Below are 70,410 nucleotides of genomic sequence, written 5' to 3' on the forward strand. Positions count from 1 at the left end.
TTCTCATTTGCTTATTATTATTACTATTTTTTTAAAAAAAACAACTATTATTAGTTTTCTTACTATTTATTTACTTATCTTATATATATGTGTGTTCTTCTAAATTATGCACCATTACTATTATTATTTTTTTATTATTACTATCATTATTTTTTATTATTTTTTGTTTATTTTGATTTTCTAACATTAAAATAAGCATTCATAATATATATATATATATATATATTTCTTTCTTAAGAAAATAAATACATTTTTATTTAAGGAAGATGGGCTAGACTCCATATCAATTAGAACAAATCCAACAAAGAGAAAAGTTATACTTTATTGAGCTGAGATTGGCCCCACCTCGAGCTCACAGGAAGCCCAAGATCGCAACATCAAATCTGCTCAGTAGGCCCGCAATACAGCCCTTCGAAATGCACCGTTTGGTGCCTGTGCACTGCTTTATATAGCGTCGTTAGGCCTTGAACCTTTCAGTTCCCCGCTCCCCTAAAACGGTGTCGTTTGGTTCTCTTACACCTGGGTATAAAAACCCATTTTTTGGCTTTTTCTATTATTTTCACCTTCCCCTTTCTCTCTCTAGCCCAAATGCTCTCCCTTCTCTCTAGCTTCAAACCACAACCCCCCTTTCGCCGTCGACCTTTACTCTCCCTTCTTTTACCACTAATCGAACCTCTCCCTGTCGCCGGTGCCGCTCGGATCTGCTTCTTGACCTCTTTCCTTTCATCGACGACAAGCCCAAGCCCCTTTTTCTTAGTCGACGACGAAACCAGCTCCCCTCCTCTTAACCGGCGGTAGCCCCAAACTTAAACACCCCACCGGCGGCACAAAACCCCCTCCAATAACCAGCAACAACCACCCAAACTCCTCGTCCTAAAATACCAAAAAAATACACTAAAATCACCCTCCAGCCCTTTTTTTTATATATATTTTATATATTTTTTGTATTTATATTTTTTGTTGTTAATTGTGGTTAGGGTAGTTGGCTGCTAGATCTTAGGATTTTTTTTTATTTTTGGTTGTTGAATTTGTGTTTTTTTGTGGCTTTTCTAAAACTTTTGAAATGTTTTCTCTCTGGTTTTTTCTCCCTGATTTTTGGCTACGTTTTCTGGCTTTCCAAAAAATTTCCCCCGTAATTTGAAGCCCCCCCCTTTTTAAGAACTGGATTATCCAAAAATTTGGACAATCTAGAGGTGAAATCATGCTATTCTGAGCATGATTTCACATGTCTCTGGCAATCAGGAAGGGTTGGTAGCCGGAGGTGACCAGTCCTCCCCAAATCCGGCTACCTTTCAGGGGCATTAATGTCTTATAATGATGGACTGAAGAAAGGGCTGAGCACACGCTCAGACCCTTCCTGTTCATTCATCATTTTTTTATTTTTTATTTTTTTTATATTTTTTTAATTTTTTTGACTTTTTTTTAATTATATTTTATTATTATTTATTTATTTTATTTTTTGAAATAAGTGTCTACAGAACCACGATCTTGTTATCCACTTGCAGCCATGACCTATATAAAAGCTATGCAAAACTCCCCATAATTCAACCTTGTAGGACGAACATCTCCCCAGCTTATACAAACATTATAAATATGTGCATATCTTGCTCACTTGTTGTTCAACACTAACTAAATACCGAACATCCCATGTTTATCATTTTTTGTCACCAAAATTTAACTTTATTTTTTATTGAATTTTACTTATGTAATTATTCCATGCCACATGTCATACTAACCAAAAAGCACAAAAGAAGAGGCATATTGTAAGGTATGAGTTTAGTTAATGTGTAACAGTAACAGCAGGTGATGAAGAGATGTAAAATGAGGATCATATTGAGTCATATTAATAGAATGAGAGATGATGTTTGTAAATCCAAGGTCAGGAAGTTTCATTGGAGGTATTAGATTGTGTATATTGTTAAAGCAGCTTGATATATATGGTGGAAGGAAGCAACACCTTTTGGGCGTCAGTCAAGTATCAGCAAATTCAAGTATCATATTTGTTCAAACTTGAAAGACAAACAAACACATAAAACACGTGCACCATTGTCTCTAACTTGGCCTTCCTCTTTACTCAAACCACCTGGAAGATGCTAACCCCCAGCGCCAGCAGCCAGGGGTACAGTAAATATATGAAAAGCAAAAAACACACGAGAAAAAGAATATGGGTTGTAGTATCCGTGTGAACGAACTAACCAGATAGTGTTGTGTTGTACTTGTAAAATTGGAGGATTGTAAACGTGTAGTCTGCCAGACAAAAAGCGTAACATGAAAATCTGTAAAACGGAAAAGGTAGGAATGGAGGCTGCTGAGTGCTGGGGGGCAAACAACAACTATTGTATGTCGGTTTGCTTTTGCTACCCATTCGTCTGCCAACTGGCCCTATCTTTCAATGGATAATCCTTTGGGCTGGCACATATGGAAGGCCACGGTCGATTCAGGGCCCCTGGATTAATCTTCAGTGTCGAATGGATCCAACATGTCCATATAACCTTCTCGTACATGCTCATCACAGCCATATCAGTTTGTATTCATATGGACACGAATTATGCTCATCACAACTATCTCTCATAGTTCTTTTTCCTTTTTGGCTTACTTTTTACCCAAGGGTGTCTTTTGTTCCAATTAGTGAGATTTAGCTCGTCATTAAATAAGTTGCAAGATTTAACTAATTTTAAAATAAATTTACCTTAACCCCTTTTTTTTAATGAAAAAGGGGTTGCATGATGAAGCCCAAAATTTGGAATTTAAAAGAAGGGAAAACAATAACATATTCCCAAGAAATACATTCTCACGGTCCCCGAGGAGTTGTTTGTCATCCTGATTTTTACTTGAGCAAGTTATCTCAAGAATGATTTAAACAGCAACAGCAATATATCATATTCTGATTCTGAAAACTATGCTTTCCACATTTCTGGTTTGAACAACTTCAATAAGCAATCGAATTTAAATAAAACATATACTTATTATACATGCACACCAGGGAATAAAGTTCTTATACTACATTTTACAACAGATCCTCGTGGTTTAATAAGTAATTGAGGCAACCATTATGAGTCTGCCACTGATGCTTGCTTAGCACCATTACAGGCATGGAGTATGGTGCACACATCAGTTGTTTCCAGAAACTGCTCCGCATTTGTAAGGATCAGAGGCCCATACTCGAAAACTATCCTCTTACACTATCAAGAGAAACACATGATGACAGATAAGAGTTAAAAGACAACCATGCCATGGGAAAAAAAAAAAAAAAAAAACCAATAAACAGGCAAGAGAGCAATAAGACAAATTCCAAACATGGAGATTTCTTTTTCACATATGCTAATCTGACCCTTAAACAAAATGACTTGTATAAAAACCACAGTTATCGTCAACATGCATATCCATAGAGATTCCATTTTATTTGTTGGTCTGACCCTTGAACACAACAAATTTTGTTTTATTTTAAACTCTCTAACATGACTATTCATTTCTCAAACATGTATTAAAGAAAAAAAATGGCAAATGACACATCCATGATCCAACTACTAAAAACCTTACAGCTTACTAATAATGTAAATAGATCTACAATCCAATGAAGTGTTTCCTTCAATTAATAAACTCATTTCATGGATGCATAACAAAAATTAAGGTTAAAAGTACAAGTAAGTTCTTTAATTACACTCACCTTTTTAACATAGTTCTGCATTGAATCACATCCCTTCAAAAGGAGCTCAATTATATCCAGCTGGAAACAAGGCAGAAAAAGAATATCAAATAAGCAATATATCTTTTATATATCCAGAAGGCGTATGCTTTTCACATTCCACATGATCCTTCTTTACCAAGAGGCATATTATATCATATTACTGGAAATACCACAGTATGCTTAAATACATCATCATCTTAACTCCCCAATTACAAACCAATACTTCCAACCCTCATGTTGTTGGCACATACAATACATCATATATGTCAATGACACTGGCTAAATTTTAGAAAAGCAACTTAAAAGTACATGGATGTTAACCCAATATAACATCTACATCCTAGGAACATTTCAGTAACTTAAAGCACAGCTAAAATGAAAGAAAGCAACATCAACAATGCCACCCTGGTGCCCTCCAACCCTCCCCCTCCATCAATTCCAACAAAAGAAGCAAAGAAAAGGTTATGTGTGTGTGGCACAAATTATGTTCAGGTATGAGGATATCCAATTAATCATAAGATCAATCCTTGTAGACACATATTGAGTTTTAAAAAAAGATGGAGGAGTGCAAACCTGTGTATCAGGATCCTTCAACTTAATTAGTACTTCTGCAATGGCACGGTGGCACATGCCACAGCTATCTTCACGGATTTGTGAAGAAATAAGTGCAACTTTCTGACATAGATTGACCTTCTGACAGAAATCTTCAGGCCTTATTGAAGAGACTTCCATGAAGAAGAGTGGAACATAATAGTCCACAAGTGTAATGCACTGTGCAGAACAAGATCAGATAGTCATTTAGAGTTTTTGGACTTAGGAAGGGGGCAAAAGGAAGAACACAAATTTAAAAATATCCATGAACATCAAGTGGATAAAATAATTTTCAATATTTCAAGGTTTTAGGTTTCTGTGATGAGTTGGAATTTTACCATCCCCTTCTGCCCCATAAGGTATAATTTAGAAATACCCATCTAAAATATGTTTGATATTATTGCATGAGACTTGATGCTTATCATGCCTGAAACCTATTAATTGATAAAGATGGAGGCAGCTTTATCATTTAAACTGATATACCATGCTTCTGTAGTCAATGAATTAAACATCATGATGAAGCAATTGATATATACAGGAATTTATCCTATTGGACACTTAATGCATGAGAAAAAGATATATAGATATCAGTCTGATCATCTAAACAGGGCCTGCTTTTGGCTAGGCAACCTCAAAAGTGGACTATCTAGCAGGTTCTGATGAATGGAACTCTACCAACACCACTTCATAACTACCAAAATTGCAAGACTTTTTTCACTTACATAAAAAACAATAGATGAAAAACAAGAAATGCCAATACTCAAAGAAAACGGTAAACAAAGGACAGGGGAGAAGTTTTGCTTTTCTGTTTTTACTTTCTAACTTACAATTGGGGTTTGAGGGATGTAGCAAGGACAGAAATGATCTATTTCTAACTTATGCTAAAAAAATTTCATAAGCCACCTCCATGCAATTAAGCTAGATGACTACCTGCTGCTTAAAAGATGGTACACGTGAGCAGCTCTTGTGAAGCATCTCAACTATCTCAGTCTGGGTCTTATTTTGTGAAAGGTAATCAATTGCCTCATTAGCAAATTCCTCACACAAGGTGCACACATTGTCATTCCGAGCAACCTTCTTTACTACTTCCTCATCTTGCCCCTGGTTTATCTGCACAACTGAACCAGGAATTACAATGTCATTATACTCTATTATTTTCTCTGTATCAGGCAATTTCATTGGAAAATCTTAAATTTAAAAAGTTAAACAAATGCAAATCAATTTGCTCAATTGAAAAAGGAATGTCTATCGGCATCTTAATCTCAGCACAATCTTCAAGGAGCAATCATATAAGAAGCTCACTTATAAATGAACACTTTTTGCCAAATGTGCCAAGGTTTCCAACATCTGCCAAATATGGAAATTAATTCATGCTGCGATATGCATGAAACATATTAACAGTCAAAGCTAACAGCCTAGATAATTGAAATTGATGAAGTAGCCTACATATATTTTGAGGTAACAATCAGATATCACCCTTGAGGATACATATTTTTCATACAGTTGATGTTGTTATGTTAAGATTCTCTTATTCTAACTGCCGAAAATGTAACAAGAGAGGATATTGGAGATAGTTGTTCGTCGCTATACTTGAATGTTAACCAGAAGATAGCAGTGATGTAGGGTGGCAAAATACCACATCGGGCACCTCATACAACTTATCGTTATTTTGAGGTGAAAACCAGACCAACCCTGTTGACCTGCACAACCAGCCTGAACACAAGTCTTCTTGACCCAACTCAAAACAACCTAAACCCCAAAAGGCCCACAAAACCCTCCCGAAACCCAACCCAAATAAATTCTGAAAGTGACCTAAAGCTAAATCCAAAATTATCTTACATGGCCAAAAACAAAAAATGTTCAGAACCTAGAAAATCAAAACCAAACTTGTCCCAAGCAGTCCAATTGCAAGCTCTATTTCAAATCCCCAACCAAGTTCCGTATTCAGATGCAAATTATTAATCAATAATTTAATTCAAACATTTTCAAAAGCAAGTAATTTAAGAGACCTTAGAAAATATTCAGCAAGGGATTCAGCTCAACCATTAATAGGCAGCAACTTCATCTGAATATGGATGTTTCATCACTAACAGAAAACTTTTGTGCATCATCTTTCTTGTCTTACCGATAAACATAAAAATCCCACAGCACAAAAACCTAAACACGCTCGCCCACTTCCAGGAAAAGAAAATGAGAATTTTTTTAAAAAACAGAATAGAGAAGATAACATCACAAATTTTACTAAAACTGTGGCAGAATTACCTGATGCATCAGAGATTACCACCTCAACGGCTTCTAGTTGTCTAGCAACAGAAGCCCGGCTAGCACCCAACACAAAGAGGAACAAGAGCCCAACTCTCGCATCCATAATGCCTGCAGTTATTCCTTAAATAGCATGAAATTCCCATAATGCAAATTTAAAACAACACTAAAAGGAAAAAATCAATGACTTTTAGTTGAACATAACCATAGGGAAACGATTCTATAATAACAACAGATAAAAAATTTAAACCATGCTGAGTCATTTTTAAATGGTACATACATGAATTTAAGATGTGTGGCCATAGTCGAAAAGAGATGAATGCCAATACACAACACAAACCAATGATCGTTATGCAGTTCTATTAATTTGTTATCCTAAAAACTGATGTAGGCTGTGAGCCAGATACTATCTACATCTACTTTTCACCATCTTTTTCGAACCAGCAGTGAGTCCATCAATGCATGCCTCATATATCAGTCATCTTAGAGTAGAATATGCTTGCAAAATTCCTATAATTAGGTGCTACTTACATGATAAGACTTCCAATCCTATCCTCAATTACTAGTTCTATTCTATTTGTCAGTTAACTGTTTGATAGGGCTTCAAACAACTGAGATAGCAAGAGACCGGTAGTAACTCCAGAAAAAGCTAAGTATACTCGAGACAGCAGCCTCAATTAATCTTACCTTAATGGAGAACGGAAAAAAAAAAAAGCTGAAACTATTTGAAAGCAGATTATTCCAACACCAACACTTGAACTTACGGAATACTTATTTCATATTCTTAAATCAATCAATGATTAAATAAAACCATAACATGGTGAAAAAAAAAACCCCAAAGTATTGAACAAAGAAATAGAAAAAAAACCCATCAAAAATTTTGCATAAAACTAACAACCGTAAGAAATTAATTGTAAAACCCATCAAAGATAACATGCAAATAACATAGTAAAGTTGGAAAACGGGATCGGGGGTTCAGATAAGATCTATGAAAATTGAAACAAAAGGAATTTGAATGGAAGAGAAGGGTTATTAGAGTTACCTTTGAAAGGAATAGTCAGCGCAGAGAGAGAATTGTATGGAAGGGAAACTTATTCCCTTTGAGTGTCGGGTTGGGCAAGGTGTGGAATTGTCGTTGGCTCTACCCTTTTTAAACTAATCCATTCGGGAGGTTTTGCAACGCTGCGGTCAGTAACAATCTTTCGTAGTTACTCCCCCTGTTACATTTTATCTTATCTTTTTACGGAACTCTTTTTATCCTTTAAATATTTCAATTAATTAAATTTTGTAAAATATATATAAATATAAATAGTTACTTCATTTTTTTATAAAATATTTTATTCATATTTTAAGTGATAATAAATATAAAATAAAAGAAGTCAAGGAAAATTTTTTACCAAAAAAATTCAAATTGTGACAATTTGAGTGGATGGAAAAAATAATAGTATTTATCTTTTACAAGCCATGTTTTATGATAAAAAAAATGTGAGGTATCAACTTGATTTTTTTAAATCTTTGACTTAAAATAAATTCTGTTACATAAATTAGAATTTACATATGTAATATTATTTTATACCAAATTGTTATATCTCGTGTTGTATTTATTTATTTTTTGTTGCATTTAATTTATGCAAATAAAATTTTAATTTTGTAGATAAATATGAACACCTTTTCTGTCTAATTAGCAATGGGAAAAAGACTGGTAACAAGTGTGACTGGTTTGAAGTTTAGGCTAAACCTACTATACCATGAATGATGAAATTCAGCTAAAAATCTTTATTCTTTAATCTTGATAAACTCAAGTGAAGTACAGCCATAAGCAACTAGGGTTACAGGTGAACGGACTATAAAAATTATTGAACACCAAAAAGATGTTCTTATTAGGAATAATATAGTAGAACGACTTCAAAGGCATTGGTGGGATTAACACCTTGGTTTAGTTTACAGGCAAAGGATGATAAGGAATGGGAATTGCAAACAACTCATGTCTTCTTCTAATTGACAGGCCAAGCGCCTCAGTCATGTCCAACTCTTCAGGCTTCATTCCGTGGGGAAGTTTCCAATCGAAGTGGTACAGCAATTGTGCAATTGGCAACTCAATGTTACTGAGAGCAAATGATATACCGGGACATATCCTCCTTCCTGCACCGAATGGGATGTACTTGAAATCTGTTCCCTTGAGATCAATTGAACTTTCAAGGAACCTCTCAGGATAGAATGTCTCAGCATCGTTCCAATAATTGGGATCCCTGCCAATTGCCCCTGCATTCACCAGGACTTTAGACTTGATGGGTATATCATAACCATTAAGCTTACAGTTATTGCGGCATTCTCTTAGTATTAGGGGCACGGCAGGGTGCAGCCTTAGTGTTTCTTTGATAACTGCTTTTAGGAACTTTGGTTCATGAATGCCAGCTTCGTCCACGTTTCCTCTGCCATCAAAGACCTGCCTTACCTCATTTGTTGCCTTTTCCATAATTCTGGTGTTCTTCAGCATTTCTGCTAGCGTCCATTCAACAGTTATCAACGATGTTTCACTTCCAGCACTGAACATGTCCTGGAAGTGGATACTGGGCTCTTAGTAAGGTTGCTCGGTCATAGATGTTACCAATCGTTAGCTATATATGCATCAAACCTAAATGAAAGTACAAAAAGTGACAAGCAAATATTGCCTCTGCATCCTCCGATCCTATTTCAATATTCGTCCTTTATGGTATATATTGGCACTATTAGATTGGAAATGGAAACAGTGATTCTTACAAGAAGTTGTGTAATGAGCATGTATTTTTCATTTTAACTGTCAGTTACGCAATAGGCAGCAAATTAAAAGTTAGAAAACTGACCAAGATGATTGCTTTAATGTTGTCAACAGATAAAGGAAAGTCCAGCTCGCCATTCTCTTGAAGATCTAAAAGTATATCAACCAGATCTTTTACTTCGTCGGAGCCATTGCCACCCTCCGATATTTTCCTCCTCTACTTGTGCTCGGCAATGATGCCCTCAAGTATCCTATCAGTTTCTTTATGTAGCTTCTCAAATTTGGGCCTTCCACTAATTAATTCAAGCAGTCTAAAAGAAGGGTACATATCTGCAACGGTAAAGCTTCCTGACAACTTACTAGCTTCAGTGATGATGGATATGAATGCTTCTTGCTCTCGGCATTTTTCACTGAAGGCTGCTCTTGATATTATGCCATAAGTCAATGAGAAAATCTTTTTGCTAAGATTGATTGGTAAACCTTCAGATAAAAAAATTGTCTTGACGAGATTTGACACCTCCTCTTCTCTAACTTTTCTGAAAGATTCGACGCGCTTTGAACTTAAAAGTTCTGTTACACAAATTTTGCGTACCTGTCTCCAGTAATTACCGTAAGGGGAAAAAACAATATTTGTAGAATCATACGACATGATCTTGGAAACAAGTAGACAGGACCTAGAAGCAAAAATGATATCATTGGTTTTCAAAGCTTCTTTGGCCAGTTCGGGTGAAGATATTACAATATTGGAAACTGCTCCAGTCTTCAGATGGATCAGGGAGCCATGCTTCTTTGCCAAGTTTGTCAACGAGTGATGGGGTAGTGAACCGACAAGTTGGTGCATGTTTCCTATGAGAGGTAGTTTCCGCGGCCCTGGAGGCAGCCTTAAGGCAGGATTCTCAGATTTCAATCTCTGAACTATTCTCACAAAGATGAACAAGATTATGAGGATGTTGAGCAGGATGGACAAAGGAGAAAATTCAAGGTCCATATGGATGAAGCAATGAAGGCCAAAAATTCCAATATGTAAGAAGGATTACGTTCGATTGAATTTGTGTTCCACTAGATGGGTGATTATTAGTATTACTTATAATTTTGAGAGGCTACACAAAGTCTTAACATGACGTCAAAAAGGTAAATAGGTCGAAACAGATGGGAATAGCCAAAGAGAACATTGACGACAACCACCAAACAAACCCCACCATACATATGAAAGAAGTTCATCGCATCCACGTCATGAAAGCTGCCATACGCTTAAAACCACAGCACAACATTACAGAAGGAGAGACCCACCCTCAGCACCGGCAGCAGGACAGACAAAATTCTTTTCAAAGGGTTGGAAGAATGAACCCTCTAGCCTCATCTCTCTTGGCAATTGTGAGTTCCACCTGCCTTGCCTCATCTCTCGTTTATACTGGTACTATTTTATATGTATAGATCTTTAGTATATATTAGACTAGATAAAGCCATCATCAGCATGCCAGGCATCCACAGGAAACTGACTGCAGCAATAGCGAGCCCATGGGAGGGAGTGCAGGAAAAATATACAAAAATTGAAAAAAAAAAACTACAAAAATGCATCCCAACAGCACTAGTTAGCCACAATAGTCGCACCTATTATTTAGAAAGCAGACGAAAAACCTGCCCACTATTATCAAACCATAGACAAAAGAAAAGCAAACCCCAACCAGTCACATCCAAGCATTCTACAAGAAAGCTTTGCAAACAGCGTAACGTTGGCACAACCAGGGGCGGAGCCTCCTTATGCGATGGGAGGCCATGACCTTCTAAAATTTTTAAAATTTTTTTTCATAATATATAAAATTCTTAAAATTTTTATATATTTTATTAATATCCTTTTTAAAATAATTTTATTTAGTAATTAATATAAATTAAAACTAATAAAATAATTTCATATATCTCGCTTAATTTTAATTTTTTTTAATTTATATTATTATTTTTAAGTATATTAATTTTTTATTTTTATTTTATTTGTTCGTATATTCTAAATTTTTATAATTTTTTTCTCAAATTTTTACAAATTATTAACTATATTTTTTTTTGTTATGTTGTATGTGATATCTACCTTCTACTTGTTATGTTTTTTTTTTTTTATATTATGTAGATTTTACTTTCTACGATTTTAATTTTTAAAAATTAATAAATTATTATGTAGTTCTCAAATATAAATTGGAGTGTTATATTGTTACTTAAAATTTCATCAATGTATTATTTTTTTTATTAAAACATATTATATTAGAGAAAATTAACTTGAGTATATTTTTTTTATATGCTTTACCTTTTGTATTTAGTTGAAATGAAATAATCTTAAATATATAGTTTTTCAATAATTCTGATTATAAAAGAAGAAATTATTAATCTTGTATTTTTTTAATTATTTATATTTTACACATTATAATTTTATAATTAGTTTCATATTTCTATTATCAATATTTTTATTATAAATTAAATTTAACATATTGGTTTTTTAAAATTTAACATATTTTTAAAATTATATTGCTTTACCTTTTTTGTGTCTTGAGTCCTGAATAAAATTTGGTTAGTTTCCGCCCTTGGGCACAACCATGTTACCATTACATATTTTCAAATGCAAACAAAGTTCAGAGGTGAAATGTATGCTTTTGGACTGCTGGGTTTTGTTCATGCCTCTGCTTTCATGCTTATAAAGTAATCTTGTTTTACGAAAGGTACTGGTTCCTTAGGTTACATCAGAATGGAACGACGATTCCAACGGCCCTCAATGGAATGATCTATGGAAGGACTTGCAAGTTGCTTTTGCCCCTCTAATAGTTTGGTATAAAAACATATTCTTGCTTCAATCGTTGTGTTAGTTGTAACAGCGTTGGGATATTTCTAAATGCAGGCTGAGTTATAAGTAAAGGGATGGGGAAAGATTACATCTTACTTTGCAAGAATACCCAACTAACACATGATATAATGGCACAACATCTAGTCAAATTTCATGCAAGTTAAAAATAACAGGATTTTTTAACATGTTCTTACACAACATCAGATATAGGCATCTTTACAAGTACCATAGGGATAAACAGCTCGGACAAAGGATGAATGGAATCTAGCGAACACAATATAAAACAGGGAACGTGAAGGGAAATGAGGTCAACAATAGAAATTAAGAGTTAGTGCTCCACTTAGAACAAAGGAACCCCATCACAGCACTACCTTAAGTTAAGAGTGGGCTTCTTCTTTTTCTTACTCTGTTTGGCTAAAAGCAGTGAAAACCGAGCAAATCCGAACTTCTTCCTCTTTCCAGAGAACTGCTTGTGACCACTTTCTCTCTCTGTCTTCTGAAAGGAGGGGCAATCGCCATTTTGTTTACTGAGCATTTGACCTAATGACACCTTTCTCTTCACAGTGCCTTTCTCTGCCAGCATCTCAGTCTCAAAGTCTTCAGGCAGAAGCAACTTCCGACTTAGGATTTGCCCTATTGATAAGGTTGGCTTCAAAACAGGAGTTGGACCATCACTAACCAGATTGAGTCCATTCACATCTAATAGACGAGAATCCTTCCGATTGTGAGATGGGTAAGAATTCTTGAACTTGGTAGAGTTGTGTACAGAACGTCTTTTCTGACCATGCTCAGATCTCCACTTGCGAAGGGCTTCCTCAACTGCCAGCTTGCCCTTATTTGCAGCTTGTACTCTGCTCAATGCTTCTTCCAAGGCCTTCTTACTAGTTTTGACTTCTTCCGTGGCTTCCTCTACCCTCTTCAAGATTTCCATCTTTGAACTATTTGCTTCATCAACTTGGAGCATAGCATCTACCACTCTCCCGTTAGAAAGTTCCTCAGCTTTTTGAGCCTTGCTCTTTAAGGAAGAGTACTCTTCAAATGAAATAGTCACCCCTTCAGCCTTTTGAACAGGAATGCCAGACGAGCTCTCCCTGCTTGAAAGAGTCTTGATCTCTGCAAGAGCCACAGCTTCTGCAGCTCTAGCTGCTTCCTTCATTTTTTTAGCTGCAAGTAGCCTCATCTCAGCTGTTTTTATTCTTGTTCTAGTCTGTTCAATCTCAGATATTGCTCTTGAAACCTCTGATCTTGCGGCTTCTCCAACTTTCTTGAATTGCTCAGCCTCAGAACTCAAACGTTGGAGCTCCCTTGATATATCCAAATGATTATCAGCACTGCTTTTGGTTTCAGCCTCTTTTGCTACTTGCAGTTTAAGTCTTGTTTGATTTAACTCTTCTTCAAGGGATGATATCTTTGAGGAATTCTGAGTTAGCCTCTCTCGAGTCTTCTCAAGAGAAATTCTTTCCTTCTCTAATTTCTTGTTTAGTGATTCCACAGAACCTCGAATGTCAGCAAGATCATTAGTTGTCCTGGAAAGGTTCAGTTTGGCCTGCTTCAACTCCATCAAGATTAAACCTGGAGATGATGATGGGTGGGGGCTCAAACTTCCTGCCAAGTTTGGATGGCCACCTTGATGATTTTCTTTCTCTGCTTCTTTCACTTCAGAGGTCACAGTCTTGACATCTGTGTTCATATTTAGGGTCCCATTTACTTCCGATGCTTCTTTCTGCAGCTTTAATTTTAGTTCTTCAACAGTTGTTTTGGTTGTTTCAAGCTCTTTCAACACATCCAATGTTTCTCTTTCCTTAACAATGAGATCTTTCTCCAATTCAGCTGCTTGCTCCTCCAATTTTGCAATGTCAACTTCTTCCATGTCATGCTGCAAATATTAAGAACTTGTCAGAAGACAACCAAATCTCAAAAAATTCATAGGCAGACAAACAAAAACTGAGGTAGTACATGAGCTATTCATTTTAGTAATATCAATTAGCAGTGTCAAAGACAAACAAAACGCTCTATCTCCTTCCTACAAGCAGAAGCAACTAAATTTTCTAAAGCATTCATGGAACATGAAGGAAACTAAAACCCAAACCACACAAAAAGGCCCAAAGAGTACAACCAATTGATTGACATGATAGACCTCCAAAATAATTCATAATAAAGCTGATTGTACAGAGAGCAGAATAATAGAAGAAGCTTCAGAGTTAAAATAAAGCTGTGAAACTTCTGAATACATTAAATGCTTCAAATTCATTTTCATGAGTGCATGGAATGTGATAAATGATACATGAAGCCTTGTAAACAATTTTCATCCCTTGTTCCCAACTAAGCTATAGAAAGCACATTTATTATCAATACATATAAGCATTTCAGTTTGAATGTCTCAGCTATAACTCGCACCACTTTCTCTTGCAACAAATATAAAAGTTATCTCAAGGTACCATGCAGTAAAATCTATGCATAATCAACTTTGAAACCATCCTAGTGAGCATCCTACTTTAGATTTGCCAGGCTTTCTCTATTCTCTCACACTTACTCTCTTCAATACACATTCTTTCCTTCTACCAGCTATAGCAACCTTGAGGAGAAGGTTCAACTACAATTTACTTGTTACTTTTGCTACTTGTTTTGTGCTTCTGGAATCAAAAGCAAAAAATGTTCATGCATAGAAAAGCAAACAATATTTTTGAAAAAAGAAATTTAATATTGAAAAGTTTAAATTCTTGCTGAATTAACGAAAAATGCATGATTTTACAGTCCTATAGAAGAATCATGTTAAAATTGATACTACATTTTACTGATTTATTCATCTTTAAACCCTTATAATTTTGGTTTCTACCATTTCTTTTACATCATAGGAAGACTTAAAGCAGCCAAATAGAAATAGGAAAAAACAACTGGCAAAAGTGACAACCAAACAGAGCCTTAAAATTTTCGATGTAAATCCTGAGCTAAAAACATCTAAAACTTTGTGAACCCACATTGATTCCTTTGTGATTCCATAAAGCAGTCCACAGCCAATCTCAAACAAAATAGACCAAAACATCAACAAGCAAAATAAAAAAGCAAGCCAAACCCATGAATGAAATCCAGCAACATTTCTTAGAAAGACCTAGAAATAGAAACCAAGATTTTCCATTTTTGTAGAAATTAAACCTCAGTTTCAGAGATGAGCTTATTTTGAGAGGGTTTCCAGTAACCGATTCCACCGAATCGAGAAACGGCTTCCTTCACTGACTCGAACGGGGCCGAAGTATCGATCTCAGCTCTGACCCCACCCTTCAGAGCACCCATTTTGGTGCCCGAATCACCAAGCTCACTGCTGTCCACCTCCATTCAAAAAAATCAAACAAAACCCAGAAACTTACTCAAACAAAAACAACTGCAAAAGAGAAAAACCTTAAAAAGTTGCTAAGAAGATAATGATTTTGGTTTGGAGTTTTTGCAGTTGGTGCGAGTGAGCGAGTGAGAGACAATCAAAGCGACAGTACTATAAAGGAGGAACGGCTCTCAACTACGGAACAGAAGAAAGAGAAAGAGGGAAAACAAAAAAAAAAGGAAAATTTGAGTTTTTACTTCTTTTTGTTTGAATTTCCAAAAATGTCCTGGATGTTTGATAAATTTTCCGGGGGTTAAATGGAATTGTGATGGAAAAAAGCGGGGTTTACGTTTTAGGTGGTTACCCTTGGGGTGGATGGAAATATTGGGTAGTTTGAGAAGTGATTAAAGCGCGTGGGGCAATGGGGGGACACACAATTTTAACGGCAATAAATTCCAACGGACTTTAAAGTTTAAAGGACAAAAGCCTCAACTTAAGTGCTGGCCTGTTTTAGATTTCTTTGTCTTTTTTTTAAAAAAAAAAAAAATTCATCAAAATTGATGTTATAGTTTTTTTTAAGGTGTTTTTGTGTTTTTTTCATTAATTGTAAGTATTTTAAGTAAGATGTCTATAAATATTGATTAAGGATAATTAAAATATTATTTAGAAAAATAATTTTCGGTTACCAAATTTAAAAGAGGATAATGTATTATTAGAGACAAATTTTTTTCACTTACATATAACCTAACCAATGTCATTAAGCAATGGTTAACATTTCTCTTTTAAAGGAAAGATAATACTAGTTTGCTATACTTAATCCGAAATAGTTTTTGCCAGAAATAATATGAAGGCCGTGAATCCTATATAATTACTTAATTCAATTACAATTATGCTAATCACTGAAGATGAGAAGGATTTCACATGGATCCTATTCCTTCCATTCATAATTAATGATATATATATTATATATGTGTTAATCATTGCATCACCTTTTAGCTATAAAATGGAGGATTTGATTACTGTTTTGCATCAAATTTAAAAGCAGAGAGCTCTGCATGATAGCATTGCTTTAGCAAACAGTCATGGAACAATGGGTTGTTCAAAGAGGACAAAGTACGCTCCTTAAGATCAATGTGTAATTAAAGAAAGGAATTATGGTTGGTAGCTCACTTGAAAGTTGCGACAGTCAAATACATATTATATGTATATATATATATATATGTTAATGTTCCCTTCTGAAAGGAAATATGAAATAAAGGGTACTGAAGAGTGAAAGAGGGAGAGAGACCTTGGGTCGGAAAGAAGCTTACTTTACTATTGCATTCCCCTTTTACTAGCAGAAAATCATTACCCGACCGTTGTATAAAGTGCTAGTATAAGGTAAAAAGACAGTACAAAAGAATGATCCAATGATCCAAATGTTCATGATTCCATTGGAGGCTTCCTGCTTAAAACCATTTGAATTTGATTCTTGGGTTTTTTTTTTTTTTTGGGGGGCGGTGGGGGGGTGTGTTAAAGTAGAGGGCCAATTTCCTAAGAAGAGCTAAGAGTGATTGGAGAGAAAAAAGGGTCCTTCTAGTGTTTTTTTTTTCTTTTAAATAAATTGCTTTTTTATTACTTCAAATTTTTGAGATTTTTTGTTTTAATTACAAAATAACGACGTGGTCACCAAAATTTAATAATGTTATTATTTTGGTTATTTTACCGTTAAAAAAAATGAATCTCTCATTTAATATTTCATATCATATTCATACCTGCTACTCTGTCACATAACAAAAATTTAAAAAAATATATTTTTAAATTTTTTATTATCATTTAGGCATAATTATATGACAAAGAAATTTACCTTTTATAAATGATAATGACCAAAATGTTATATTTCAAAATTATATAATCAAAACATAAAATCTTAAAAAGTTAAGTGATTAAAAAAGTAATTTTCTCCTTTTATTAAACAAATAATTCAAGATAGATAGACTGTTTCACTACTTATCTACTAGTTTACAAAGAGCATTCAATAAGTATTGAATAATTATTTACAAAGAGCATAAAAATAATAATACGAGTAAATTTATGAAAAAATATTATTTTATAAGTATTGAATAATTGAACCATACCTTTTTATTTTTTATTTTTTGGGTACAACACCGAATTGACAACTGTGATACTTAACATTTTTCATTACAATCATACACTGTTCAAAAGGTGTCTTAAAAATTAATTCCATGTTCTCTGAATATTAGAAAGACTAGAAAAATAATTAGCTTGTTATGCTGGTGGGCTTGGATTGCCGACTTGTTCATGACCATGCAAATGGTCGTCGCCATGGAAATCATTTTGAATAGCTCAGCTTTCACTGCCAACTTGCTACCCCAGCATGTATAGATGCATGCCTATATGTCTGCTAGCCATTATCATCATGCTTCAAAATGGGCTCTTCAGCATGGGCTATACTATCATCATCTTTTGGATCCACTTATATTTTTCCTTTTTCACCTAAAAAGGGTGTGAGAGAACATTCCTTTTTTTTAATTATCATAAGAGAAGATAGTATTTCCATTTTCATCAAATAAAAAAAAACTTTACACTCGAATATTTGACATATTGATTGGTGCGTAATCTTATTGCCTAAAGAATAGGATTCATATTCTCCTTCTCTCAAGTAAAAAAAAAAAACTTTATTTATTTATTGTAACTAGTTTTTTGACCCATGTCAAGCATGACCCTTGATTTTATAAGAATACTTATATAATTAATTCAATCTTTTGTGATAATTTTATTTTGATCAAATTATGTATTCAATCTCTATACTCTATCAAAATGGTAGATTAAGTCTCTATATAATAATTTGTAAACATTAAATCCATGTATTTTCTGAAATTAACAATGTCAATTCAATGTGTTAAAATTTTTTTGTTATTTATGTTGATATAGCGTTTGATTGTGTTGATGTGATTTTTTTTGTTAATGTGGTATTGAATCTAATGACATGATAATGATGATATGACATTTTATGAATGATGTAATATCAATGCCGACATGATGTGATCAAACATTGACATATATTTTGTAAGTGTGAGCATAAAATTGTCCAATATGTGGTCAAAGTTTTAAAGAGGATTGGAAAATAAACAAATCAAAAATATGGATAAGATTTTAGGATTTAGATAAAGAGTGTTGTGAGATAAAGAAGAATTGAATTTGTGTGTTTCATAATTTAAAGTAGTGAAAAAAGTATTGTGAAATAAATAAAAAAAAGTCACATTATCATTAATATCACATTCAATGCCACATTAGCAAGAAAATATCATGCTAGTATAAATAATAGAAAATTTAAATACTATTAGTAATTGGACTGATATTGTTAATTTTAAAAAGTATAAAGATTTAATTTTTACAAATTATTGTGTAAGGATTAAATCTACCACTCTATTAGAATACAGAGACTAATTACATAATTTAACCTTTCATTATCATTTAAATTGAATTCATAATTTAATAATTGCCACATCGAAAGGTAAAGTTCATCTCACGCATTAATGTAAAAAATATATAGTTCAAATTTGCTTTCAATTTAAAATATATATTGTTAACCACTATCCTCTATATTACTTCTATATTAATTGACCAAATATTGCTAAATTATAAACAAATATAGACCAATTTTTTCTTTTACACTATTGTTACTAAGAGACTTTTTTTTTTATTTTAATTTTAAATGATAGAAAGTGTATCGAATAGTTATTAAATTAAATAACTTTTGTGAAATTTAAAATTTATACATCTAATTCTCTCTCTCTCTCTCTCTCTCTCTCTTCTTCAATTTATTATAATTCATGTGTGTTTAGCTTAAGAATATCAATATTCACTCATATTTACATAGTTTTTTTATTTGATTTCTTTCTCGCTAAATTACTTCCCCCCCGCCCCCCCACCCAATTTTTTTTTATTCTTTTCTTCCATCCTTAGTTAATTTGCTAATGGGTGCTAGCTAAGCCAATCTTTGGGTATTTAGTCAAGGCAAAAAGAATTTACATAATTTCGAAAATGCATGGAAACAAAAGACTGTTTTCGTAATGTTTAAGTGTTTATTTAACAAGGTCAAATTTGGAGAGCACTGGCGTTCAATACATATATTAACAAGGCATATCTTTTCTTTTACTACGAGAATTTGATATTTTAATATAGAATATCTCATAATTAGTTTACAAACATCCTATAGCATATCTTTCAAAAAAAAAAAACATCCTATAGCAAAGACTTTTGATATGTTTTTCTAGAGAAAATATCAATATGTAATTGTGAAAGTTGTACACAATCTTTGTACTAAGTTAGCAGATAAAATATCAATATATAATTATTTCATGACCTAGTTAATTAACACTTTACTTTCAATTAAACTAGTTATTGACCCGCGTTATATCGCGGGTGTTATTAATTGATAATAAATGAATCTATGCTAAGTTATGTATTGCTTGAATTTGCTAAGAAATACGATTGATTTTGCTTCAATTTACTAAGAAATGATTCTCTGGTATTCTCTGGGTTCGTGCCTATGTCAACAGCTAATGTTACTTAGAGCTTCTTATTTAATTGGTTGGCAAGGTAGCAGTCATATTTTATTGACAGCTTGTTCTGTGCAACATGATCTACATGCTGTTCAATGTTCTTGTAATCGCAAACCAGGTAGTTTTTGTTTATGTGAGCAATCCTTTCATGAAGAATCATTTTGCAGTTGCTAGTCTAAATTTGCCTGTTACTTCGATGAAGCCATAATCACTTGGAAGAATTCTAGTGACAATTCCACATTCAATTTTTCGCATTCTTGGTACTGTACTTGGAAGTATTAGATGAGCAACATATATCATTGTTATTATATGATAAAAGAGTTGTTCAAGAGCAGCTTTTGCTGTTTCTAATGCATTCGTGGTAACATTGGGTATTACACATATGATTATGAAGTTTACTATAATAATATCATACATTACAAAATATATAAAAGTTGTTTTATGTTCAGTGATGAACAACTGAACATTTTGTTGTCCAAAAAAAGGACAAAGTTTGATCAGTACAAATTCTTTCAAAATATGCAGCGTCAATTTTTGGACAACATCAGAGAAGTAAGATGGTGTTTATAAAGCAACAAAAACTTATGTTACAGCAGTGATTATAGATTTTCAGCCATGTTTATCTTGTTTCTGTTCAGCACTGTAACAAATATTAAATAAGAGATGGTTAGTTTAAGATAATATTTAATATGAAGGAAAATATAATCATAACAGCAATATTGTCACTGAGAAGACATGTTAGATGTATATTATTAAATACAGAAATCTAAAATAATATATGAAAATGTAAAGTAGTTGTTTATTACCTCAATTTGACTTTTTTGATTGGAGATTCTTCAGGAAAAAGGTCTTGCTGTATTTGGTTTTTTGGTGAGGAAGGAGGGCATTCTTGGACTTCGAGGTTGCTCTTTTTTTTATTCAAATGTAAAGTAGATTCACAGGTAGATGATTGTCCAAGCATCATTGTTGGTTTATGGGCTTCATTAACAGCTTTGCAACTATTGATTCTGAAGGTAAGATTTCCAGTGTCCAATGATTTTGTGACCAAGCTTATGCTAAATAGCTTTTCTTGATCAATGAGTTTGGTGATTGGTTCAGGAAGGATATATTTGTCTAAGTGGTTTAGCAATGCAAGTTTAGGAATTGATGCACCAACGACTTTTTCACCATCATCACCAAATACCACAAATGTTGCATTTCCAGTATTGTCTTCAACAGTGATGATTAATTTGTAGCTAATTTGGAAGAAAGAAAAGATGATTTTGTTAAAGAATGATAGGAGTGATGAAAAATCAAGTTCTGTGAATGACTATTATGATTTATGATGATAAATGTACCATAAATGAGGCAGTTGTTCTCCATGTTTTGCATCTGGACACCAAAAAGTATCACTTATTTGTTGCAATGTTTTCATGCATATTTTGCAACCGATGTAATACCATCTTTCTGTGCAATCAAATTCTTTGATTTTTGCAATGCAAGTGTATGTCTCTATCTGTAATGAGATGTTCAAAAAAAAAAAAGTGATGATGACAAATAGAATGAATATGATTTTTGTTTTCATAATTAATTATTGGAAGATATTCTTACTTGTGTTTTGGAGTGATCAATTTGCAGCAATTGCTTAATCGTCACACGATTATGATTTTCTTGTTGATCAGGTGGTATTTGTGGTCGTTGGCGGACATCAAGCAGTAATACTGGTGCATTTTTTTCATCGAATCTGAGTGTGAATTGAACATGAAAGCAAGAAATAATAAATTCAATACTAATGCATGGTGGTTAAAGAAACAATAACAAAATGAAAAAAAAAAGTATGATAGATCATAATTTTTATTCAATGTTTACCTAGCTTTCATGTCTGCCACAATTGGAATATTTAAGTCAACATAAATTTTGGATGCAGAGCATGAAGCAACAGATGGTTGTCCTAAAAATTTATGTATAGAATGGATTAAATTATGAGTATGTTCATGTCAAACATTATAATGATTGAAGATAGCATAATGGTTGAAGATTTAATTCATTTACCTTGGTATTCTCCAACTGTCATAGCAGCCAAAATAATGATTGGTTTGCTTTTTAGTCCTATAATATCATCATCAACACAATATGCAAGATCTCCCCAGAGGGTTGCGTTAATTATTGTGCCTCTAGATAGAAACAAAAGGAATATAATAGTCAACTTATATTAATCATTTATAGAAACGTAATATTTGTTAAGAAAGTATAGTTCGATGTAGCAAACTTGATGTTCTGCAATTGCAAGTTCCGTTTAGGAACTTTAGTTGATTTGTTGCTGACATATATGGCAGTAACTTTGCTCATTGAAATGATCAGACCGATGATATCTACATTTAACAATAAATGAATTATTGACATTATATATAGAATTACTAAGAGGAAAATGTGATAATGAACTAATTAAAACAAACAGTTATACAGTATGCTTATATTTACAAGGTATGGTGCAATAAAAAAAATGTTGCATTCTGAAGAATAATGATTTAAACATACCGGTGAGAGTTTCGTTGATCTTATATCTATGTGGCAGATGTTCAAATTCCAAAAACTGAAAGTAGTGGCGTTGAAATGATAAAGCAGATGATGATGCCTTGACAATCTTCGTTTTTGAAGTGATTGTGATCGCAGAAGGAGCTGAAATTACATTGTAGCTTTTTTTTGGTTTAGACACCTTGAAATCAGAAATGCAGTAAACATGTCCTTCTTTTAGGATGGATTCAAATTCTTTCATATGTATTTTATGGATGATAGCTTGAATTGCATTGCCCTGGATGCAAAGAAGATTATTAATTGTTTGATAAGATTTGGAGCATTACTATTTTAAGATCACAACCTTATCAAAAGTTAACGAACCTTATCATCGGTGGCAAGGAAATCAAGGCTGATAATGTCATTTGCCTGTTTGTAGTTGATGCTGTGCCAAATGCGTGCAACACAAATTTGAATTGTACCTCCTTCTTTTCCAATTTGTAATTCAGACAGAGGTTGATATGACATGATTTCCTGTGAAAGCATGGAATAATAAGTTTAGATAATTTTGGCAGTAAAAAAATTATCATGATTTTAGATATATTGATGGAAAATAAATATAAACAAAAGTATTACCATATAATAGCAAAAATTTTGTAAAATGAAGAAAAACATCTAGTGTTAGATGTTGGGAATAGTAATGGAAGAAGATTCAATTAATATCTACTATAATTCACAAAAATCTTGTATGATACAATAATTCATAATATGCATCAAGTTAATCAATAGAAACATTTATATTATAAATAGGATAGAATAGGATACCGCAAAATATAATAATATCAAGAAAGAATGGAATATGTCTAATGTAAAGCATGTAGAATTTCTTTATAAACAATATTTTTAGTAGTTCCTATATTAGAATCATTTTCAGATTGGATTAATATTTTTAATCCTTCTCTACTTGTTGCTCTTGAAAGAGCAACATATAACTGGCCATGAGTGAAAACTGGCTTAGGCAAAAATAGGCCAACTATGTCAAGTGTTTGTCCTTGACTCTTATTTATTGTCATCCCATAACACAATCTGATCGGAAATTGTTTTCTGGTCAAAACAAATGGCCACTTTGAATTTTTTACTGTCATGTTTATTCTAGGAACAAATACTTTTTCACCTATATGGTTTCCAGAGATGATTTCAGCTTGGATCACACGGGATGCTAAATGAGTCACCATCAATCTAGTGCCATTGCATAATCCTAAGCTTTGGTTTATGTTCCTCAATAACATGATTGTAGCACCAACTTTTAGTTGAAGTTTATGGTTCGGAATCCCATTAAAAGATAGAGAATTGAGAAACTCAGTAGGATACAAAAAATCTTCATCTCTGGTGCTCGACGAACTCTTTGAAATTGTGTCACAGCTCAAGTAAGTTTTGATATCACCAGGCAGTTCGGAAAGCATGAACTCATTGATGAGGGTGACTGTATCATTGTACGGAGTTACTATCGCTCTATGTTGCAAATATGATATATCTGCAAAATTTTGAGCAAAGTCAGGATAGATAGTAGAACATATTGTTTGAATTGGATTATTTCCTGGACTAACCAACAAATCATTTGGAATTTTGATGATTGTTGTATCGTCATCAACATTAGGACCAATTCCTTGTGCACAACCATCACCAACATTCAGAATCCATGTAGCAAAGTCTTTGATTTCACCAGTTGCAGTTTGATCAAGCGATCGACTCAATAATCTCATGTTTGTTTGTAGAGTAAAGATTTTGCAATGTTCCCATAGAGGAGATTTACATATCGAAGCATTGATCACATCATGCTTAGATCCAGATGGAATGACAGGCAAAATTTGTCTGAAATCACCTCCGAGGAGGACTGTTTTTCCGCCAAAGGTTTTATTGTTTTCATGTCGGGTATCATCAAGCATAATATCTTGGAGACTTCTATGCAATGCTTCCAGACAATTCCTATGTATCATTGGTGCTTCATCCCAAAGAATAAGAGCAGTTTTTTGAAGCAATCTTGCTAATTGTGTTCCTTTTTTTATTTCACAAGTAGACAGATCATCAACATCAATAGGTATCTTGAATCTTGAATGAGCAGTTCTACCTCGAGGAAGTAATAAAGAAGCTATGCCAGATGAAGCAACAGCTAAAACAACTTGACCAATTCCTCTGAGGGCACATATGATGGTTTTCCAAAGAAAAGTTTTTCCTGTACCACCATGACCATACACGAAAAAAAAAGTTCCTTCATCATGAGCAACAGATTGCAAAACAGCATGGTATATCTCTTTTTGCTCATTGTTTAATTTAGCAAATAATGTCGCATGTTCAACACGAAGTTCTTCAGTGTTGTAATCTAATTCCTCCATCAACAACTTGTCAATCGACTGGCTGTTCATGTTAACCATCGGAGTTGGAAGACCGTACTCTGCTAATGAGGTGGAGTTGTTGCTAAATAGTAATTCCAAAGCAGTCAATGTATAATCTTTGATATGTTCATCTGGTATTACATAATTTTGTAATTGATATAAACTTTGGAATCGGTGTCGAATATCTTCTGACATTGCTTCCCAATGTTTTTCCCAAAGCTGTCTTGCATTTGTGACTTGGCAAAAGAGCACTATTGTTGTGAAAAGTTGCCTCAATTGATAAGGCATAGACCACCCAGATGCTTGTGCCAAAGCATCATCCCATTCTTTATCATCACCCAACAAACCCAATCCATTACAGGCAGCTTGAAATGATTCATATAAGATTCCATCAACTGTACGTAAATCTTTGAAACCAGATGGTCCCTTAACAACATTAATTAACATCCTTAAATAGAATAGTTCTCCTGCTGCTGGATGAATGTAGCTAATTCTACCAATAGATCTGCCTCCTTCTCTTCTTTTCCATTATTTTAAGTTGTCTTTCCAAACCCATTTTGTAGGAAACTCTACGTAAGTTAAACATCGTGCATCTTCATGTAGTGCATTAGCTTCCATCCATTTTGTGAATTTTGTATCACGAATTCCAGGTCTAGAAAGAACACGTAATAAGCAGTCATTATCACAGAAAGATACCCTCTGTTGATTAGGAAGATGAATGGGCAAACGTTCCACTGATGGATCTCTATAATGCAATTCAAAACTAAACAACCTCCAGCATGCTTCATGTGCCGAAACATATCTACAATCTAAGTAGTTTTTTATTTCATCAACTGCTGTAGAAGTCATGTGAATATTGGATGCATTTGCTGTAGCACTCTGTTCGATAGCAACTCTAATTTTGTCAGGACCTTTGCTTAGATATTTGAAAAGGTATTTGATGGATCTTGCTTTATTACAGATTTCAACATTGATGTGGGATTGGTATTTGACCAACAAATTCCGATTGTGAGGAACAATGTACCGATTATCAATTTCGAATCCAGATTTGACATCCAACAGAATAGCTTTTGATTGATTTCTTCTTCTATAAAGTGGAACTCCATCTTCTGGTAAAAGTGTTCGAGGTTGGAACTTTTTCGGATAATGTTTGCTGCACTGGTTTTTGATCATGCATATAGCATTTGGCTTCATTGTTCCACATGGTCCGTGCACCATAAAGTCTATGACAGCCTTATAGCCCAAAGGATCAATGTTCGGATCAGGTATTTCAACAGAAATAATGCAATCAATATCTTCCGGACTGAGACACCTATTATCAGGATGTAACCACAGTAATATATGTGCATGAGGAAGCCCTCTCTTCTGAAATTCTATCGTGTAGATTACTGATGAAACAGGAGAGTAAAAACATCATGATTATTTTATTTTATGATGATGGGAATACAAACACTAAGCAAGTTTGTTGAAAAGAACAATCTCTGGGAACTAACATCAACAACAATAGATTATACCCATTATTTTGAGATTAGTAGGTTCAAAACAGAAGATTGTTCCAAGGTGCTTGACTATCCAAATACAAAACACAATTAACTATGAAAACCATTGTCTAAACAGATAATGATACAAAAAAAATCAAAAATAAAATCATACTATTTTTCTGTACTACTCTTCTACTAACGATTGTTTCTAAGGAACTTGATGAAATTCAAAGCTATAAGCTTATAGCTTAAGCTGTTCTGTCTAGATTTTACTTTTGTCCTACAAAACACAGAACCATCATTCCAAACTGTCCTCAGAGGAGAATATTTAGGCTGTGAAAGAAGTGCTAACGATTGTTTCTAAGGAAGTTGATGAAATTGAAAGCTATAAGCTTATAGCTTAAGCTGTTCTGTTTAGATTTTACTTTTGTCCTACAAAACACAGAACCATCATTCCAAACTGTCCTAAGATCCCAACACTTCCAAAGATTGGTTGAAATTCTATCATGTAGATAACTAATGAAACAGAAGAATGAAAAGATGCTGATAATTTTTTTTTATGATGATGAGAATACAAGCGCTAAGCAACTATGCTGCAGAAGTTACTGTTTGATATGTATAGTTTAAAAATTAGTTTAAATAGTTAAATAATTTGATAATATATTTTATCTTTGAATTGAGTAATAAAATAATAGTTAGCAACAATGCATAAATAAATGTTGTTAGTGATATTAACAATATTTTATGGGAAAAAACAGTAAATATACAATATTATGTTAAAACATATAATGAACTTGTCAACAAATCATTTAAAAATTGAAATAGAAATATATATGCCAATATCAACCTTAATAGTTTACAATTTAGTAACATAAATAAATATAAAAAGTTGTATCCAGTAAAGAAAAGAAGAAATTATAGCAAAAAATGAGTAGAAAAAATAACCAACAAATTATGAACAAAATACCTATCCTTAAGAAAAAAATGTATAACCAACAAAACACACATGCAATCTCACACTTTAATTCTTGATAAAAAAAAATAAAGGGCTATGAGAACAAATTGAGAATTTAAAAAAATAAGCAAATACTAATAGTATTAATGCTTTGTTTGTTTATTGAAAAATTGCAGCAACATGATAAATACTAATAAATTAATTTTGAAGACTAACCTGCTCGGACTTTTCCAAAATGTTGATCATCTACCAACTCTTTGATGAAACATCGAAGTCTAATCTTGAAAACCCGACAAACAATATCTGGTCTATCTTCCACTCGTTGTCCATCAATGAACTTCAATGCTGCAATTATTTCTGGCCATCTACTATTACATGTAAAGGTGATAAAGAGATCCGGGTATCCATAATATGTACATATTGCCATGGCATCCTGATAATTTTGCATGTAATAACGTGGCCCTCCAGTAAAGCTTGCTGGCAAAATTATTCGTTTCCCAATCATGTTTCCATCTGTATCACCTCTTGTGAAAGCATCGACTACTCCCTGAAAAATTTCAGTTCTGAACTTCTTTTGATTCCTCAAATTATAATCCAATCTCATTCCTTCAACGCTTGTAAATGCATCAGTTATATATTGGTGAAAAAGTTTTCCACCCAAGAACAATGTGAAACCTTGATTCAAGCGAAATTGAAGCATGTAAACATAAAACTCTCTTGCAGTCACAGTCCCTCGCTTCGTTTTGGTTGTGTGATTCCACTTTTGGTATGGAATATTAAGATGAAAGCCATCTTCTCCGTAAGGAAATAACAGTGGATACTGCATAGGCATAAATGCTGGATGCAAATCACTTATCCTTCGCAAACCATTAGATCTATGTTCAATGATTATGTCACGCTTGTCAATCAATTGATCTACATCTCCCACAATAAGTGCAGCAACTTCTGAAGAGATAAGATTTGTATATTGCTGACCATCATTCATTCGTGCACCAATCAATCTCAATTTAACTGGTATGTAATCAGGTTCTTTAAACCGTTCCTTGGCCATTCGAAAAGCTTTGACAATTTGATTAGTTTGGTCAAGCATTTCCATTAATTCCTTCACAATATTCTCTTCGACACCAGATTGTTGAACATCATATCCCAATGCATTAATTCTGTTAGACACTTCATTCTCAGTATCATAAATGTATAATTGCGCAAATTTCGGTCTTTCACCATCAACAGGTAGCAAAGAACCTATCTTGTGATGATTTTGCCCATTGATCTTAAAGACATATGGGCCTGGCCTTCTATTAATTTCACTGTCTATTTTACCACCTATAGATGTGAACTGAAACATCGAATTGTAAACCCGTATGTTGTGTCTAAATTTATAAGCAGTTCGACCACCTTTGTAATTGAGCAATGTAGCCAATAATGAAGGTGTTTGCTTGAAAGGTGGCAGAGACACTTTGCCCTCCATACAACACATGGTAAATCTCGGATTCCGCTCATTCCTTGACTTATTTTTTCTTTCTTCATACCACATCTGTGCACCGTAAAAACAACACACATATCTTGGCCCACCTAGATTTAGAGGAATATTATATTGATCTGCATATAATGAACATAAAATCGTTAGGAAAACGAAGAATAAATAATCATGAAAATAAGAAATATTACATATAAAATGGGAATTCATAAAAATACTCACTTGAATCAAAATGCGTAGAAGTTGAATTATCTCCAACAAAACTGGTCCCAATGTGAGCAGTTTGCTGATTAAATGTTGAGATATTATCTTCATCATTCAGAATAGGAAGCATTTGAGAAGCATCAGAAGCAAGAGATAGCTCTTGTTCGAAAAAGTTGTCATCATCTCTATGATCAATCTCAAAACTCACAATATTTCTCCTTTGAGAATTTCGACAATCTTGTTCAACATTTTGAATATAGGATGACGATTCAACAGTGTTATAACCAAGCTTTCGTTTGGAGTTTCTAAATGCAACAGAATTTTGTATTTGACTGGTGCTTGCCAACGATGTGTAATATCCGTTTGTGTTTGGATTCAAGAAGCGTAAATTATAAAAATCAGAAGGAATGAAAACATCAACAGATTTTTGAGACACAGTCTTTAGTTCACCATCAAACCCAACAACTGAATACAGGAAAACATCTCGATGACAGACAAAAGCAGGACAATTAGAATAAAATTTGGCACATTCCATAGTCTAACCGTAGCTTTGTCTCTGTTTATCAACATGTGAATAAAGGAAAACTTACTTAAGAGAATACTCTAGCTTTGATGGTGATATAGTCTGGAAAAAAAAAGAATGGTTTCAAGATTAGATATTTGACAATTTAAAATACTATAAAATAGCTTTACATTAGGAAAAACATGGCAATTTATTTATATCGATACATAAAAAGAAACAAAGAATGAGTAAACATAAATTTAACACTACCTAAATAACAACAGTAAGTAACATAAGTAATTTCATCATATGATCATGAGGAATTAAATATTCACAGGAAAAAATTATAAAGGTTTGAACAATATGTTAAATATTCAAAGGAATTTTTATAATCATGATTATTTAATTATAAAAACATAAAGATGGAGATATTTTAATTAAGATACTTTAAACTTACCCAAGAGAATATCCTAGCTTTGATGGTGATATAGCCTGGAAAAAAAGTATGGTTTCAAGATTAGATATTTGACAATTTAAAATACTATAAAAGATGCTTACATTAGCAAAAACATGGTAATTTATTTATATCGATACATACAAAGAAACAAAGAATAAGTAATCTAATGAAATAAAAATCAAAACACGTAAGAAACATAAATTTAACACTACCTAAATAAAAATAGTAAGTAACAACAACATGCTGCCAAAATGAGTAAAAGAAAAAAAGAATCGAAAAATAAGAAGCTTAAACCTCTTCTACAAAGTTTTCAAATATTTTCTTGAAGAAGAGATTAAGCCCTCCCGCCTACTCTGCTTATGAAAACAACCCTTGTTTTATGATTTAGTTTTCTTTTCTACATTCTCTACTTCCTCTTCCCTCATTCTTAGGCCTTGGAAAGGCAATTAAAAAACATCAAGATAAATGGCTTTTAAACTTTTAATTACACCTTGTACCACACACATATATATATATATATATATATATATATATATAAATTTGCTCACAGTACTCGAAGCTGTTGCAGCAGAAAGAAGCACCTATTTAAGACCATTTAATATTGTTAATACTCTTATAAAACTATGGCTTCACACATAAGAAACCAAATATACTATCCAACGATCAATACAATAGTGAAAAATGCTGAATACTGCTCAATGTTTATTCATAAAAAATAAGGTTAGAAATACTGCAGGGGCACGGGCAAGAACTACCTATATATACTGATATAGATTTCAGTCATTTTCAGGACCAAACAAACACGCTTGCAATTCTTGGTTCGGGTTTTATTACATAATCAGCTATTATACCAAAAGAACCGCTCTTTTGAGCTGCTTAACTTTGCTGTGACTACTCACTAAATAGCCCACGATTTTTTTAATCTTCCATAAATCGTGGATTAACAAATACTACCGGGCCTCAAACAGAAAACAGCCTCCACCCATGTTAAAGGAATAACAAACAGTAACTACACTTTAAAGAGTTAAAGAAGATACAAGGTAAACAGCAAAGAACACAATTTAACTTAGGATATCAGTCATTATATATAAAGACAAACCAAAAGTTCATGCTGAAAATAATTGATACAACTGCAGTCAACAACATGTAATATTTACACAATTAAAAGCACAATAATGTTCCAAATTCAAGCACAATAATATATAATTCAACTACATTACCTTCGAAAGCTATAATTATACACCTTTCTGAACAGCTACCCTTCCAAATGTGAAAGCTTAAAAAATAAGACCACAAGCAAGATAGTGTAAGTTACTTTTCACATGTTGCGGAAAAACCGAAGTAAACAAAGAGAAGAAAAAGTAAAGAACAAAAACAAAAAAATAAAGCAAATAAAGTAAGAAATAAAAATAAGAGACAAACACTGCACTGAAAAAAAAGACAAAAAGGTAAAAAAAATTACCTAATATTCGACATCCTCATCTCAATTTGAATTCCACATCAACAATTATCCTTGCATGTCACCCACGTGTACAAAGCACTGGCATAGTAAACCATATTCACACGGCTAATAGCACCGGAATGAAGTGGCAAATGATGAGAGTGAAAACTCAACAATGTTCCTCAGAATTAAAAAATGATAAACCCAGGTGTGGCTTAATAAGAGGCGAATGGGTGAAAAGAGAAGGAGAGAAAGAGAAAAAGTTCAAAATACCCTTTAAATATCATGAAATTCCAAATACAGGTGTTGAGGGTAAAGAGCTTATGTAGCTTAGAATCATGAAGTGGGAAAGAGAACAAAAATGCCATAAGCGACAGTTGTGGAAGGCAAAAGAACAAAAAAAGAAAAAGAAAAAAAAACGAAATGGGAGTGAAAACTCAACAATGTTCCTTAGAATTAAAAAATGACAAATCCAAGTGTGACAAATAAATACCAAGAAAAAAATTCTGGTTGATCCAAGCTCTCCTCCTCTCCCGTTTCAACTCTTTTTTAACAACATGGACGGAAGAAGCTAGGTGAGGAAGTCAAAAACGCCCTCCAAATATGTTGAAATACCAAGGACAGATGTCAAGTATAGGGAAGATATGTAGGTAGGATTCATTATACTTTAGATTAGATTAGATTATATATACTTTTATGTAGTCACCGTTTATCATATGAATTTTGAGATAGTCACCCATACCAAATGCCATCATATAGAAGCATGTGTGTGTGTGTGTATTATAATATTTTGAGACTTTGAGAGAGATCATAGTTAAATGTTTAGACTTTGGAATTTTTAAATAAAAAACTTACTCTATTGTTTAAGATATACAAAGTGTTTTAAATATAATAAAAATTAAATTTCGTTTGGAAATTGAAAATAAGGTCTTTGTCAGACCTGACCATAATGTATTAAATTAATTAATCACATGAATTGACATGGGCGGTGGTGAAATGAGCATGCATCATGTACGACTTTGTCTAAATAGCATGTATTCCTTACAAAAGTCAAACACGATAGCAACTTTTATTTCACAAAAAAAAAAAAAAAGGAAAAGCATTTTTTTAATGATGTTTGAATAAGCACCGAGGGGTGATGAGCGTGCAAACGGCTATATAGTCTTGAACTCCAGTCCTTAAAATATTGTCATTTTACAAATATTTGAAGAGCCAATTTATTGACAACAAAAATGTTTTTTATTTTCTTGTGGCAATTATTTTAGTCTTTTTTAAGAGTCGAACTAATGTTGACTACCAGCATCTAATTAATGCTCAAAGGGAGAAATGGCTGTTTTGAAACGACATGGGGTTTGTGGATTTCTGAGGTTACTTGGCGATTTGCACCATCCTTCAAAGAGGTTATACCATGGAAAAAATCATATAAATGGAAAAATGAAAATAAAAAATAAAAAATAATTTAAATCAAGCTATACATACATAATTGTCATATCTTCTTCTTTTATTTTTATTTTTTTATATATTACAATTACGTTATATTACGATGATTTTTTCTTTTAAATTCATGTCATTTTCAAATAAAAAAAAATCAAAACGACTCGTTGATCAATTTTAAATTTTTTCATATACTATTTAATTTTTTACACTGCATCATCATCGATTCATCATTATGTCATGAAAACGGCCATATAAGTATTATTTTAATACTACCTTAAGATATTATTAACGACTAAGGTTGTGGTGTCATATATTTTGATTCTTTAACCACACCAAAGATGAAAATATAAAGAATTATCACTTCTTAAAAAAATCAAGGTTAAGGACACAAATGAATCAAGTCACTCATGAGTAATTTTATTGAAGAAATCGAGCATGATGTTTTAATAGTAACAAATTTAATTTTAATGGATTGGCTTGAGTGAGCTGTGTTTGGCTTTTAGAAATGTCAATTGGATCTGGCTCAATCTATTGACACTTCCTACGATATTCGTCTTTTCCACGATTAATAATCGATCGAGCTTGACTTGTTGGCTGTTAAGTCGAGCTTGAGTTCAAGTGGTTCACCCCTGAGCCATGCAAGTTGTCTTCATGATGAATACTCGAGTTTGACTCGTACACTATTGAGTCAAGCTTGAGCCGATCGAGTTAACAAGTTAAATCGAATTTCATCTTTGTAATACTTGACTTGAGTAATTTGCGAGTTTTATCGTATTATTAAATTTTGTAAAATTTTAATATTTTATACAGATATAAAATATAATATTTATTTATATATTTTAAATTTGAACTTGTTGAGTTTTGAACTCCTCACATAAATAAATCAATGAGAATTGAACTGAGTCAGTGTCACAGTGGATTTTTTTTCAAGCCGAGCTGTAGCTCGATTCTTTTCCTAACTAAATTGAGCTCGAGCCTGACGTTGAATTGGTTCAGCTCAGCTTATTTGCATCCGTACATACAATTAGAAAGCCTCTTATCCAGTTCTACCCAGTCCCGGAAAGCAGAACTTATATCCAGAAAAAGAAAAACAAAAAAAATTTACTTATATAGAGCGGCATCCTCATCTCAACAACACTTGACTGACTGTGGAAGGCAAACGAGAGCGAGGTGCAGCAAGATATAGCTGCGAACGGCTGCAGCATTGCCACATGGTTATTGGGCATTCATGTGGACGGCGTGATTGAAGGGACATTTTAATTAGCCAAGGCCCGCGACGACAGTCATTGGACCACATGCCTATCCTTAATCCTAGTAAGGTAATCGAATGCGGATCAGAGCTGTTAGTAAGGGACGATGACCTCACAGTCACAGGATCCATTGCCTCTCTACCAATGGTAGCTTCTCATGTCAGCGTTGCTTGGTCCTACTCAATGCCTGAAGGTGGACGACGGTCCACGGTCACCGCTTCACCTGAACTATAATATGTGTGTCATATCATCTCATTTTCTCATCTTATAATAATATTCCCTCACCTAAATAAATTATGTTGTGAAGGAATTAGGTATATATGAAAATTTTGAATAATTTCATTTGATAATTAATACTTCATTTATTTCATATTAAATGTTTATTTTTCATTTTGAAATATTTCAGACAAAAACATTCTTCTTTTCCATCTATTTTAACAGATCTCAAACTCTTTTTTTAATATGTTATATTTTATATATATGAATTTAATTTTATGATTTTTGAAACCATTTTGTTTTTTATAAAAATGGTAAAACCCCATTTCTATGATAAAGTTTTAACATTTTAATACAATAAGTCTTAATATTAAAGGGCCGCTTCTTCGTTAAAAGAAAATCAACATTATTCTCAATTAAGTGTTGTTTGATATTTAATTGACTTTTTCTTAACGTTTTCAATTTATTTTAGACAAAATACCTCATCATAAGAGTTCACGGTTTTTTCGATTTTTGGTATAAAATTACATGTGCATACGATACTTATTTCATACTTTAAAACCCAAAAATTTGCGTTAGACTACTATCTCCAATTCTGAGATTCTACAGGTTTACACAAGTTATTTAATATTGTGCAGTCACATTTAAACCATTATTAAAAGCCTGGGTGATAAAACATTCTGGATTATGCCCGGCCAAGTAGAGTTAAAAGATAGGCCTAGGCAGGTGAAGTAGTAAAAGATGGTGACATCAAAATGGAGAAAGTATATTAAGTCATTAAAAGCTTTGGTAAGGGAGGGATGCCACTTTTGACACAAATCTTTAAATAAAAAATCAATGGCATTGCATGTGTAGCAGTAAATATAATAATATGACTTTGATCAGTACTGCTGGTCCTGCTCTTATAATATAAACCTCAAAAGTATACAGAGCTAGCATAAAGCCTAAAGCTTATAATTTCCTCTGGGATTCTCTCTCTCCATCTCCTCACTCACTGAAACCCAAAACACCATAAACACTCATCCAAAGATGTTTAGCACAAGCCCTGATCATCCCCAGAAGAGTACTCTCCAAATTAAGCGGGATGACAAGTTCTTTTCCAGGCTTTTATCCAAGGAAAACTCCGTGGCCAATCCTTCTTTCAGGGTCTACTATGGTGGAGTCTCTGGTGCTGTCCCCTTCATGTGGGAATCTCAGCCTGGTACCCCAAAATATACATTCTCCGATGCATCTCTTCCTCCTCTCACTCCTCCTCCGTCTTATTACTCCAAGTCCTGCTCTAAACCCATCAAGAAGCACTCAAGATCTAGTCTCATGCACGCATTGTTTCTGAAGATGATCAGTTTGAAGAAAATCGCTGTCACTTCATCACCTTCTTCATCATCTTTATCATCTTCGTGGTTCTCGTTGTCGTCTTCGTCTATGTCTTATCAGAGTAGGAATCGATTTTCAACCCCGGATTCATCGTTTGACTCGAGAGGAGATGGTGAAGAAGCAGCAGCCATTGGATCACCAACTTCAACTCTGTGTTTTGCCATTGGAAGGGGGAGTATTGATAAGCTTCGTGGATGCTACGGCTGGAGAACGTAAAGCCTTGTTATCAGCTTTTGGCCACGGATCTAGCCAAGATATAGATTTTCTGAATGAGAATCTCTCTCACGTTCGTGTTGATTTACTTTGTAATCATATCTAGGTATCTTAGTTCTTCTACAGTGCTTAAGCTGCCAAAACGCCCAAAACTGTTGAATGCTATGGTAGCAAATCATGTAGTTTTCCAGGAAAAAAAAAAAAGACAGTTGGGTTTTTCTCAGATGTATCTTTCTGTAATCACCACCTAGCTTCTTCACCAGTTAATTCTTTTTTTTCCTCTCTCTCTCTTCTCCTGTTAAATACTTCTTTTCCCTCTTTTGTTAATAATACTACTACAATTACTATCTGCATGTAAAGAGTAATCAGCCCAAAGATGTACCTGTGGCTAAATTTGGCAAAAATAGAAACTTATGAAATCTAATTTAGTAAGTCCCGTTTCAAGGAAAACACTCCCACTAAACTCCTTTCATGATCATAAGTAGCCTCATTATGTTTATGGAGCAGAGAGAGAGCTCCAGTTACCCTCATAATCATCATTACCCTCGTTACATAATTATGTTGGTCAACAACTGCATTTTCCGATAGCTAGGTTGTCTCTCTAGCTTTCTTCCCCGATCAGTCAGAATCACTTTGTGAGTAAGCATGGATTGAATTCATGATTGTGAAGGAGAGAGAATTTTACTTGCAGGAGTAAAACTTGCTTGGCTGAGCTGCTTGAAGTTTCAACGAAAGAATCATTAATTGGTAAATATGAAGATAAACAGTCTTTGTTTAAAGCATAGGGTTTGGCTGTATTAATTGATCCATGCATATATGCTTAAGGGCAGCTTACTACTAGACAAAGGAATATTGGAGCCTTAGCTCTTACTTTCTATTCAACAATGGGTTTTGACAGTTTTTATCTCACTTTTCTTTGGATGTATTAGTGCCGTACCCTACATTTACCTACACCCCCAAGCATTATCAATGAGAAATAGCACTCCTTGAAAGGATACTAAAGATTTTGTTACAGAGTTTACTTGCGTTTGAAAAGAACATAATCTTGGTGATGCAATGGGTGGTTGATTGCGCAGATCTCTCCTCCTCTCTCTCTCTCTCCTTGTATGACTATTTATTACATAGAGGAAAGATGGATACAGGTTCCTATCTTGATATTTAATTTGGGTTTCTGCTCTTTTTGGAATCTTTCGGCACTGCCTTCTACTAGAGTGTAGAAATTTTGTCGCATTTGGAAAGGAGGAATCCTCATGTTCGTTTCTACTTAGTCTGTAGGCACATAAATTTTTCCACCAACTTCAACCTTTTCATCCATATATGCACATTTCTTATGTGTATAAACAGTCAATCACCATCCGTTGCATTCCCTTCTTTCATTTCACACTTGCCTAAAACAATATTAGGTCCAAAATAGATTGGGGAAACCTAGCTTTTACGTCCACTAGAAAACAACCGTAACCTGCCAAGCTAAGGAAAGAGCCACAATGAACTTAAGCAAAGAATGTTTTAAGGATAAGGATGGTTTGCCTATATATATATATATATTATCAACTCTTTATAGACTAAAAGCTCATATATTGAAGTCGATAGAGAGAGCCTCTTTTCATTGTAAGACAATTAGACTTGAATAAGATGTAAGACAATATGGTATGGCAAATTAAAGTGTGTCCATTACATTGATAATCTTTGTGGAAAGAGTAGGGGCTTCCTTTTGTGACTGTATCTAAAGAAGTCAGCAAACACAAAAGACTATCCAAAGAAGATGAGAACAAAGAAAAATGTACTTAAAGATATCTCATTCCTAGGCCTTTCATTCAAAGCTAACAAAAGACAAAGTAAATAAACGGAGCCCAGAACAACCAACACTTATTCTTTACGCCAAGTTGTCGGCAGTTTAGCAGCTAGTGACCCGGGCTTGTCCACGGCTGATGTTTCCATCTGAGGGTGGGCCATTATCTGTGTCGGATATTTTACACAGAAATTTCTGCTTGTTCGGCTGCTATACCTAGAATCCATTTTTGTACTGGCTATATGGCCTTTTCTAATCAAGTTCAACAGTGTACCTAGCTATCTTCAGAAGCAGCTAATATCATCAATATTGGAACTTTCATCGATTCAAGGCTGCTACAAAGCTCGCAGAGCTAGCGTGGCGTAGTACAAACAGCAACCTCTGATCATTTTTTCTATTTTGTTTTTCTTGAGAAGGCTAAAAGGGAATTTGGTATTCAAGGTGGAGGATTAAAACTTATTCTCAAACTAAAACCTCTCTTATGTTCAAGACTGATAGTTCGAAACTTTAGGTGAAAGCATTTTTAGTATCGTGATTATATTGTTTTGAATCATGAATGCCTCATGCTTTCAAAGCAAACAATAGTATTTAGAGTACATAGATAAGGCAAAGGAGAAGAAACAAGTTCGACAAATTCGTTACTAAATTGTTTCTCAATCTTTTGATTAACAACTTAAGTATGACGATTTAATTCCTTGGTGTTTCACTACCAATGGCTCCAATTTTAGCAATGTGCATATTTTAGGAGTTTATTGCATTTCCTTTAGGGTAAATAGCATTTCCTTTAGGGTAAATAGCATCTCCTCTTATAATTAAATAAGATGTAATAAAACTTTCAACATATACTAGAGCGTAAACCGTGCGTTGCACTTGGAAAAAGTTTATATTTATATGAAAAATAATGAAAATAACATTCATATTACTGGTATTCATATGCTATAAAGTTCCAATTTCCCACATCATATGCTATAAATTCGTTTCCCTAACACTTCTGGAGATTATTTAATGCAAGGAAATTAGTTTTATTATCAAGGGAAGTTAAGCAGCTGTCAGTATTTTTTGTTTGAAAGGCAGTTTTAGCATCAGCGCTAGTATGCCATCCATAGTCTCAAATCTTTTTGTTTAAGACTTTTGTTGGCATCAACCTTCAGACGAAAGTGTAAATTTACACATCAATCTGCTCAAATAGACTTCGACAGAGACTTATCCTATCCTGGTTTGTCCAAGAGAAACTTCAAAGTATAAGAAACTAACCTAAACTCTTGGAGACAACCATGATGCGATAAAAAATATACACAAAAATAGCAGGATTCAGATTCTGCTAACCATATATCTTGTCAGTATTAACCTTCTATGCGCAGACTGTATGTAATATCTTGCCATCCTGATCAAATGCAGTGACTTCATGAATAGCACTTGCTAAATAATCAACATTCTTTGTAGTCACTCCGGCCATGCTGCCATTTGCCATATGAATAAAGTTTGGATCAGGTCGTATTACTACCATATCTGGCTACTGTTACATGCTCTAAATCTTCAAGAATTAAACCAATGATGACATGATAACTATACCTTATGCGCCCATCATATGTCATGTATACATGAAATTCCTTCGCAAGCCGATCCACCTCATCAGGAGTTAAGCCCGAAAAACAAAACATTCCAACCTGCAATTTTGAATATTTGATGACTTCAAATGCAAAATACATGTGACTAACTGTTGAAATACATTTTTGTCTACACTTGAAACAGCACCAAGGAAACATCTAATTCCATTACTGACCTGGTTAGTTATGGGTTGCCAATTGAGGGGAGAACCTAATTTCTCAAGAGCTTCCTTTAGAGTAGCTCTCATTCTTTGAACACGAGTTGCCATGTCCTTATAACATGTAGATATGATTAAAAGGTGCATCAGACCAATTGTCCTAATACATGTAATAATGAAAATTGAAGTAAAGAGAGAGTGGAACAGGAAAGAGAAACTTGAAAAATATACCTTCACCTCTTTGAGCCAAATGGCTTTAATGTCTGGATCACTCAAGATTTTGGAGACTGCTAGCATTCCATGAATAGGTGGACTGCCATATATTGTGCTAGCAATCTGCTGAAGCTGGCTCTTGATCGCAACTGCTTGGATTTTGTCATCACAGAGAAGACTGAAACAATCAATAATTGCAGGTAAGATCACTGAAGAACAAAAAGGACACAAGAGAATACAAAATCATTGTTGAAAACTTAAGCCCTTGTAATGTACAATTCATTACCATTGATATATTTGGTTAGAATAAGCATCAACTGCCTTCTTTATTTATTAATTAGCAGACATGTTACAGCTTCTCTTGATTAATAGTAGTATACTCATACATGCTTATAAGCACCAGCAAATCAGAATCTACAGTCTCAAGATTGACTAGGATGAATACATATCAGTAGTGAGCCCTAATTTCTAATCAATTGAATCTCAGCATGATGATCTTTGGACTGTAATGAGTGGTCTCTATATGGAAACAAAGCACATTTGAAGCCAATGGTACTCAGAGTATTAAAACACAGATAGAGAAAGACAAGCACATGCTGTGTATGAAGTTTAAGAAGTAAAATTATATACATCCAACTATAAACAAAAATGAAGAACATTTGTTGACCTGAGACAACCCACTCGGTGCCCATACAATGCCATGTTCTTTGCAAAAGATTGGGCACAACCTATTAGATGGCCATCGTCAAGGAAAATTCTAATTGCTCTGGCATCCCTCTCTAGATCTCCACTTGCAAAACCTTGATAAGCCATGTCAAAGAAGGGAAAATGGTTCTTTACCTAAAAATGAGTCAAGGAAAAATTATAAAAGCAGTAATGATATAAGAGAAAAATATTTCAAAGTAATATAACTGTCGCCATTACCTTGAACAGAGATGAGATTTCTTGCCACTGCTCATCACTAGGGTCAACCCCGGTAGGGTTATGGGCACAAGGATGAAGTAAGAAGAAAGAACCATTGGGTGCATTCTACAAGAACCATCAAATAAAGTAAAATAAAAGCAGTCAATAATTGATTTCAGGTCATGGTTGAGACATTTAACAGTATTTCACAGATCTAGCATCCAAGTATGCAATATTGTAGTGTTGCATAGAATCCAAGCTTGTGGCAGCAAAAATGAAAACGTGTATGCACATCTAGTAACTTTGTTCCAGGTCTGGTGAAACTAAAATATTTAACTTCATGTCCATTTAGACATGCATTAAGCATTTAACATAGTCTTAACTTCTTCATTGCATGTGAATATGTTTTGAATATGTATATATGTAGGTCAGCAAGTCACTTGCAATGCTCTGGAGAAATTCATAGGAAAAGAAAAAAATTTCTCAGGGTAGCCCTTTTATACTTGACTGGAAAAGGTTCGTCTCTGAGTTTGCTGGAATCATACATAGGTGAGAAACATGCCAATGTGTGACTGATTGATGGTTTTATCAATGTATTTGGCATATTTTTGCGGAAAATATATTATAATTGCCCTGGAGTCCATTTGGGGATGGGGAAGGAGGTGGATCATTATACCTTAACATCATCCATGAGTGCCACAAAGTTTAAACCCTTGGAATCAGGATGGTAGTAGTGAAAGGTTCTTATTGGAACTTGAGCATCTCTCCAAATGTTGTGGTGACTGCAGAATGGGAGTAAAGTATGGTTTAACCACAGGTACAGGGGGAGAACCATGGGAAGCAAAGGGACTTAAACCACAAATAACTTTTGCATAATTCTGTTTGTAATAAACCATGAGAAATGAGAAATAATAAGATAACTTACTTGGACCAAGTGGGATCAGGCATATATATCCTTGAATCAGGGTAGAATCGTCTTTGGAACTCAGCAAATAAACGACATGCACCAGTTCCAGAGAGAGCCTGAACTCCGGCAAACCTCCCTTCTTTTATAACATCCGAATCCTCTCCATAAACCAATTTTGCACTCTCCTCAACCAATTTTGAGCTAATTGCAGCACATGTTGACTCCCTGCAAATACATCTCAGAAGATTAGAAGACGTATAAAGACAATGAACTCATACTTTTCTGCCAAATGGTAAGAAAAGAATTTAAACAAATTTAGGATGAAGAGCAAGTTTACCAACAATAAATTAGCAAGAACAGTTCAAGAAAGGGTAGGAAGCCTTTTACTGTCAATATAGGCTTTGAAACCGAAGGTCAAGAAATTCAGGATATTTTCTAACAAAAGAACTGGAATTTTCAAACACTTAATGAGCTCAATCCGAAATGTACAAAAGGAAAAAAAGTTACTATATCAAAATCTCATTGCTAATGCAGCTTCGAACAGATGCATCAGATACTGAAGTCAAGGGCATTCAGCAAAATTTGGCACCATTTCAATTTATTATAGAGATACCAATAAAAAATGAGCACCTACATGACTATATCTGATAGGAAAGAACTAAAATTTTATTTAAGTCTCTAACATATGCGAATTAAATGAATGAGTAAAAAGAATTAATTATTTTATTTCAAGATTTAAGATGATAAGGCAGAGTAACCTTTTACATTTAAGTTCTAATGGAATTAAATCAAATATTGGGAAAAGAAAAAAAAAAAAGAAAACAAACTAAGAAACATGATGAAAATGAAACTCACAAGAAATTGGTAGCCGCAATCTTGCCTTCCGCTTCTCTAACGCATTGAAGCACTACGGGTTTCCCATCATCATCCCTGTATGCTCCCTGAAAACTCCCAGAGTTTTTCTTATTACTCCTACTAAATCTTTCTATAATGTCAAAAGGAGGACAAGAACAAGAATTACCACTCCAAGATTAATCTTGTAAGGACAAGGGTCAGCAAGAAAAGCCTCGGTGACAGCATTGATGGGGTCCTTAGGAGCTGGAGTGACATGGTCCCACCATGACCGCCGAAGGGCCCTGACCCTGGTGGAAGTTGACATTCCTCTTCTCAGATATCTCCACATAATCATCATCAAGAATTGCGAAAAGCTGCCGCTGCTTTGGTTTTGTTGTGTTCAGGTAACTCCGAGTTGGCTTTAAATATACGAAGATGATGGACTTTTTGAAAGAAAGAAAAACAACGGTGTTCTTCCTCTTCCATGGTTTTATGTTTTGTTAAAAAAGAGGGGAGCATTTGTCTCTGTTTTTTCAGTGGGCTTTCTGTTTTGTTCGTTGGTTTTCTCTTTTAGTGTTTCCTTTCTCCCGCTGTGGCCAACAGAATTGCTTAAACAGGTGCGAGTCTGACTCTTCCTTTTGACCGCCACTAAGACTTCTTTGTTTTCCTAATTTCTCGAGGAAAAAGAGTCAAAAGAAAAATAACATATTTTAATTGTGCTGTTGATACCCTAGGAGCCCACTTGAAATTTGAGATCACAGCCTCCAAATGGGCTGTCGGCTGCTGTGAAATGTCCTGTGAGGCTGATGGACTCTTCATCAATTACTTACAAGTACTTTGATTAATTAACTTGGTTCGAAGATCACAATTTTATATTCTGTAATTTAAATTTTATTAAATTACAATTTAAATTACAATTTTATATATTGTCTTGTCTTAAGTACTGATTTCTTCTTCTGCCATAGCTCATGTATTTATCATAGTAATGTAAACAGGGCTGAACATGAACATGCACATAAAACTAATGCATACCGTATACTAAGTAGGCCTCACGATGACGCCATTGATGCAGGACTTTGGCATTCTCTAACTCTGGAAATCATGCTTTAATTGTATCTAATGTCCAGGGAAAAAGAATTGTGGATAAGAGAGAGCAAAAAGCAGAAACTCATCTACACTCTTTAGCTTTTCTTTTTTGGGGAAATATAAACATGATCAGCCACGATCGAAATAATTTGAATTAAACTAATTTCGGCAAATAAAACTATAATATTATTTAGTTATGCCGAACCAACTAATCATCTTCAGCTTACCTCTAATATTAATAATAGCGAGATTATATAAGGAGACACAATAAATAAAATCAAGAGTTTTTTCTACACTTGAACTGAACAATTGTGAACTGGATACAACGAATCAAACAATTCTTTTAAGGTCCATACAAGAGTTAAGACCTCTTATTCAACAACAAATACAATGATTACCAATGCTTAATTTAAGAAAAAAATATTGATGAGAAATTGGAGTTGGAGAGCAACAGAGCACAGCAGCTTCATCAGTTTACCTTCCTGCAGTTGACACGAATTTGTCCTTGCTTTCCGGTTAAGGGCTTAATGTTCCCCGTCTTAATCATAGACTTAGCAAAATCATCCCAGAAAGCATCGGGGTTCAAGCTGTAAAACTTTACAAGTTTATCAGTTGAGCCACCGTTGAAAACTGCCTAATCTGAGGTGAGCAGTCCCCTCTTCTTCACCAAGTTTTTGAAGTGTGCAGGCGTTGGGTCAAAGGGAGCGAGGTTAGTGTTGCCTCCGACACGTGGCAAGTTGCTCTACGCTCTTTAGCAAAGGTAGGGTCAATATTTGTGGCATTGTAAATTCTGTTCCTAAAGATAGAACATCGTAACAGCCCAATGGTGTGGCCACCAGAGAGAGCTACAAGATCTCTGTGGTTCAAGCCCTGATTCTTGAAGTTGTTGATCAATGCAGGGAGGCCCATGGATGCAGATGGAAGTACACTGTCTGCTAAGGCCCTGCTAGCTGTGGTCGAATCTCTCCTACCCAAACGAACCTTCCATGACGGGCCTCCTAGCTGCAACCGTGGCAAGTTTTATTAGAAATGCATGCAACGAGGAACATTCACCTCTTTTTGCAGTTTGAGAGACACTGGGATGCTAAAATTATAAATGACGTTAAACTCTGTAAACTTTTTTCAAAAACATACGAAACGAGTATAATGGCAGGCAGCAAAAGGTTGAAATTTGTATTTCAATCCTCACATAAAAATGTTAAGAATGAGCTCTCAAAGTTAACGGTACACATCAGAAGAAAAATTAAATATGGGCTTACTCGCTTTTCATGAATTATAAATTTTTTTAAAAATTTCCTTTTGTTTTTATTTTTAATTTTTGATTATTTGTTTTTATTTTGAATTCATTTTTTTATTTTTATTTACTTTTTTATTTTAAATTTACCAAACAAATAAAAATAAAAACATTAATAAAATGAAATCAAAGAAAATTATTTAATTTAAATTAGAAATTAAAATTGAATTACATATGAACACTATCACAAAAAAAAGAAAAAAACCCTATTCACGGTGATTTTACGCTTATCAACAAAATATATGAACAAATTAATTCGTGAATTTTTCTCGGTTTTATATTAACCCGATATTGACCTAGACGTTTGAACCGGTTTTGTCCAATGGTTAAAAAATTATATTAAATCAGAGTCGTCCATATGATGATAGCTGTGTTTGAGCCTTGGCCTCAAAGAAGAAATGAGAGTTCATAACATACGTCAAGCGTAAGAAAAATTAATTATATAACTACATATTATATTTTATTTAAAAATTAAATATATATGTGATTCAACTATTAATTCAATAGTTGAACCATTGATCCAATGACTCGATACCTTCTTCGAGTTACTTTTTAAGTCACTTTTGATTATTATGTTTTCTTATTCATTTCTCTTATGAGTTTCAATACATTGACATAGTATTGATTTTACACATTTTAAGTTAATTATATATGAATTTCATAAATACATAAATTTAAAATTTTATAAATGATTGAAAAATAAATATACATAAATTTTAATATTTTTTGAGAGATAAACCAAACTTTGAACTCATGAAAGGCATAGCAAAGGGCTTAAAGACTAGTTGAACTTAAATGCCTAAGCTGATGAGTTATTTGGATTGTCCACACATATATATCACGTTGATTCCATTTTCAATTTACGGTTGATATCACATATATATTTGAACTTAAACAAATCTCTTCTTTTATTTATGAGATGTGATTAGCTATTCCTTAACAAGCAACCTGTTCTATTTTTTCAGCTACTTATGGACACCCATAGGTTATTGAGAATTTAGGTAAAGAATCAAATCATAAAAAATAAAAAAAAAATGGGCTAATAAGAATATATTATTAATTTTTGAAAATTTTTTTGCAAGCAGAGCTTTTGGTCCCGCATCATTTTAAACTCTATTTTATGCCTATTTTTTCTTTCTTCTAAAAAAGGAGTATATAAGGTAGGAACATAGTAATAAGAATCTCATACAACCAATCATTTTCATTTGCTTTGTTTCTAGAAAAGAATATTAAGCTTTTTTTTTGAAAGGTGTATTTTTTTTTAATCTCAACACCAACGTGTCATTTCAACTCTTATGCTTGTTTGCAAAAGACTCTCGTGGCATAAAGGTTGGTGGGGAAAACTAAAACTGTACATTTTCGCAAGGGGCCTGCTACTCAATATATAGACAAGTAGCTTCCCAGGACAAAACGTCAAGACACAAATCTACACATAGAGGAGCAATTAGCTCTGCTCTACAGCCAAAGAAAGGCAGCCCGCACATAGATAGCTGTACCACATAAACACAAACTACAAGCGTCAAAAAGAACAGCTCGGACCAGCAAAAGAAGAAGCACCCCAAGAGACACCTAAGGAATCAAGGATGTCAAGCCAGCACCTCAAAGAGCTGCAGTCACATGCCTCCTCAAATATGGAGAGCTTCACACCAATCCAGCAGAGACAGAAGAAGAAAGCAAGACACTCCAACAACACCAGGCACAAAGGATCATCACAACCTTAACCTTCAGCACACACCGCCGACTTGGAAACTAGGCGGTGAGCACAAGAGACTGAGAATCCCCAGCAGCACACAAGTGGAACATAAAACATTGTCGCACTTCAACACTAGCAATCAAAACAGGGACATCACAAAGAAGGGACATCTCAGAACATACAGCTACACGAAAATGTTTCAAGACTTCCAGGCATTGATCAAAGAAGAGAAGCAAACCAGCGGAGCCAACTTTGTTCCGTCCGTTTGCGAGTGGAGAAAAGAAAGCAGGAAGCACATACAAGAAGCCAGGCAAAACAACAGCTGGACCTGGCAAAGCAGAAAACGAATCCCAGCTAAGCTGCTGAGCACCTATAGTCCAAGAGACATAAGAAGAAGAACCAAGAGAGTCCAAAACAGTGAAGAGCCAGAAATTCTCTTACAACCAAAGAATGAGACAACAAAGTGAGTCCTGTTGTCTCCCGCAAGTCACCATCAACATAGAACACTCAACAAAGAGACTCCCAAGGACTCTTTACACTCAAATAAACATTTTTTTTTTGAAAAGTGAGTTTTATTGAAAGCGCCAAAGCATGAATGCCAGTACAAGTCTTAAACCTATTTGGTGAAAGACTCCCCTTGGCATAAGAACAGCTTTGGAAACGAGAAAAGCTGTACATAAACAACAAAAGATCTGCTTATGAGCTTATCACTCCTAAGGAACCTAAACTTCACAGCCCCAAAGGCAAAGCCTGAAATACCAGAACAAAAAAGTTCCAAAAACAAAAAGCAGGACATATAAATCCTTGGTCATCCAAGTCCAAGATCAGAAACAAGTTCGAAGAATCTTACAGCGGCTTCACAAAATCCGGCTAATCAAAAGCCTTAGCAGTCAAGCAGCTCCAGGAGCCAGAATCAGCAAAGCAGCCAGAAGCAGCAGACTTTGGCTGCTGAAATAAGCAATGCATTATATATCTTACCTAGATTTTTGCTTCATGACAAGTTGTACATACTATATTTCAACAGAGAATTAAGAGATTATAGTAATTGCTAATAAAAAAGTTAGTATCTGTTATCATTGATCATCCCTATTCTCTTGATGTGGAAGAACAGGGATGCTCTGTTCATTTCTAAAGAAATTACTAGGATCAACCTTACTCTTAATCTGCACCAACCTCTCGAAATTACCCTTAAAATACCTGATCCCATAAACTCTTCCCTCCGAGTAGACAGGCTTTCCATTGTAGCTGGTACCCAAGTCAACATCTCTGTAGTTGAGATATGCTTCCCTTGGGTTCTTGGACACGAAAGGAGTCATGTAATCGTAAAGCTTCCTTGTCAAACCTAAGTGATGATTTGCTGCTTCAATCCCCGATTCATTCCAATTTGCTAAATACTGAATCTTCCATAGGTTTCCTGCTCTGTGGGGGAATGGAATTTTTGTTGATGGAATTTCAGCCATCTTTCCACCATAAGGATTAAAGAACATTTTTGGCACCTGCAGTTCAATCATTCTCTTCCAAATCCCCTCCAAACCAGCCTTGGGAATTGGTTCTTTCACATAATCTGATTTCCTCTTCAAGGAAACCAATGTTTGAGGAGTTCGATCCAGCAAAACATCGATCTTCGTCTCGATGGGTATGTTGGCCCAAAAAAGGACGGATCGAATCCAGCTAGTCTCAACGCAATCAGATTTACTTAAACCCAACTTGGGAAACCTCTCATTCATGATGGAAAGGAGTGTATCAGAATCTCCAAGAAACAAGGAAATGAATGAAGCCCTTACTGTCTTTTCACCACTTTGACTGCGATTTACGACATCCAAGGCAAGTCTGATGAAGAGCTCTTCAGGCAGCTTATCTGCAACATGTTGCCATTGGTCAACAAAGTCCGTCGCATTTTCTTCCAGTGTTTTTTCAACCTGAAACGAAGTGACTTTTTGCGGAACACGAACCAACATAATTTTATATGCAAGAATGACACCGAAGCTCGCTCCTCCTCCTCCTCTGATGGCCCAAAAAAGATCTTCACCCATAGATTTTCTGTCATGAAGTCTACCATCAGCATCAATAAACTGTGCATCGATAATGTTATCGGCAGAAACGCCGTACTTTCTCATCATATTACCATAGCCAGCTCCACTTAAGTGACCGCCGACACCAACTGTGGGGCAAACACCAGCTGGGAAGCCATGAATATTGCTCCTCTCAGCAATTCTGTAATAAACTTCACCAAGAGTTGCTCCTGTCTGAACCCAAGCAGTCTCATTTCCTATATCTACATCGACAGATCGAAGATTGAACATGTCTAGGATAAAGAATGGAACACTAGATACATAAGATAACCCCTCGTAGTCATGGCCTCCACTCCGAATTTTCATCTGAAAATCTTGCTTTTTGGCACAAAGGACGGCAGCTTGGATATGGGATTCGTGCGATGCAGTGAGAATAAGGAATGGCTTTGGGGTCGAGGTCTCATTGAATCGAAGGTTTCTAATGTAAGATTCCAAAACAGATGAATATGAGGAGGACTGAGGAGTGTAGATTGCTGCAGAGATGGGATGGGAACGGAGAGAATTCTCTAAGAGACATTGAAGAAATGATTCCTGAGGTAAATCTAAAGTTGCCCTCCATAAAATAGATAGGAGAATGGTAGAAAGGGTTGTAACAACAACCACTGGACTTAAAATTCCCATATTCTCTTGGTTAATGTGATTGTTTAAGCAAGTATATATATGAAAAATGTTTACGTTCTTCAGTTTCGATGGAGATCATCAGGAGTTCAGGTTCAGCAATAACCGGCCTTTGATAAATTTTATTGCATTCTCATAAAAATATTTGGCATTTAACCACATTTTTAAAGAATTCTTCACTACTTCACATATAAAATATTCTAAAGGTAACATTCTTATATTAACAAGTAATGAATTGGAGCATTTAGTAAAATATGTAAAAATTAAAAAAAAAAAATAAGATGAGAGTTTAGAAAAAAAAAAATTCTCAAGATGGGAATTGTTGGTGGCTTGGTCTGATGATGAGAGAACACATAAAAACAACAAAGGACTGGATGGGAACACGGGCTTGGTCAGGAAGGACAGACAATGGACCGAAGGCCGGGCAACTTGCGCCATCATGTATTTGGAGGTCTCGATGTGCGAGTAACACCTGAATCGTATGTCATTACAATAAATTTGACTTGATAATAAAATTTTAAAAATATTTTTATAAATTTAATTTTATTATATAAATTTTTAGATATATTATAAATAAAATATAATGATAGAAATTACAAACATTAATAAAAATTTTATTTTTTTATATTACTACTAAATGTGAAAAAAATAAAATTAAAAATTTAAATAATTATATTTTAAAAAAATTTACTATAAAAAAATATCACTTCAAAAAATATGATTAAAATTCAATTTTTTTTGTAATATGTGCTGAAATGGCATGGCTTATCCTTGGCATGCCTTTTGATTTTGTATTGATCTGATTGACTGAAAAGGTGGATAAGGCACTGATTCATGGAAGTGATCAGGTGTGATTGGTTTTTTTATGTTTGAGCACTGATACGAGGCAAATGAAATGGAGATTTTTTAGGTGATAGGAGGACAAGGGAGAAAGGTGTGAGTGGGCAAAGATTCCATGGAAGCTGTGGTGGGAGTGATTGAATCAATCAATTCAAAGGGATTATGAACCCAAATTATTATTTTTCCATTTGATTAGATTGTCGAGTGTCTTACAAAGAGAAACAAACAAGAAAAATCAAAATTCACTTTTAACTTTCAAACACTCTTCTCTCTTCATAAATACACTTTCGTCTTTTTTTTTCTTTATTTATCTTTTCAAAATGTCTCAAAATAAAATCAATTTTTTCAAATACATAATATTTTTACTTTTTTACATTATAAATGTATTTTTTATGATTTTTTTATTTTTCATATTAAAAAGTATTAGATATTTAAATTATAAAAAACTTTCAAATTTTAATATAAAATGCATTAAATTCAAATTTTCTATCGTTCTGAAAATAAAAAAAGACAAAAACAAAAACAAACAGAGTATTTATCTATATACTAGCATATTATTATTAGTTTTACCCTTATGCTAGCTTATTAAACTTCAAAATTCTAGCATTTGAGTATTTGGATTAATTAATAAATATAATATTTTATGTATTCTAAAAATTGAATTCAAATATTTTTATTTTTTTAAAATAAAAACTAATTAATGATTGAGGAACCTCCTTTCTATTAAAATTTAATAGTAATCGGTAAATGTTTAATTTGGTACTATTTTATTTGCTTGATGTGACATCGCACCTTAAAAAGATTTTGGAATGTACAACGAATCACTAAGGGTAATGATCGATGTGGACATAGTGTCAGTCCATTTCGTGCAGGAAGGAAAACTTGTTCCCCAGTTCTTGTCCTATTCACCAGCAAGTATCGCGTGGTTTAATTAAAAAAATAAAGAAAATATCTTTTAGGCTAATCTGATTACTTCAATAACTCTTCACTTAGGTTGTGTATTGTATTAGGATTGTTCTCAATATTTTTTAGAATTTAACAAGAGAGAATGACATCCTCATCGTTTGTAGATGTACTTTCAAAATGAAAGATTGTATCCATAATTACTTGATTATGTGATTATTGAAAAAATATTTCTATTACAAAAGTTATGTTTTATAAATTAAAAGTTGTGCATGGCTAAAGACAAAAAGGCATTTCAATAAAAGATTATTTTCTTAACAAAGAGACACTTACAAGTTTATATAAAGACTTGTTAGCAACCAGTTTGAGACATGAAATGACTGAAAAATTTAGACAAAGGCATATAACTATTTTAAGTTTATACTATTTATTAAAATATCTAAATTCATTATAATCTACTTGTTGCAGAAGGCAAGTTGTAAAGTCGTGACAACTTTGTGACTTTTTAGTCGTATCTAGCGGTCTAATCTCATAATTACAAGACGAAGTTAGACGTTGACTTCAGTATATCTTCAAAGGTATTTGGACATTCCCTTTTGCATACCAAGTGCTTTAGGCAAAATGATACTTAAAGATAGTGACTATTATAGCACGCCTTTAAGTCAATTTTACAAGTTCTCTTTGAATTCCAACACCTCATTGTTCTAACAATTTTAAGGCTTATTTCCATGTGTTTGGAATTCAACTAGCTGTTTTATCAATCCTTCTTCCCCATAGAAATGCTTGTTGAATCTGCTCAAGTTTTGTAATAACACCTTTTGGAGCTTAAAAGATAGATAAGTAATAAAAACGAAGGGAATTAAGCACCGAATTTACAAGAGCTAACCTTTCTTCAAAAGAAAGATAATTTCTTTCCTAGATAGCCAACCGTGATATGAATTTAGCAATAATTGGCTCCCATGTTGCTAAGTTTCTTGGGTTTGCCTTGAGAGGTCGCCCAAGATAGGTGAAAGGTAGAGTACCTACATTGTAACACATAATATTCACCATATTGCTTGCAACAGAGTTCTCGACTCCTACTGGATAGACATAGGATTTCCCATAGTTGATATTGATGCTTGAGAGAAGCTCAAAGGAACGCAAAAAGCGTTTAATGTTTAGAGCATTGTTTGTACTTGGCTCCAAGAATATAACTATGTCATCAACGAACTGAAGATGTGAGATCGTGAGGTTTAATCTCATTAGGGTGATCCCATGAAAGTATTGCATTTGCTCAGCCCTTGTAAAAAAAGATGAAGGGTCTCAACTTCCATGATGAAGAGGAATAGAGAAAGTGGGTCATTTTGAGTCAAGCCACACATTATTGAAAATTCTGGTGTGATTGACCAGTTAACAAGGATTGACACCTTGACTGTGGAGATGTATACATGAATCTACTACCTCCATTTAGACCCAAAACCAATATACTTCATAACCATAAGTAGAAAGTCCTAGTTGACACAATCAAAAGCTTTCTCGAAGTTGAGCTTCCATACCACTCCTTTTTTATTATAAAACTTGTTCTTTATACTGTGGATAATTTCATTTTGCAAGCATAAGATTGTAAACACCTATACCCATCGATCTCAAATACAAATAATAATAAACAATAAATAAAATAAATAAATCATTCCTAAAAAAAAAAACTGAAACTAACGGTTTCAATATGCCTAACCTCTTTCTCCCACAATCAACTGATCAGATGTTCAGGCTTATGGCTATGTTATTGCTTTTCTAATTATTGTCACTTTGACACTTAGGAAATAACCTGCACAGGACATTTAATGCCCCTTGGGCAGCCGAATTTGGGTCACCTTCGATTACCATCCCTAGGTTGTCTTTTACCTAAAGCCCCTCATTTGTGAAATTATGCTTAGAAGAACATGATTTCACTTCTGGATTGTCCAAAAATTTGGACAATCAGGTTTTAAAAAAACCCTCAAAATTCATAAGGAAAAAATGGGGCCTAATTTTTCGAGAGAGAAAATTCTAATAGCAACCAATTTCAAAAAACTAACCTAGACGAAACCTTGGAACAAAAAAATCCTAATTTCTAACAGTCAAAAAACCACAATCAAAGAACCAAACAAGTAGAAAAATAATAAAAAAAAAAGAAAAAGGAAAACAAGTAGGACAACGGAGGGGAAGGTTTTAAGGTTCGACATTTCTTGTTTTTTTATTTCTGATCAAAAGGGAGAAAAGAAGTTTTGGGGGAGTAAAAAAAAGGTTTTTTTAGGTCGACAGTGGAGATTCGGCTTAGGGGAAAAAAGAGAAAAGAGAGATTTTAGGGTTTGATTTTAGAGAGAAAGTGGAGGAGTCACAAGTAGAGAGAGAAAATGAAGAATAGAAAATGGTGAGAAGATGAGAACAATAGTTTTTATATTTAGGGTTAACACTTGAAAACGGCACCGTTTTGGGAAGTAAAAGGGGAAGGAGCATCAATCAAATGACGTCGTTTTGGATGTTTGGGAAGTTGCAACATAAGCACCAAAATGGTGCATTTTGAGTAGGGCTCCGTGGGCTTTGGGAAGCAGATTTGTGGAAGTGGGATTGATTGTCTTGGGTTGCCTCTTGCCCAAGGAAGGTAAACCCTTTTCCTTTGTGGGTTTGGTCTGATTTTGTTGTATTATGCTTGGCCCAAATATTTGGTTGGAAAATAAATTAGTTTTAGTATGTGATTAATTAAAAAAAAAGATAATATATATATATATATATATATATATATATATATATATATATATATATATATATATATATATATATATATATATATAGAAAAACTATCAAATGTTAAGGTAAAAATATAAAGTGAAAAAAAGTAAAAAATTGTAAATAGAGAGATAGATAAATATTTAATAATAAAGTGATAGATTTAGTTATATAGAATATAAGTGTATATATATATATATAGGAAAAGATGAATGCCTAACCAAAAAATAGTAATAAATAATAGTAGATCTAGGTTAAAATTGCAAATCTATGGGATAGATAAAAAAATATTTAGCAGTTAAAATATAGAAATAAGTAAATAAAATAATATTTAGTTATGAAAAATTAATTTAGCTAAAGGAAAGAAAATATATGAAAATGTAAAAGTATATGTGTATTTTGTCATAAGAAAAATAGACTAAATAAGGAGTGAAAATAATATTAAAATAGATAATTATATAAAATGAGTTAAATAAATAGAAGTAAATAAAACATATTTTTAATAATAAGAATAAGTTAGGTATGTAATAGAAATAAAACATTTAATTATACAAATTTTTATATATAGGTATATATAGAAAACAAAAGAATATAACATAGTATAAAATTATAAATATATAAAATATAATGGTTGTTGTGGAGATTAATACCAATGATGAAATGTTCATATGGAGTGCGAGAAGTCGAGATTCCAAATGAATTTTACTAGGTAAAGGATTTGGATTAAGATCCCACTAGTATGATAAGAAAGTCTTAATATTGAATCATGATATTTCTAATCTTAAATAAATAAAAATATATTAATCTAATTATTAATTAAACAAAATACAAAAACAAAAGAAGTAAAGAAAGAATGAAGATAATAAATAAATAGTAAAAAATAATAAAACTTTCAAGATGGTAAATTCACAATAGTCGATAAAACTAAAATATAAAAGGCAAATATAAAATAGATTTATGAGAAAAGATAAAAAAAAATAGTTAGTCAAAAAGAAAATAGGTTAGGTTAACAAAAAATAGGAAAGACATTGATTTTAATATATATATATATACACACACACATAAATAATAATTATGAAATGAGATATTTGGTTTAAAAAAATAGTATTTAGGTATAGAGGAAAATTTATATAGCAAAAATAGATAAATACTTAAATATAAAAAATATATAATAAAATATAATAAAAAATATGGTTAGATAAAAATAATAAATATAGCATGTTTATCCATGATATATATGCATACAAGGAAAAATAATAAAAAGAAATTTCGAAGAAATAACAAAAGAGTTGTTTGAAGGTTGATAAACAAATATTGAAAGTTACGGGCATATTATACATCATCACTGCATCGTTAAATGTCATGGCATGTAGATGTATTGTGTGCACGAGCTAAGGCCCCGATGATGGGACTTTTTGAAGGAGCTTGCGAAGGGAAGTTCCTTCGAAAAATTTTTTAGGTGAAAAGATACCTTCTAGTCCCACCAGTATGATGGGAGGGCTCAACGAATATTTTTAATAAAATATTTTCGATCGTAGTAGGACTACATTCAAGAAAATATTGTATTTACTTACAAACGACTACCCCAATGATGAGATTTACCTAATAAATTTACGAAGGTAAGTTTTCCAAGTATTTCCTTAGGTGAAAGAGTATTTTCGGATCCCACCAGTATGATGGGTAGATTCGAAAAATATCATCAATAAAAGGTTTTCATTTGACATTGTCTAGATTTCATGTCATACATTTCATAATTGCATCATGTGTACACCACACCTGTAAAACTAAATAAAATATTTTTATTTGTTAATAAAATAAAAGATAAAATAAATAAACCATATTTAGGAAAACTTAAGAATAAAGTCACTAGTTTAGGATAACATCTGATTAAATGGTATCATTTGTGGAATAGACGTCACAGAGGTGCTAATCCTTCCCTATGCGTAATCGTACTCCTGAACCTAATTCTAAAACACGTTGACCAGTTTATCATTCTTTTGATGGATCTAAAATTAATTTAGAACCTCGTCGATTAGAACAGAGTCAATAGGTGGCCAATTGCACCTAGATAAAAAAGATTGGGGGCGACTCTCTATTCTTTCATGTCTAGTGATCGGGTTTGAGCACCTACACATTGCGACAAATACCATCACTGATCTACCAGCCATGAACAAATACACTTTGATTTTCACTATCACTATGTGAATTACCTTTTTTAGCTTGTTTATTAATAGCTTGGCTAGATTTTTGTATAAAGAAAAGATTAAACTGATCACCCTGTACTCTTTGAGGGATGTTGGGTTTGGGACTTTTGGAATGAGGGTGATAACTCTATGATATAGAGTTATTTAGGCTTAATTTTGATAGTAATTAGCTTAGTTATTAGTAATGCATATAAATTAGTAAGTTTTCTTTAATTATTTTAAATTAGTTAATTTAGGTGAGTCAATCTAATCTTACTTAATTTTATGCTTAATTTGGCGTTAATGTGGTTATTGATTTATTTATGTTTTTGTTGGTGTTTGATAAAAGAAGAATTTTAATAGAAGGAGAGGAGTTTTGAGGTGTAAACTTTCACTGCACATATTTAGTGTTTTAGCCATAACTCTCTCTACAGAACTCCAAATGAAGTGATTCTTAACCATTGGAAAGATAAGAGAAAAATATACAACTTTCATGTTTATCACTTTGCCCAGTTCGGCTTGTAAAATGGTCAAAACTCCTATCGAAGTTAATGCATTGCAGCAATCCTAAAACAATTACGATTTCTGTTAATTAATGGAGCAAAGCTGCGGCCCACATAGTCTGATGAGGATATTTCAGCTGAAATTAACTTCTTTCTTCACCCAACTTGACCTAACTTCAAAGCCTTATAAAGACAACCTTTCAAAGGACTTTCGGGGAGAGAACAAAACACCAGATTGACAGTTGAGAGTCAAGCCACAAAGTCATTAAAGCCAAGAAGAATTTGAAATATTCAAGGAAATTTGGAGATCAAGAATACAATTCTTGAGTTTTTCTATCTTTTTTATTCTCTTGGTTTTGTTTTTAATGTTTAAACTTTGTTCAATGATGATGTCTAACTTTATGGGAAACTGAACTTTTTATTTAAGATTATGATTGAACTCAATATATAATCTGATCTATTTATCTCTCTTTTACTTATGTTTGATGGATTTAAGTTGTTTATTTTATTCCATTCTTAATGCTTTTAGTTGCCTAATCACCAATTACATTGAATTGAAAACTTAGGTTAAACCTTGATAAAGGAGATTTAGGTAGACCTTGAATAAAATAGCGTATGATCAAATGCACTTAGTTGATTAGGTAGTTTGATTTGCATATAAGGTAGACATACACTTATAAGCCATACGTAGCCAAAATTAGAGCACGAATTCAATGAATTTTTTTTAATTTAATTTACATAAACATATAGTAAATTAATAGGGAGATGTATTTTTATGAGAAACTCGACAAAGACTTGTAAATAATTTAAGACTCTAGATTAACAACTTAATTCATTAAACTAAGTTAAGAGAGAGAAACAATAATCAGATGAAGTATTGAGGGACATCATAATCTTTGATCTGGTAGTTAAGTGAGTTTTATAAAACAAATTTACTATTTAATTTTAGTTTCAGTTTATTAGTTTTAATTTTTTTTAAATAATTTTAAATTTAATTGTTTGGATAAGATTAAAGTGTTATAATTTTAGTAGTTAACAGTAAAAATTAAATCAATTATCTGTGAGATCGACACTCTACTTATCACTATAGTATCTTTGCTATACGAATACTTGCGTAAGTAGAGAATTGAACAACAGAGGGTGATAAAGGAGGAATTAAGCCCTTTTTCCAATTTGCTCGTGGCCATGAATTCTGTAATGAAGTCAAAGATTTCCTTGCCCACAAACTTCCATGATTGTTAAAAAAAGTTTAGATTAAAGCTGTTAGGCCTTGGAGCTTTAAATTTTTGACAATCCCATATAATGAGCCAAACTTTCTCCATAGTGATTGGTGCCTTAAGGTTGGTGGCCTCTTCTAGAAGTAATTTCTTAGAAGGAAGATCATGGAAAAATGGCATGGGCCAATGGTCAGTGTGAAATAAGGATTTAAAATACTTAAAGGTTGCTTGACATACCTCTTTTGGGTTAAAGATCCATAGACCTATCCGCATAATTCCCCCATATGATTGCGTTGAGAACGAGCTTTGGCTATACACTGGAAGAATCTAGTATTGTTGTCCCCTTCCCTGATCCATTTAATGCGTGATTTCTGCTTCCATATGGATTCTTGGTTGTGTGCTCCAAACCAAAGTTCTCTGGTGGTTTCTCGTTTGTGCACTATTTCATCAGACGTTAGATTAGGAGGATTACCAATCATATCGAAAGCATCAAAGGTGTCCTCTAGTCTTATGATGTTTGCATCCACACTACTGAACATATCTTTATTCTAGTGCTTAAGGAAAATTTTTAGATGGTTAGGTTTTACCTTAGTACAATGGCCAACAATTCCTTGAATCTCCATTTGTTCCCAAGTGGAAACTACTGTCTGAGAGAAATTTCTTGATTTAAGCTAGCGATCAAGAAAATGAAAGAGTCTGGGCCCCAAGACAACATCATTTGACACAAATAGTATAGGGCAGTGGTCTTATAATGTTCTCTTGAAGCACTACTACCTTAGCTTGCGAAAACGTAGAAACCACTCTGCTGATGATAAGAATCGGTCTAGACGGTTGCATTTTGCACTTGTACCAAACCATGTAAACTTCTTGCCTTCCAAAGGTAGATTAGATAGCTCACAATCATTAATGAAGTCATTAAAATCTCCAATACTTGATCCTAGTTTAGAGCACCCTGTTCTTTCATCAGCATTCCTTATAATGTTATAGTCACCGACACAACACTAGTTACTTAGAAAAGCATCTTAAAAGGTCAAGAGTTCTTCCCATAACGCCATCTTCTTATCAGCATCACATAGGGCATAAACATTAATGATTGTGCATTGAAAGTTATGGGCAATCCAAGAACCATGAAGGATTAAAAATCTGTCATGAATGATTATAGAGCTCATGTTGAAAGTGACTTTTTCCCAGCTAATAGCAATTCCACCAGATTTGCCATCTGAGGGTTTATATATGCAATTTAAGCTACTAGAGGGGTTAATATGTTTTACCATTTTGTCCATATTGATTGATATTTTAGTTTCTTGGAGTATAACCATCTTTCCTCTGCATATTTGTATGATCTTTTTAACCTTCCTAACATTTGTTGAGCTCCCCAAACTTCGTACATTCCACGACAAGATGTGCATTTTCAGAAGTGATAGAATTTCGAAAGTCACAGAATTTATAGCTCAAAAAATGGCAAAGCAACTAGGAACTTCACCCAAAATAAACATCATAATATATGCATTGCAACAAAGTAGCCAAGATCCTCACCCAAAGTAAGCTTCAAAGAAAATATATACATTGTAGAAATAAACTAAAGAAAAATGGAGAGAGATAGCCTTTACATAGTGTCGTGAAGGGAGTAGAGTGACTAAGTTTTCTTGCGACCTCGTTTCTCAATTTTCTCGAGTCTAGTCAAAATTAACTCTTGTGGGCAATTTGGAGTAATGCCCAAGCTCATACCCATGCTCCAAACATCCTTAGCTTCTTGTTGAATGACATCATCTCGATTTGAAATGTCCTTATCCAAAACTCCTCCAACCACTAGGCTTTCGGGTTTAATTGGTAGAAACCTCTTGGTTAAACTACGGATGCCCTTTTTCCTTAATTTTTTAATCGTTTTTTTTTGTATTTTTTACTAAAGAATTTTCTCAAATTCTTTAACTAAGGTGCATTCTTTTTCTTGAGCAATTGTTGGACTTACTTTAGCACCACTATCTACCTCAACTTTTGGGTTTTCTTCTTTGCTGCTTAAATGACTCGAGAGTGAACAAAGAGGATTCCAAGCTCTTCTTGGAAATGGGACGAATTGTAGCAAGGCAAAGGAGATGGGGTGCTAAAGGTTTTATTTACTATTGGATTTATGAGATGTGGGTTATTTAGTAGAACCATAGGTTGGGAGATGTTTTCAAGCTGTTTAGATGTTGAATGCTCGGGTTGGTAGTGTTTAGGTGTGTTGATTCTTGGGTTTTAATTTTGTGGTTGGGCTACCAGAGGATCTTGATTTTCATTTTCAATGATCTTGGTATTTTGGACTATTGGAACATAAGGATCGGGCACCAAAAATGATGGACCATGTTTATTGGTATGTACATAAGCAGATTTAAGTACTAGGCTTAAATTGGCATTAAATGGGCTAGCCTTACTTTCATAGGGTAAGCATATCTATTCATCTGGGTCAGATGAGTCCAAGTCCGCAAAGTCAAATATTGGATTAATGTGTTCATTAAATTGGGTTATTTGCTTATCTTTGTCCATAGAAACAATTTTCTTCCCCCTTGCAATTGATATAGGTAACCTAACATGAATGTCATCCCTATCTTCAGTTGGCTCCCCGAAAATGGATGAATTAAAAGATGATGAGCAATCTTCCCAGAGTGACCAACCTGGAAATTCAAGGAAACTATTGAGCTCAAATTCCTATACTCTTACTTGGTATACACGATTGCCCACTACGAGATGAACAACTTCTCTAATCCTGTGATTATCATTGGTGGTTATCAGCAAAGAGACTTTCTCAAATGAATGCCATTTTAATGTCTCATTTTCTTAAATGAATGCCATTTTAATGTCTCATTTTCTCAAATGAATGCCGTTTTAATGTCTCCTTTCTTATATAGACTGAATCACCCCATAACATTGCAATATTGTGGAAGGTATGTCTATTCCAAGCATGTAACGGGACTTCAAACCATGAGAGCCAACACTTCTGAGAAGTGCTACTGAAGCTAACACACCAAGGTTTAATATTCTCAAACCAATCAGACAATCATTTCCACCCATTCTTTTCTACTTTTAAATACAACGATTCCTTTTTGAAGGATATGAAATAATGGAAGCCCAATAACCTTCTAACACTTACCTCTTTATACCCTTTTTGTTTCAACTAACAAACAATTGTTTCTGGTTCTAAGGAATTTTGTCTAACACCTATTAAACACTTCTCCAACCAATGAAGATTCTCATTTTCAATGAAACAATGACAAAGTTTACAACTTTCAATGTTTGGTGGTGATGGAAGAGAGGTATTACCCATCACCAGTTAGGACCTGAAGGTAGGTTTTCCTATTGTTGTCTGCCATGGTTGTTTCACCATGGAAAACAGGGGGCTGCGCGAGCCACTGTTGTTTGCTTTCCCTTCAACTAGCTTTCTGGTTGTTTACCTTCGTATTATCCCTTCTACGCTAAAAAGCTTAACGGGGTTAGTGTTTAGCAAGAAAAGCTTCAAGCTTTTGGTTGAAGAACCAAACACCATGGAGCTTTCTGATGGCCTGCTGATCATCAGCCATGGTTTAATAACGATCAAAGGCAAAAATCTTCCCACCATTTGACCTTTTATGTGGGATAAATACATCTACCACATTGCCGTGTCTCGAGCATATTGTTCGTAGCCATTTGGGGGTGATTTCTGTGGTAGATTAATAATGAAAATGGTGTCTACCCCACCTTTGCTCTGTTTTCGACTTAACAACCATCTTTTCATCTTCTCTTTTTGTGGTAGGTTGTTTAATGCTTTCTTTCCATACATGTTCTGACAAGAAAGAAAATAAATTAAAATTAATTCATTCTAATGTATGTGGTCTCATTGAGGTTGAGTCTCTTAGAGGTGATACTCTATTACTTTTTTTATATTACTTTGTGAAAAACTTGGGTGTCTTTATTAAAAAACAAAAGTCAAGTACTGTGATATTTGCAAAAATTTCATGTCATGGTGGAAAGGATGAGAAGATTGTCTTTGAAATGCCTTTGTACTAACAGTGGTGGTGAGTACACTTCTAATGACTTTGAGGATTACTATTCAAAGCATAGGATATGGCATGGGAAGAGATAACCAAAACACCTCAACACTATGGTGTAGTTAAAAAGATGAACTATACCATTATGGAGAAAGTTAGATGGATGTTAAGGATGGCTAAATTACAAAGTCATTTAGGGGTGAAGCGGTTAGCACAGCTTGCTACCTAATCAATAGATCACCATTAGTTCCTTTGGGGTTTGACGTTGCAAAAAAGGTGTGGATAGAAAAAGCTTCATTTTCACACTTGAAGGTTTTTGAGTGTAAAACATTTATGTATGTACCTAAAGAGTAGAGGTCAAAGCTTGATACTAAAGTCACTTTATGTGTGTTTATTGGTTATGATGATGAATAACTTAGTTACAGGTTATGGGATCTAGAGAAGAAAAAAGTGGTTAGGATTCAACTTTCAACCACAACAATTTTCACTTTTTTATTTGAATTTTATTAAATTAAAATTTATAGATATTTATTTATTAGGGTTTCTAAACATAAAAGTACATAATCTCACATGTTAGTATCATTTAGCTTAGCTCAAGGGATACACATATGAGAAAATTGTGAAAAATGGTCAATCTCGTAAAGTCATTTCAAAAATAACTCCTAATATAAAGTTAACTGTGTTTACCAAATATTTACTATGCTTTGACAAAAATACCCTTAAAGCCATTTTAGACAAATTAAATGCTCTCAATATCTCTCTCTCGCCATTAGTCTGCTGTGCTCCCCATTTGTTTTTCTCACTATCCAGCTTTCTCTAATTTGACTACCATCACTATCTCTCTCTATCTATCTTTCGCCATGTCGTCATATTGTTGTCGATCTATAGACCAAAGAGTATGACATGGCAAGTAATAACATGTTCTTGAGTTTATTGGTTTACCTTCACAAAACTCTCTCTTTGTCTATCTCTCGCCATCTCGCCATATCATCATCAATTTACAGACCAAAGAACATGCCATGGTGAGTAACAACATGTTTTTGGATTTATTGGTATTGAGTTTTTTAGTGATTTAAGTCTGGTATAATATGCTTTGACATGTAACATCACTAGGAAGTAAAAAGCTTTGGAATGTAACATATGGTGCTGAAGCTTTGATCTTGGCTTGTAACATTTGGTGTTGAAGCTTTAGCCTTGACGTGTAACATCTGCTACTTAAGTTTTGGTGTATAATATCTTCTGCTGAAGTGTGTAACATTTGTTTAAGCTTGTAGTGTTGTTTTATTTTTCTTTTCTGTTATTTTTAGCTATTATAGAGCACAGTAAATTAAGTTTTTGGTTGTGCACTCCACCAACATTTTGAGATTTTTTGTTTTTTGGGGTTATATCTTCGGATTAGTAGTTTTTGATATTTTGTAATCATATATATATATATATATCTAAAAAAATCTGAATGAAGGTGAGAGAAAGTTCTTTCCTCTAAATCCCTAACTTTATTCATCTTTTTTTTTTCTAAAACTTTTTATAGTTTTTATTTTTCTACAAAATTTTCTTAAAAAACCAACAATTGGTTTACATTCACAAAACCCAAAAGTTAATGGGTTGAAGTTATAAGTGAAATGAAATTTGTAAATTAGAACATTGCCCAAAATTGTTACACTTCATGTTTGCATGTAACAACTCAATACATTTGGCATGTAACAAATCTATTGAACATGGCATGATGTGTAACAACTTGTTTTTGTACATGTTTACATGTAACAATATTTTTTTTTCAAAATAGCGTGTATTAAAATTTTTTTAAACATAATATGTAACAATATTTTTTAAATATAGTGTGTAACTTGCTCTTTTGTATTTCATTAGAATATAAACTCTTGGAGTTCAAATAACGTTTTTTTTCAACATGACATGTAACAATATTTTTTTGAACATGACGTGTAATAATAACATTTTTTAAATATGGCATGTAACTTGGTTTCTATCTTTGTATTTCATTATGATATAAACTCTTAGAGTTAAATATATACATAATAGAGATAAGGTTTAAAATAAAAAAAAAATTGAAATTGAAAGTAAGATGTATTACAAAGTTGTTCAACGTCAACGTTACTGTTGGAATAAAATGTATTTGAACAAAAAGATATAATCTAAAATCTCCAAATTTGGATAATTAGTTTTTGAGTTATTTTATTTATTATATTTATTGTAATCATAAAAAAAATGACGAGTAACAATTTTTTTTTAACATAAAGTGTAACAATATTTTTTTTCAACATGTGCGCTTGAATACGAAGAAGTTTCATTAAAAGTAATTTTATCTAAAAATCTTTTCCATTAGTTAAAAATCGTTAACATTAAAGAAATGTTATTTTTAAAAACACCCTATCTTTGAGGGTTAAAAAAAATTGTTTCTCTCTCTTTATATATATATAGTTGTCTGCAGTGGCTGAGTGTATAGCTGCTACTTCAGCAGTAAACAATGCTTTATGATTGAGGAAGGTGCTAAATGATTTGGGTTTTGCTCAAACAGGAGGGACGGTACTCAAAGGAGACAATGATCAGTCAGCAATAGCAATTTCTAAAAACCCAATACAACATGGAAGAACAAATCATATCACAGTGAAATTCCATGCTGCCCGTGATGCAGTAAAAAATAATGAGATTGTTTTTCTTAATAGTATGGTGACAACACGTTATTTGGTTGACGATGCAATATACATTTGAGGACACACAATAAAAAAATCAAAAGAGATTTTTTTACACTTGAACTGAACAATTGTGAACTGAATACAACGAATCAAACAGTTTTCTTAAGGTCCATAGAAGGGTTAAGACCTCTTATTCAACAACAAGTACCAAAGATTACCGATGCTTAATTTAAGAAAAAAAAATAGATGAGAAATTGGAGTTGGAGAGCAACAAAGCACAAACAGCTTCATCAGTTTACCTTCCTGCAGTTGACCCGAATTTGTCCTTGCTTTCCGGTCAAAGGCTTAATGTTCCCCATCTTAATCATAGACTTAGCGAAATCATCCCAAAATGCATCAGGATTCAAGCTGTAAGTCTCAACAAGTTTATCAGTTGAGCCACCGTTGAAAAGTGCTTGATCTGAGGTGAGTAGTCCCCTCTTCTTCACCAAGTTTTTGAAGTATGCAGTGTCAAAGCGTGCAGGCGTTGGGTCCAAAGAAGCGAGGTTAGTGTTGCCGCCGACACGTGGGCAAGTTTCTCTTCGCTCTTTAGCAAAGGCAGGGTCAATATTTGTGGCATTGTAAATTCTGTTCCTAAAGATAGAACATTGTGACAGCCCAATGGTGTGGCCACCAGAGAGAGCTACAAGATCTCTTTGGTTCAGGCCCTGATTCTTGAAGTTGTTGATCAATGCAGGGAGGTCCATGGATGCAGATGGAAGTACAGTGTCTGCTAGGGTCCTGCTAGCTGTGGTTGAATCTCTCCTACCCAAACGAACCTTCCATGATGGGCCTCCTAGCTGCAACCATGACAAATTTTATTAGAAATGCTTGTTATAAATTCAACAGACAAATTTCTGATAATGAAAATGAGTTTGACTTTACCGCAACTACAGAATCTCGAGCTGCAACAGCCAAGATATCTGCACAAGAAACCACCGGGCGTCCACAAACTCTGTCTACTTCAGCCTTAATTTGGTCTACCACTTCAAATCCTCTCACAGAATTAAAATTTCCTCGTGCATTTTTCTCGCTGTCCATAGTAGATGTAGAATCCAAAAGAAGCGAACCGTCACAACCCTGCAATAACATAATGCACGAAACTTAGAAAATACAACATAATTAATGAATGACAAAGATAAAAGGTTTGAATCGATTGTACGAACATTAACGAAGCAGTCGTGGAAATGCAGACGAAGTAAAGAAGCTCCCATGCGCCGCTCCCTGTGGACAGCAGCTTGCACTATTTTCTTGATGGCCGGCAAAGCTTGGGGGCAAACCTTGTCATAGAATTTGGGAGATAAGGAAAAAGCCGTAGTTGCAAGGGCCAACCAGACGAAAGCATGAAGACGGAAGTTAGTGTGTGAAGCCATGAGGAGTAACTAGACTTAAATTTGCTTAATTTCTGTTTGAGGTTTCTGTTGTGACTCTTGGGGGTGGTGGGTGTCGATGTTTATAGGCAGAGAGTTAGGAATTATTTTGAACTGCATGGATTTGTTAGTTTTGGACTTTTGCAAATTATTGGACTGGTTCTTAGGAGCTTTTGTTTACTAGCTTAAATGGCTTGGCCATTCAGGCAAGCAACGAGGAACATTCACCTCGTTTGATAAAATATTTAAAATAATTTGGAACAAAATTTAAAAAATAGTAAATAAATCAAACCAAAACAATGTATACGTAAAGGAGAGAGTATATCTTATACATTTTCATAAAAACAATCCGTTCGTGTTGTCTTTGTGATTAGAAACTGAACTTGTCAACAGTACTGCAACTACTGACTACAGGAAGATTTCTCGTTAAGCCACTTGCTAAATGCTTCATTACGTGGTCGGAGGCTTCAGGCCTGGCCGCTGGCGGCTTGCCGAGTTCCGGTTTTCTGACTTTTTTCCTTTGTTTTCTGAACATTATGACTAACTTTTTAATTATTTGCTTGTTCGTTAATCTTAGGAGCTTTTGTTTACTAGCTCAAATGGCTTGGCCATTCAGGCAAGCAACTAGGAACATTCACCTCGTTTTGCAGTACTGCAGCTACTGACTACAGGAAGATTTCTCTTTAAGGCACGTGCTAAATACTTCATTACGTGGTTGGAGGCTTCAGGCTTGGCCGTTGGCGGCTTGCCGAGTTCCGCTTTTCTGACATTTTTCTTTTGTTTTCTGAACATTATGACTAACCTTTTAATTATTTGCTTGTTCGTTAATCTGAGGAGCTTTTGTTTACAGCCCAAATGGCTTAGCCATTCAGGCAACCAACGAGGAACAACCATCATTCATTTTGGGGGGTTATGCACCCTTCATTGCTTTGTTTAATTGTTTGAAATAATGGATAAAGTTTTAGCCGACAAGATTTTACTCTAAATTCAAATAATATCCTTTCGTCTTGTTTACATATGCAATCAAAAACTGTTTTTCCTTTACCACTCTACTTGACTATAGGAATATTTCTAGCTAGTTACCTAAAGCATGTGGTTGGAGGCTTCATGTTTGGCCGCTGGCGGCTAGCCAATGTGCGCTTTTCTGACCTTCTTCACTACGTTTTATTAGCTTGTTCATTAGTTTCTGTTACTTATTCGACTTTGCTTTGAGTTCTCCTTTGCCCCATAAGAATATAATTTAGGATTTGAAAAGATAGTCTTAATTATTAATTTTGTCTTCTGCACGTAGCACATTTTTATACATAGCAACGTAAACAGGGCGAAACATGCATCTCAACCCAAATGACCACCAAACCTGTACAGCAAAATATCATTCTGTGTCATATGCAGCACATCAATCAAGTCAAATACCTGCAGCCTCGCTTGTTGTTGCATAGGTTGTAGTTGAATGGTGCTGCGAAAATCTTTTTGAGTGGCAGTGAACTTCTGTAATTGTGCAGATTCTCAAAGCCTTTACTATAATTTTATGCCGTGAAAAGTCTTTTGCAGGTCATATTAGAGACTTGATAACGGCATAATAATAAAGAAGGTTGATAAAACAATCACTTTTAAAAAAAAAAACAAAAAACCCTTTAGCTTCGCTGGAGGCCTTTCAAGCCCCTCTGCTAAATGATCAGCCAACCCGTTAGCCTCCCTTGGCGTGTGTTGAATGCTCCTCCTGCCGACCTTAGATAAAATATACTCAATAGACAGCATATTAGGTGACAAAATCTATGGTATGGATGTAAACATTGCTATTGAACCCATGGAATTAGTTGTGTCACTCTCAATGATCAAGTGTTGCAATGTAGCTCCTTTGGATGCAACAAAAATTACCCTTGCCTCTTTAATTTCAAGGGGCTCAGTTGTGTTATTCCAACATCTTCGCCATCCTTGTCTTATCTTTAAGGTGATGTTTGGTATTTTACAATATAATGTGATTACAAGAAATGTGTTTGCCAAGGAGTTCAGTTGTGTTACTCCAGCATCTTCACTACCCTTGTCTCATCTCTAAGATGGCGTTTGGTATTTTATAATGCAATGTGATAATAGGTAATGTGATTGTAGAAAAAATAACATTATAGTATTTAGTATACAAGCAAAGTAATGATTAAAATGCAGAAAAGATAACATTACAATGTTTGGTTTATAAGTATTTTGTTATAAAGTTAAGTCAATTTTCAAAATTATCCTTATTTATTAAAATGCAAGTTTAATCTACTTATTTTTTTTATTGTTAATTTTTATAATATCATCTCTTAAATATATTTTTAATGTCATATATTTTATTTTCATTTTTATTATACTTTTATATATTTTATTTTGATTTCTTTAATACAATTTCTTATATTATATATTATATTTTAATTTCTTTTTCCTATATTATATAAAATTTTAATCTCTTATATTTTATTTTATCATTAATTTCTAATTCCTATATTATATATTTTATTTTTTTTATTTTAATTATAATATTACAAAATGTCTTTAATAAAGTAACAAAGTTGAAGAGTAAAAATGTTTTGAAAAACATTGTAGAGTGCAATACAATGTGATTGCATTAGTTTTGAACTGCAATCACATTCCATCCCTTGACTGTAATGTGATTGCATTGTAATTTTACATTGTAGTAGTTTGTTACAAAACAAACATTGCAATGTAATTTAATTGAGCACATTACAGAGAATGTGCTCTCACTTCCCTCATAGCAAACACTAAGGGTCTCCCCAATACCTACTTCCAATTTACCCTTAGAAAACTCATCCACATTAAACTTCATCGAACCAGCGGGCATGACCATGAGAAATGTTTCCTTTTAGCTTTGCTTCTTTTCAGTTTTGTAGCCATGTTAGTAGAGGCAAGGGGAACCCCCCCCCCCCCCCCCCCCCCCCCCCCCCTAAATTTTTAAAATTTAATAATTTTTTTATTTTTTTAATTTTATAGTTTTGTTTTTTATTTTTTTTATAAAATTTATAATTTCGTTTCTATGAACATTGAATTTCTTGTTTTTGCCTCTTTAAATATAAAATTCTGACTTTGCCATTGCATGTTATGGTGTCGGATGATGTAATTTGCTTTGGGACACCAAGCCTTATGCCAACATGTCACTTTGAGTTTTATCTATAACATACTTAAAAGGAAGCCTCTTTGGGGCTTCCTACTTTACCCACTTGGAGGACATAGGAAAAAAGAGAAAAAGGAAAGAAAACGAAAGGTAGAAAGAGAAAGAAAAAAACAAATAGAAAGAGGGTTGTGCGCAACGCACGGGCCATAGTCTAGTAAGCTTAAAAGTTTGATCAATATCCCATTCCTTATTTTAGAATATCATTTCATTTTTTTGAAACCATAAGGGCCATATAACAACGGGAAAGGCTATTTTTAATTTTTATTTTATATTTGATTATTTGTTTTTATTTTGAATTCCTTTTTTTATTTTAAATTTTTTTAAAAGTAACAAAATAAAAGTACTAATTAATGAAATCAAAGAAAATTATTTCTTCAAAATCTTTTTATTTAATTTAAATTAAAAAAATTAAATTAAATTACATATGAACACTATATATTGCAGAAAAAAAAACTATTCATGGTGATTTTACACTTATCAATAATTGTGTATATGGAATGATGAAATCTCTAAAATGAATTTACATATGAACTTGTCGATAGTACTGCAACTACGACTACAAGAACATCTCAGGTTAAAGCACGTCCTATATACTTCAGCACGTGGTTCGAGGCTTTAAGCTTGGTTGCTGGCGGATTGGCCCTGCCGAGTTTCCCCTTTTCAGACCCTTTTTTTTTCTCTCTCTCTTAACTATAGTAACGTAGTGACGTTTTATTTGCTTGCATGGTTATTTAAATAAGATTGGATGGAAGGTTGGATCGGTTGAAACAATGACTCGGTTATGAAATAGATTCATTTTTTGAGGTATAATACACAAAAAGTTTTTAAATTATTTAAAAAAATTTAAATAAATTTGTATACTTTTATTACTTTCAATCAAGTCATTAAATTTTTATTTTGAATTCAATAAGTTTTTATATTTTTATTTTGAACCAAATAAGTTCTTATATTTTTATTGTGAGTCAAATAAATCCTTATAACTAATTATTAACTTAGTTAAAATGTCATTTGCTATTTTATACTGCATGACGTTGACATAACATATGAACATATCATAATTGATGATGATATAGTATGTTGATATATTATAATTGACGATAACGTAACATGTTAATATGTGATAATGACATAACCATGTAGTATTTTTTTCACTCTTCACATCAACTTTATGTTATTACCATGTGAATATAAAATACAAGTAGCATTTTGACTAATGACAATTAGTCAATCATTAGTTATAAAGGTTTATTTGACTCAAAATAAAAGTATATGAGCTTAATTGAATAATTTAAGGGCTTATTTGAATATTATATCATTTTTATGTTAAATTGAGTAAGCAATGATCTGCTCAAATTAATTCATTAATTTTTTTTATTTTACATTAACCCCACATTGATTTAGACAATTAATTGATCGATTGATCCATGACTAAAAAATTGATATTAAATTTAAGTCACCTAGATGACAATAACTGTATTTGAACCTTGGCCTCAAATAAAGCATGAGAATTGTAACAGTCAAGTCAAACATTAAACTTTTAAACATATAGCTACGTTCAGATTATATATAAATATATTCAAAAATTAAATATGTGATTCATCTGTCGATCCAATAATCCGATATCTTCATGGGGTTGTTTTTTTGAGTTGGTTTTGATAATGTATATTTCTTTATTAATTTCTCTTAGGAGCTTACATATGATGATACAATAC

General features: G+C 33.5%; 8 protein-coding genes and 2 pseudogenes across 13 annotated transcripts; 1 reads left to right on the forward strand and 9 right to left on the reverse strand.

The window, feature by feature from the left end:
• Positions 1-2,855: 2,855 nt before the first annotated feature.
• Positions 2,856-7,723, reverse strand: LOC18602251 (uncharacterized). 2 transcript variants are annotated; one of them, XM_007033512.3, is made up of 6 exons: positions 7,584-7,723; positions 6,542-6,652; positions 5,210-5,397; positions 4,262-4,459; positions 3,668-3,727; positions 2,856-3,182 (listed from the first exon to the last, which is right to left on the reverse strand). In XM_007033512.3, exons 2-6 carry the CDS (start codon positions 6,645-6,647, stop codon positions 3,051-3,053), a joined length of 684 nt encoding a protein of 227 aa, XP_007033574.1. In that variant the 5' UTR covers positions 6,648-6,652; positions 7,584-7,723; the 3' UTR covers positions 2,856-3,050. The 2 variants fall into 2 exon arrangements, with proteins under 2 accessions (XP_007033574.1, XP_017975644.1); XM_018120155.2 differs by having other exon boundaries at positions 6,542-6,664; positions 7,584-7,633.
• A 651-nt stretch (positions 7,724-8,374) lies between these two features.
• LOC18602252 (cytochrome P450 71D10-like) lies at positions 8,375-10,287 on the reverse strand (annotated as a pseudogene).
• A 1,965-nt stretch (positions 10,288-12,252) lies between these two features.
• On the reverse strand, positions 12,253-15,641 carry LOC18602253 (weak chloroplast movement under blue light protein (DUF827)). The gene is made up of 2 exons (XM_007033515.3): positions 15,280-15,641; positions 12,253-14,002 (listed from the first exon to the last, which is right to left on the reverse strand). Exons 1-2 carry the CDS (start codon positions 15,457-15,459, stop codon positions 12,494-12,496), a joined length of 1,689 nt encoding a protein of 562 aa, XP_007033577.3. The 5' UTR covers positions 15,460-15,641; the 3' UTR covers positions 12,253-12,493.
• A 4,732-nt stretch (positions 15,642-20,373) lies between these two features.
• On the reverse strand, positions 20,374-22,348 carry LOC18602254 (replication protein A 70 kDa DNA-binding subunit B-like). Of its 3 annotated transcripts, XM_088805853.1 has the most exons (7): positions 22,259-22,347; positions 22,042-22,163; positions 21,859-21,940; positions 21,601-21,733; positions 21,348-21,505; positions 20,817-21,245; positions 20,374-20,650 (listed from the first exon to the last, which is right to left on the reverse strand). In XM_088805853.1, exons 1-7 carry the CDS (start codon positions 22,336-22,338, stop codon positions 20,620-20,622), a joined length of 1,035 nt encoding a protein of 344 aa, XP_088661979.1. In that variant the 5' UTR covers positions 22,339-22,347; the 3' UTR covers positions 20,374-20,619. The 3 variants fall into 3 exon arrangements, 2 of the variants coding, with proteins under 2 accessions (XP_088661979.1, XP_088661980.1); XR_016025961.1 differs by lacking the exon at positions 21,859-21,940 and having other exon boundaries at positions 22,042-22,347; XM_088805854.1 differs by lacking the exons at positions 21,859-21,940; positions 22,042-22,163 and having other exon boundaries at positions 22,259-22,348.
• A 1,018-nt stretch (positions 22,349-23,366) lies between these two features.
• LOC108661168 (uncharacterized) lies at positions 23,367-28,809 on the reverse strand. The gene is made up of 3 exons (XM_088805776.1): positions 27,549-28,809; positions 25,449-26,284; positions 23,367-25,322 (listed from the first exon to the last, which is right to left on the reverse strand). The coding sequence occupies exons 1-3, from the start codon at positions 28,807-28,809 to the stop codon at positions 23,367-23,369; spliced, it is 4,053 nt and encodes a 1,350-aa protein (XP_088661902.1).
• Positions 28,810-35,261: 6,452 nt separating this feature from the next.
• LOC18602255 (uncharacterized) lies at positions 35,262-36,256 on the forward strand. Its single transcript, XM_007033517.3, has one exon. It carries the CDS (start codon positions 35,346-35,348, stop codon positions 35,904-35,906), a length of 561 nt encoding a protein of 186 aa, XP_007033579.3. The 5' UTR covers positions 35,262-35,345; the 3' UTR covers positions 35,907-36,256.
• Positions 36,257-38,690: 2,434 nt separating this feature from the next.
• LOC18602256 (aspartate aminotransferase, mitochondrial-like) lies at positions 38,691-43,164 on the reverse strand. Its single transcript, XM_088805187.1, has 10 exons — positions 42,502-43,164; positions 42,336-42,421; positions 41,499-41,705; positions 41,250-41,355; positions 40,595-40,699; positions 40,338-40,510; positions 39,689-39,848; positions 39,476-39,571; positions 39,265-39,359; positions 38,691-39,149 (listed from the first exon to the last, which is right to left on the reverse strand). The coding sequence occupies exons 1-10, from the start codon at positions 42,670-42,672 to the stop codon at positions 39,044-39,046; spliced, it is 1,305 nt and encodes a 434-aa protein (XP_088661313.1). The 5' UTR covers positions 42,673-43,164; the 3' UTR covers positions 38,691-39,043.
• Positions 43,165-43,245: 81 nt separating this feature from the next.
• LOC18602258 (peroxidase RIP1-like) lies at positions 43,246-46,178 on the reverse strand (annotated as a pseudogene).
• LOC18602259 (berberine bridge enzyme-like 8) lies at positions 45,994-49,271 on the reverse strand. 3 transcript variants are annotated; one of them, XM_088805680.1, is made up of 3 exons: positions 47,585-49,271; positions 46,626-46,715; positions 45,994-46,519 (listed from the first exon to the last, which is right to left on the reverse strand). In XM_088805680.1, exons 1-3 carry the CDS (start codon positions 49,078-49,080, stop codon positions 46,444-46,446), a joined length of 1,662 nt encoding a protein of 553 aa, XP_088661806.1. In that variant the 5' UTR covers positions 49,081-49,271; the 3' UTR covers positions 45,994-46,443. The 3 variants fall into 3 exon arrangements, with proteins under 3 accessions (XP_088661806.1, XP_088661808.1, XP_088661807.1); XM_088805682.1 differs by adding an exon at positions 47,238-47,332 and having other exon boundaries at positions 45,994-46,715; positions 47,585-49,270; XM_088805681.1 differs by adding an exon at positions 47,238-47,335 and having other exon boundaries at positions 45,994-46,715; positions 47,585-49,270.
• A 14,937-nt stretch (positions 49,272-64,208) lies between these two features.
• Positions 64,209-65,535, reverse strand: LOC18602261 (peroxidase RIP1-like). Its single transcript, XM_007033525.3, has 3 exons — positions 65,329-65,535; positions 65,048-65,242; positions 64,209-64,962 (listed from the first exon to the last, which is right to left on the reverse strand). The coding sequence occupies exons 1-3, from the start codon at positions 65,533-65,535 to the stop codon at positions 64,414-64,416; spliced, it is 951 nt and encodes a 316-aa protein (XP_007033587.3). The 3' UTR covers positions 64,209-64,413.
• Positions 65,536-70,410: the final 4,875 nt, after the last annotated feature.

Source organism: Theobroma cacao, chromosome 4 (assembly GCF_053813885.1).
Source record: "Theobroma cacao isolate CCN51 chromosome 4, ASM5381388v1, whole genome shotgun sequence".
NCBI lineage: Eukaryota > Viridiplantae > Streptophyta > Magnoliopsida > Malvales > Malvaceae > Theobroma > Theobroma cacao.

Excerpts from the sequence above, each read along its gene's own strand:
- LOC18602251 (XM_007033512.3), bottom strand. The coding sequence starts at position 6,647 with ATGGATGCGAGAGTTGGGCTCTTGTTCCTCTTTGTGTTGGGTGCTAGC. Across the intron at positions 5,398-6,541 it reads GGTAATCTCTGATGCATCAG|TTGTGCAGATAAACCAGGGG; the intron begins GTAATTCTGCCA and ends TTCCTGGTTCAG. Across the intron at positions 3,728-4,261 it reads TGAAGGATCCTGATACACAG|CTGGATATAATTGAGCTCCT; the intron begins GTTTGCACTCCT and ends CCTTGTTTCCAG.
- LOC18602253 (XM_007033515.3), bottom strand. The coding sequence starts at position 15,459 with ATGGAGGTGGACAGCAGTGAGCTTGGTGATTCGGGCACCAAAATGGGT. Across the intron at positions 14,003-15,279 it reads AGCTCATCTCTGAAACTGAG|CATGACATGGAAGAAGTTGA; the intron begins GTTTAATTTCTA and ends TAATATTTGCAG.
- LOC18602254 (XM_088805853.1), bottom strand. The coding sequence starts at position 22,338 with ATGAGCAAAGTTACTGCCATATATGTCAGCAACAAATCAACTAAAGTT. Across the intron at positions 22,164-22,258 it reads TTGCAATTGCAGAACATCAA|AGGCACAATAATTAACGCAA; the intron begins GTTTGCTACATC and ends GTTTCTATCTAG. Across the intron at positions 21,246-21,347 it reads GAACAACTGCCTCATTTATG|CTACAAATTAATCATCACTG; the intron begins GTACATTTATCA and ends CTTCCAAATTAG.
- LOC108661168 (XM_088805776.1), bottom strand. The coding sequence starts at position 28,809 with ATGTGTTGTATGGAGGGCAAAGTGTCTCTGCCACCTTTCAAGCAAACA. Across the intron at positions 26,285-27,548 it reads TTTTGGAAAAGTCCGAGCAG|TAATCTACACGATAGAATTT; the intron begins GTTAGTCTTCAA and ends CTGTTTCATCAG. Across the intron at positions 25,323-25,448 it reads TAGAGTTTCCTACAAAATGG|GGACCATCTGGTTTCAAAGA; the intron begins GTTTGGAAAGAC and ends AATGTTGTTAAG.
- LOC18602255 (XM_007033517.3), top strand. The coding sequence starts at position 35,346 with ATGTTTAGCACAAGCCCTGATCATCCCCAGAAGAGTACTCTCCAAATT.
- LOC18602256 (XM_088805187.1), bottom strand. The coding sequence starts at position 42,672 with ATGATGATTATGTGGAGATATCTGAGAAGAGGAATGTCAACTTCCACC. Across the intron at positions 40,700-41,249 it reads CACTCATGGATGATGTTAAG|AATGCACCCAATGGTTCTTT; the intron begins GTATAATGATCC and ends TGGTTCTTGTAG. Across the intron at positions 39,150-39,264 it reads ACATATGATGGGCGCATAAG|CATGGCCGGAGTGACTACAA; the intron begins GTATAGTTATCA and ends GGCAAATGGCAG.
- LOC18602259 (XM_088805680.1), bottom strand. The coding sequence starts at position 49,080 with ATGGGAATTTTAAGTCCAGTGGTTGTTGTTACAACCCTTTCTACCATT. Across the intron at positions 46,716-47,584 it reads GGAAGAGTTTATGGGATCAG|GTCCAGCTGTTGTTTTGCCT; the intron begins GTATTTTAAGGG and ends CTGCTTTGCCAG. Across the intron at positions 46,520-46,625 it reads GAACAAAGTTGGCTCCGCTG|TGTTGAAGTGCGACAATGTT; the intron begins GTTTGCTTCTCT and ends TTTGATTGCTAG.
- LOC18602261 (XM_007033525.3), bottom strand. The coding sequence starts at position 65,535 with ATGGCTTCACACACTAACTTCCGTCTTCATGCTTTCGTCTGGTTGGCC. Across the intron at positions 65,243-65,328 it reads TCCACGACTGCTTCGTTAAT|GGTTGTGACGGTTCGCTTCT; the intron begins GTTCGTACAATC and ends ATGTTATTGCAG. Across the intron at positions 64,963-65,047 it reads CTCGAGATTCTGTAGTTGCG|CTAGGAGGCCCATCATGGAA; the intron begins GTAAAGTCAAAC and ends TCATGGTTGCAG.